Below are 70,488 nucleotides of genomic sequence, written 5' to 3'. Positions count from 1 at the left end.
TTTTTAAAAATAAGATTATTTGGGTTTTTTGCTGTTGAGTTTTCCACCAATTTAAAAAACAAAAACAAAACAAACAAAGAAAACCAGAGATCTCCCTTCCACTGGTTCATTCCCCAAATGCCCACAGTAGCCAGGACTGGGCCAGGCTGAAGTCAGGAGCTGGGAACTCCATCCCGGTCTCCCACTTGGGTGGCAGGAACCCAAATACTTGAACTGCCATCCGCTGCCTCCCAGGGTGCGTGTTATCGAGGAAGCTGGGTCAGAAGTGGAGCAGCCAGGCACTCCAATATGGAATGTTGGCATCCCAAGCAACGGCTCGACCCACGGCACCACAACACCTGCCCCTGCTCTTCAGTTAAAAAAAAAAAAATTCATTTGGGGCCGGCGCTGTGGTATAGCGGGTAAAGCTGCCGCCTGCAGTACCAGCATCCCATATGGGCGCTGGTTTGAGTCCCGGCTGCTCCACTTTTGATCCAGCTCTCAGCTGTGGCCTGGGAAAGCGGTAGAAGATGGCCCAAATGTTTGGGCCCCTGCACCTACGTGGGAGACCCAGAGGAAGCTCCTGGCTCCTGGCTCCTGGCTTCAGATCGGCCTAGCTCCAGCCATTGCAGTCATTTGGGGAGTGAACCAGCAGATGGAAGATCTCTGCCTCTGCCTCTCTGTAACTCTGCCTTTCAAATAAAATAAATAAATATTTTAAAACTTTGTTTATTTATTTCCGTTTGTAAACCCCGCAATGGCCGCTGTGGCCGGCACGCTGCGGCCAGCGCATTGCGTTGATCCGAAGCCAGGAGCCAGGTGCTTCCTCCTGGTCTCCCATGGGGTGTAGGGCCCAAGGACTTGGACCATCCTCCACTGCCCTCCTGGGCCACAGCAGAGAGCTGGACTGGAAGAGGGGCAACTGGGACAGAATCCAGTGCCCTGACTAGGACTAGAACCTGGGATGCCAGAGCTGCAGGCGGAGGATTAGCCTATTGAGCCGCGGCGCCGGCCTATTTATTTATTTGCAAGGTAGAGTTAGAGAAAAAGAAATCTTCCATCTGCTGGTTCACTCCTCGAATGGCCTGAATGACGCCTAGGCCAAAGTCAGGAGCCTGGAACTCCATCCGGGTCTCCCATGTGAGTGGCAAGGGCCCAAGCACTTGGGCCATCCTCCACTTCTTTCCCAGGTGCGTTAGCAGGGCGCTGGATCAGAAGTGGAGCAGCCGGGACTCAACCCAGGGCTTGTCTGAGATTGCAGGCCGCAGCTTAACCACTGCTCCACAATGGCAGCCCAGTGTTCTTCAATTTTTAGTTGATGGCTTCTCCCTGTTTCCTGTGCACGCTCTCTCTCTCTCTCTCTCTCTCTCTCTCTCTGCAAGCTCCATTATTCAAACATTGCATTTCCTGGACAGGCCCCTAGTTATCTTTCTCCTTTCTCTTTGCGATCTGTTTTTTTCTGTGTTCTACTCTCTGGAAGATTTTCTCAAATTTATCTTCCAAAACTTCTCTATGGAGTTTTTCTTTTCCTTTCTTTTTTAAGATTTACTTTATTTATTTGAAAAGCAGAGTGACACAGAGAGGGAGAGACACACAAAGAGAGAGAAAGATCTTCCACCCGCTTGTGTACTCCCCAAATGGCCTCAAAGGTCAGGGCTGTGCCAGGCCAAAGTCAGGAATTTGGAACTCCACCTGAGTCTCCCACATGCGTGGCAGGAGCCCAAGCACTTGGGCGTCTTCCACTGCTTTCCCGGGCACATGAGCAGGGAGTGGATGGGAAGTGGAGCCCCTCTGGTCTGGGATACAGTGTCATGATGGCAGCTTAATCCATTACAAACCCACCCCTCCTTGGAGATTTTCATTCCAAAGGTTTATTGTTGATGGTGTTTGATGGCTTGTTTCTTTCTTTCTTTCTTTCTTTTCTTTCTTTTTTTTTTTTTTTGAGATGTATCATTCTTTTTTTTTTTTTAAAAGACTATTATTTATTTGAAAATCAGAGTTACACAGAGAGAGAAAGAGAGGTCTTCTATCTGCTGGTTCACTCCCCAACTGGCCACCATGGCCGGAGCTGGGCCGATCCGAAGCCAAGAGCCAGGAGCTTCTTCCCAGTCTCCCGCATGGGTGCAGGGGCCCAAGCACTTGGACCATCTTCTGCTGCTTCCCCAGGGATGGCAATGTTTCTTAAAAATCCTGCCCTGTTCCTGCATCATGAGTCCAGCACCTTCTCCTGTCAGCAGGGTCTGATTTCCTCTGAGAAGATTATTTCCCAACCTCCTGCCGAGGGCGCAAAGCCACGGCTGCCAGCTTTGTGACAGCAAAGTTGTGAAACAGGGTTGGGGGTTGGCGTCTCCCTGGCTGTAGCCTGAGCTGGGGCAGGTCTCCTGCCTTCGCTTTGCTGTGGCCTGCATCCCGGGACCTGCTCCAGGGACTGGACCTTGACTCCTCTGCCAGGACCAGGAAACCACCCAGGAACGTCACAGCTGCGATGCAGAAACAGCTTCCAACTCCTCCTCACGTTACACCCCCATGCTTCCGATCAAGGAGGTGCTGGAGCCATGGGGAGAGGCTGCAGGGGAAGAGGGGATGGATCTCATTCCCCGTGTCCCGTCCAGGGATGGTTTGCCTGGGTTTCCGTGCGGTTTCCAGCCCCCTCCCCACATCTGTTTTCCAGCTTCCAATTGCCGTGCCTCCCTTGTTCTCATCTTCGCGGGTTTGTGCGTTAAACGCCGTCTCTACTGGAGTTTGAGGAGGGAGTGAAATCAGAGGCGCAGGTGCAATCTGCCACACTCTTCACAGCTTCCCTTCTTCTTTTTTTAAAGATTTATTTTATTTATTTGAAAGACAGAGTTACAGAGAGACGTAGAGACGAGGAGAGAAGTCTTCCATCTGCTGGTTCACTCCCCAGATGGCCGCAATGGCCAGAGCTGCGCCAATTCAAAGCCGGGAGCCGGGAGCCAGGAGCCAGGAGCTCTCCTGGGTCTCCAATGTGGGTGCAGGGCCCAAGGACTTGGGCCATCCTCCACTGCTTTCCCAGGCCACAGCAGAGAGCTGATCAGAAGAGCAGCAGCCGGGACTCGAACCAGTGCCCATATGGGATGCTGGTGGTTCAGGCCAGGGCTTTAACCCACTGCACCACAGTGCTGGCCCCTCACAGCTTCCCTTCTTACTTGAGCCAGCAAGCAAATGAACAAGTCCGGACTACAGAGCTGCACGCGCCGCAGACGTGGACAGGACCACGGGCAGGGCAGCCCCGGCCTGGACGCTGCAGCTCTGGGTCTTCAGAAGAGACAGGTGGTGCAGGAACAAGCGTGGGGTCTGGGAGAGGAAGGAAGCCCCTGGGGAGCGCAAGGTGACCAAAGGTGGGGGCTGCAGAGCTCGAGGGGCCGTTGAGGGCGCGCAAGGACCGTAACCCCCAGGAGGGCAGGCCCGTGTGCCTTTGGTTCTCCTGTGTGTATTACCTGAGCGTTTGACATGGTCCCTGGCCACCTCAGAATTAGCGTGGACATGGCAGGGAGAGGAAGAGGAGGGAGTCTAGCACAAGCCTGGGGTCTTGCTATGGACTGTGTAGACAGTGGGAGCCAGGGAGGGTCTGGGAGCAGCCAGCGAGCAGGTGAGAGCAAGACTTTCCCACATCGCCATGTCACTCTACCACCTGGCCTGCCACTTGCCGTCTTTTTTTTTTCTTTTTTTTTTTAAACAGGCTTTTTTTTCTTTAAACTTTTTAAAAAAAAAGATGTATTTATTTGAATGACAGAGTTACAGAGAGAGAGATAGAGAGAGAGACACACACACACACACAGAGGTCTTCCATCCACTGGTTCCCTCTCCAAATGGCTGCAACGGCTGGAGCTGAGCCAATCTGAAGCCAGGAGCTTCTTCCAGGTCTCCCGTGTGGGTACAGGCGCCCAAGCACTTGGGCCATCTTCTGCTGCTTGCCCAGGCACATTAGCAGGGAGCTGGATCAGAAGTGGAGCAGCCAGGACTCGAACCGGCACCCATATGGGATGCCAGCACTGCAGGCAGGGGCTTTAACCCACTGAACCATAGCACCAGCCCCCTGCCGTCTGTCTTCACACTCTGGCCACAGCCTCTCGCCAGGGCCACCACTCCAGCTGGCTGCGCCACACTCCATGCAACGTGGGAACTCGGCCTTTTTATGCAACCATGCGGCCTTGGTGGGAAGCTGTGGTAAGGCCAGGCCCCCTCTGGGGTAAGCGTCACACAGGAAGGAGGTGTTGTTGCTTCCTTCCTGGTTTGCCTGCCATTGTGTCCCCAACACCGAGGACCGGGCCGGGCACCCAGGGCAGGGTTTCATCAGGAATTATTGAACAAACTAGAGGAAAGTGTTGTCCTGTAGCAATGGGACAGGGACGAGATGGAAGGGGCGACCACCCGGGCAGGAGAGGGCACAGCTGTGTCCAGGCTAGGGAACGGAATCCTGAGAGAGGAATGGGCAGGCCTCAGAGCCAGGTGGGCCTCAGTGGAAGGGAGCCAGCCCGGAGCCCGTGCCTGGTGTAGGCCCTGGACCTGCCCCTGAGGACCTCTGCAGTCAGGTGCACGTGAACACAGCTGCAGGTTGGTGAGATGAGCCATGAACTCTGTGATGGGCACATCACACCCGGGGGCATCAGAGAAGGCTTCCTGGAGGAGGATGGCCTGGAACTGTGAGAGCTGAGGAAGAAATGGCCAGAATGAGGGGACTTGGGTTTTATACCTTTTACATTTTATTTTTATTGATTTGAAAGGGAGAGAGAGAGAGAGAGAGAGAGAGAGAGAGAGAGAGAGAGAGAAGAGATCTCCTTTCTTCTGCTGGTTAACTCTTCAAACACTTCTAACAGCCAGGGCTGGGCCAGGCCAAGAGCAGGAGCAGGGGACACAATCTGGGTCTCTTATGTAGGTGGCAGGGACCCAAACGACCCAAGCCATGGCCGGCTCCTCCCAGGGTCTGCGTTAGCAGGAAGCTGGAATCAGGAGAGGAGCCAGACACAAACCCAGTCACTCTGATATGGAATGTGGGCCTCCCAAGTAGTGTAACCATCACACCGAAGGCCTGCCCAAGGAACCTGGATGTTAAAGATCGATTTATTTATTTGTGAGAGAAAAAGACAGATCTTTCACCTGCTGGTTCACTCCCCAAATGGTTACAATAGCCCGAATTGGGCCAGGCTGAAGCCAGGAGCCTGGAACTCCATCCGGGTCTCCTCCATGGGTGGCAGGGCCCCAGCACTCAGGCCGTCTCTGCTGCCTTCCCAGGCATGTTAGCAGGGAGCTGGGTTGGAGGCTCAGAGCAGCAGGGACTTGAACACCATCACAAGTGGTGGCCTAACCTGCTGCGCCATAGCGTCTGGCCCTTAGGACCTGGAATTTAGATACACTAACCAGCACCCAGGATTTTGGGAGGTGACAGGGACCTGTGATTGGGCCCGTGGAGAAAGGGGGAACTCGGCGAGGCACGTGTGCCTGAGGCCCAGCCTCCATGGTCAGGGCGCCGTTTGCCACCTGGGTCCAACCCCACACATGCAGCCTGGGTTCCATTTGCTACCACACTCCCAGCCTTGAGAGGAGCCCCTTTCCCTCACTTCAGCTCCCCCAGGAAGTCTTCTAGGATTTTTGTGCTGGGTTCTTTCATAGCCCTTGCATCCCCTTGCCTTTGATCATGTACCCCACATTTTAAAGAGGGGGAAACTGAGGCCCACAGAGGTGGTCCTAGGGCAGCACAGAGGCATTCAATCGAGGAATGCCCACTCTAAGCCCACTCTCCTGGGCGCACCCTGAAACCAAGCAGTCAGGCCGCCGCTGGGGCCGCGTCCCTCGTGCCTAGCCCGGGGCTTGGCACAGATAGCTGTAGATGTGTGAAATAATGAGGTACTGCCCAGGGAGCAGTACTGTCTGGCCAGAGGGAGCGTGTTTGACTTAGAGGTTAAGGCGCCGTGGGATGCCCACACTCCATACTGGAGTGCCTGGCTCCACGCCTGCTTCCAGCTTCCTGCCAGTGTGCACCCGGGAGGCAGCAGTGACGGCTCTAGGACTTGGGCTCTTGCCACCCAACGGGGAGACCTGGACTGAGTCCCCAGCTCCTAGTTTTGGCCTAGCCCCACCCTGGCTGTTGTGGGCATTTGGGGAGTAAACCAGCAGATGGGAGATTCTTTCTCTCTCCTCATCTTTCTACCTCTCAATGAATTAAATCTATATTAATTTAATATGTAATTTTAAGATTTCTAGTAACCATATTGAAAAAAGTTAAAATAAATAGGGGCTGGTGCTGTGGCATAGTGGGTTAAAGCCCCAGACTACAGCACCAGCATCCCATATGGGCGCCAGTTCGAGTCCTGGCTGTTCCACTTCCAATCCAGCTCTCTGCTATGGCCTGGGAAAGCAGTGGAAGATGGCCAAGTCCTTAGGCCCCTGCACCTGCATGGAAGACCTGAAAGAAGCTCCAAAAGAGAGAGCGGTCTTCCATGCGCTGGTTCACTCCCCACATGGCTACAACGGCTGGAGCTGTACCGATCTGAAGCCAGGAGCCAGGAGCTTCTTCCAGGTTTCCCATGCAGGTACAGGGGCCCAAGCACTTAGGCCATCTTCTACTGCTTTCCCAGGCCATAGCAGAGAGCAGGACTGGAAGTGGAGCAGCCAGGCCTTTAATCGGTGCCCATATGGAATACTGGCACTGCAGGCAGCAGCTTTACCTGCTATGCCTCGGTACCAGCCCCTATTTATTTTTGAAAGGCAAAACTACAGAGATACACACACAGAGATATCTTCCAGCTGCCAGTTCACTTCCCAAATGGCCAGAATGGCCACAACGGCCAGAGCTGGGCCAGGCCAAAGCCAGGATCCCGGAACTCCATATCACTCTCCCATGTGGGTGCAGGGGCCCAAATACTTGGATCATCTTCCACTGCCTTCCCAGGAGCATTAGTTGGGAGCTGGTTGGGAAGTGGAGCAACTGGGATTTGAACCTGGGGTCGTGCAGGAAGCCAGCACTGCAGGTGGTGACTTAACCAGCTGCTCCACTATGCCGGCCCCCAAACAATGTCTTACGCAATGCAATAAAGTAAAATGCAGTCCTACAAAAAAGTAATGTTTAACAGAAAAAAATATTCTTTTTTTTTCTTTTTTTTTTTTTTTTTTTTTTTTTTTTTTTTTTGACAGGCAGAGTGGATAGAGAGAGAGACAGAGAGAAAGGTCTTCCTTTTTGCCGTTGGTTCACCCTCCAATGGCCGCTGTGGCCAGCGCATCGCACTGATCCAAAGCCAGGAGCCAGGTGCTTCTCCTGGTCTCCCATGCAGGTGCAGGGCCCAAGGACTTGGGCCATCCTCCACTGCCTTCCCGGGCCATAGCAGAGAGCTGGCCTGGAAGAGGGGCAACTGGGACAGAATCTGGCGCCCCAACTGGGACTAGAACCCGGTGTGCCAGCGCTGCAAGGCGGAGGATTAGCCTGTTAAGCCACGGCGCCGGCCTGAAAAAAATATTCTTGTCATGCTTAAGTGAATTAAAATTCAATACAATTTTGGGTTCCTCGGCAGCACTAACCACATTTCAAGGGCTTCCTAGCCACAGGTGTTTGGGGGGACCGCAGTGTGCCACACTCCCCTTGAGTAGTGGGAGGTGGAAGGTGGCTGCGCCGCGGACCAGGCGGATCAAGTCACCGGGCGCCGGGGCAATACCTCACTCTGCAAAGAACAATCCACCCGACACGTGCATGGGTGTTCAGTGTCCAGAGCCTCCCTAGGAGCGAAGGCTTGTTTCAGCCCCTGCTGGGGCAGCCGCAGTAGTCTGCGGCCAGATGGCGTGGTGGAAGGAGGCCGGACCAGGGGGAGAGCCAGGAAGCGCCAGCAGAGAGAGGGGCCCCCCTAGCCTGTGTCTGTGAGATCTGTTCCTCCCCTCAAGGCCAGGAGGAGCTGCTGAAACAGCCGGGTGCCCTGAAGCTGGTGCTGTCACTGCCACGCGTGGCCCCAGGAACAGGCCCTCAATGTCGGAGTCCTGGGCAAATCGAAGGGAACCTCGGGAAATTCTATGAAGGCAAGAAGTACAAGCCCCTGCACCTGCGGCCCGGGGAGGCTCAGCCAGCACGAGGAGAACCTGAAGCCCAGGTAGCAGGCCGGGGGGCGCCATGGCATCCATTAAAGCGAGAAATGGCGACAAACCAAAAGCCACCACAATCCAACCACGGAACTCCACCCTAGAAGCTGGTCCAATCTGGTCACTTCTTCATTTTGTTGATTTTTAAGATTTATTTATTGATTTGAAAGGCAGAGTTGAGAGAGAGAGAGAGAGAGAGAATCTTCCAGTCTCTGGTTTACTCCCCAAATGGCCACGATGGCTGGGGCTGGGCCAGACTAGAGCCAGGAGCCAGGAGCTTCTTCCTGGTCTCCCACTTGGGTGCAGGGGCCCAAGCCCTTGAGACATCTTCCACTGCGTTCCCAGGCCATTAGCAGGGAGCTGAATTGGAAGAGGTGCAGCCAGGACTCACATCAGCACCCATATAGGATGCTGGCATCACAGGTGGCGGCTTTACCCGCTGTGCCAGAACATCGTCCTCGATCCAGAGTTCTAAAGGCCCCACCTTTTTTTTTTTTTTTTTTTAAAGTGCTGAACCTTTTATTAACATGGATTTTAAAAGCTTTACATTGGTGATTCACTAAGAGAGGAGAGCTGTGTCACGAAGATGGTACCCCTTGGGTTTGGTTATTGGTTTAGAAGCTGGGGTGCTTTGCCATCATTTTTCTACGAACGCTCTCCATTTGTAGTCTTTGTCCCGGACAGGTAAAACGATGCCATCATCTTCTTCCTCCGTGAAGTGCTTCTCGATGATGCTCAGAGCGGTTTGGGCGATCTGCCGGTTCTCGTGCAGCTGCAAGGCCTCGATCCGGTCTATCCCGCCGAGTTCTTCTATCAGGAGACACAGGTTGTCCTTCTCGTACAGCTTCTCAGCCTCCTGGAGGAAGTAGGAGATGACATCGAGGATGAGGACGACAATTTTAACATCTGGGGCAGTGAGGAGCCTCATCAGGGGCTCCAGGACCCCCGAGTAGAGCAGCTGGAACAACTGGTTCACGGTGGCCCCCATTGTGAAGTTGGCCACCATCCAGACAGACATATTTGGATCAAAGCTGCACCCTCTTTGGTACCATCAACTTTTGATTTGGGGGTTTAAATGTCTACTACATGAGTTGGGGAGCCAAATCTTGTTGAAACCGCAGCAGATGCGTGAGCCCGATGTAAGCAGAAGCTTCCGTGCCTTGTAAGAGCCTTCATCCCCAGCAGGCCAGGTGAACCAGATGAACCAGATGAACAGCCACTGTTGCAGGGGGTGGGGGTGGGGGACCTGCGTCTGTGGGGGCTCCGGGGCCTCGGCCTCTGAGTCTGAGTGCAGACCCAGGCAGCTGCAAGGCTTGGGCAAAGGAGAGGAGAATCTGAATCCCCAGCGTCAGGGGAGGGTCACAGTGAACAGGGCCGGGGGCGGGGCTCTCAGTGCTGTCACTGCAGCGCCTGGCCCTGTAGACTGCCCAGCAGCATCACAAGGGTGCCACTCAAGCCTGTGGCCGTGCGGGGCACCCGTGAATACTCCGAGGGACTCCAGCCCCTGTGAAGTCCCTTCCACTCCCCCATGCCACGTGCACCTGAGTTTCAGGGTTGATTCTTTTTTTTTTTTTGACAGGCAGAGTGGATAGTGAGATAGAGAGACAGAGAGAAAGGTCTTCCTTTTTGCCGCTGGTTCACTCTCCAATGGCCGCTGCAGCCAGCGCATCGCGCTGATCCAAAGCCAGGAGCCAGGTGCTTTTTCCTGGTCTCCCATGCAGGTGCAGGGCCCAAGGACTTGGGCCATCCTCCACTGCCTTCCCGGGCCATAGCAGAGAGCTGGCCTGGAAGAGGAGCAACCGGGATAGAATCCGGCGCCCTGACCGGGACTAGAACCCGGTGTGCCGGTGTCGCAAGGCGGAGGATTAGGCTGTTAAGCCACGGCGCCGGCCTCAGGGTTGATTCTAGAAAGGGCCTGAGTTTCTCAGCTGGGTCAGAGGGACTGCAGGGGCACAACAGGGGTCTGGAGCCCCGGGGAGCGTGGGCACCAAAGCCCCCATCCTACGGCTGACCCTCCGGGGGCTCAAGGAGACCTGGAGGCAGCCTTGGCCTTCCCTCAGGGGACATGGAGATCTCAATCTTGGTGTCTCAGCTGCACACGTCAAGGCCGAGGAGCCCCTGTTTGTAAATGAACAGAAACATGCGGGCAGGGCCCACGCCGGGCAGGGCCCACGCCGGGCAGGGCAGCCCCTCTGGGAGGACAATGCTTTGGAGCGGTGAAGGGGATTTTTGCTTTTTTTTTTTTTTTTTAGGTCTGTAGGGAGTGAATTGCTTTAAAAATTATTATTCTTAATACTGAGCAAGTGATACTTTTAGGTTGGGGAGGAAAAAGGCCCCCTGCCCTGGGTGGGTGGCGCTATGGCATAGCTGGTTAAGCTGCTGCCTACAGTGCCGGCATCCCATAGGGGTGCTGGTTCAAGTCCCAGTTGTTCCACTTCCAATCCAGCTCCCTGCTGATGTGCCTGGAAAAGCAGCACAGGATGGCCCAGGTGCTTGGGCCCCTGCACCCATGTGGGAGGCCTGGAAGAAGCTCCTGGCTCCTGGCTTCAGCCTGGCCCAACTCTGGACATTGTAGTCATGTGTGGAGTGGACCAGCAGATGGAAGACCTCTCTCTGTCTCTCCCTCTCTCTCTAACTCTGCCTTTCAAATAAATAAACTATTTATTTGACTATTCCTTTTACTTCGGTGCTACCTCCAGTCCTGAAGACTGACAAAGCTTTTTCTTTAAAAAAAAAAAAAAAAAAAAATGAAAGAGATAGAGATCTCTTCCATCCATTGTTCACTCCCCAAATGCCCACAATAGCCAGGGCTGGGCCAGGCTGAAGCCAGGAGCCTGGAGCTCCCTCCAGAGTCTCCCATGTGAATGGCAGGGACCCGAGGACTTGGGCCACAATGCATTAGCAGGAAGCTAGGTTGGATGTGTATCCTATCCAGGGCTCTTCCCTGCAGGCTGATACAGGAGGTGGGCATCCCAAGCAGTGGTTTAACCCGCTATGCCACAACACTTGTCCCCTAAACTTAACAGTCAGCTACCTGGGATTCTGCCTCTGGGCGGCTGAGCCAGGGCCCGAGAGCAGAACTGGTGACAAGCTCACGGTATGCTGAAGCCCTGGGCCGTACAGAGCTCCTGGTGCCTTACCCTGGTGTTACAGCGTTGATACTTGCCTTGGGACATGCAAGCCCGGGGGATAATGGAGAGGAGGAAGTGAAGAAAGGACAAGCGGAAGGGCGGGAGCTGCGGCACGTTGCGTACCGGCTACCGCTTTGCAACAAGCCGCAAGGAGCCGCGGCGGGGCCTTAACAGGTGCAGGTGCTTGCAGAAGAGACTTGTCCACAAGGCTGCAGGGAGGAAACTGAGAGACGAGGGAGGGAGCGAGGAGGACTGGCGGGGAGGGGCCAGTCCTCTGCCCTGCACCCCACCGCACCCAGTTTCCTGGTGGTCAGCATCAGTATCTGGGGTGCTAACCTTGCCCGTCCTTGCTGCCTTTGGGCAATGAGGCCTCACGCCCCAGGAGGGGTCTGAAAGTGGAGGGATGGCCTGGCGTGGGCGGGGAGCCAAACGCAGGTGCTCAAGGGCCGTGGAGGAATCTGACGCAACTGCTGGGCTTTGTGTCCCACACAAACATTCCGTGGAGATGGTGGTGAGGAGCTGGCTCCGCATTGGATTCTGAAAATGGAGCTAACGGATTTGTTGATGGGCTGGTCACGGAGGGTGAGGAGAGGGAGACGTTGAAGTTTTGGGGTAGGATGGTGCCATCAATGGAGATGGGGAAAGCTTAAGAGGAAATTACGTTGGGAAGGAAATGAATACTTTTTTGGCCACGTTAGATTGGAGAAATCTATTTAGATCCCTAAGTGGTAAGTCTGGGTCTGAGGGTAGAGGCTCTGGCTGGAAATGAAAGTTTGAGTAGTCATTGTGTGGCTGATTTTTTTTATTATTATTTTTAAAATTTTTTTAAAGATCTATTTCTTGGGGCCGGCGTTGTGGCACAGTGGGTTAATACCCTGGCCTGAAGCGCCGACATCCCATATGGGCGCTGGTTCAAGTCCCAGCTGCTCCACTTCCAACCCAGCTCTCTGCTATGGCCTGGGAAAGCAGTAGAAGATGGCCCAAGTCCTTGGGCCTCTGCACCCACGTGGGAGACCCGGAAGAAGCTCCTGGATCCTGGCTTCAGATCGGCGCAGCTCCGGCTGTTGCGGCCAATTGGGGAGTGAACTGGTGGATAGAAGACCTCTCTCTCTCTCTCTCTCTCTCTCTCTCTCTGTGCCTCTCCTCTCTCTGTGTAACTCTTTCAAATAAATGAATAAATCTTAAAAAAAAAAAAAAAGATGCATCTGTTTCTTTGAAAGGCAGAGCCACAAAGAGGCAGAGAGAGAGAGAGAGAGAGAGCGAGCAAGCCATAGCAGAGAGCTGGATCAGAAGTGGAGCAGCCAGGACTCGAACCGGCACCCATATGCGCACCCGGCACTGCAGGCGGCGGCCTCACAGCCATGCTACAGCGCCGGCCTGGGGCTGACTTTTAAAACCTGCAGTTCGAAAGGGTGGCAGCAGGGTAAGCCGTTGTTTACAACACTGGCCTTGCGTATGAGAGCGCTGGTTTGAGTCTTGGCTGCTCCACTTCTCATCCAGCTTCCTGACAATGCACCTGGGAAAGCAGTGCATGATGGCTCAAGTGCTGGGTCCCTGCCACTCATGTGGGAGACCCGGATGGAGTTCCTGGTTCTAGACTTCAACCTGGCCCAGCCCTGGCCATTGCAGCCATTTGGGGAATAAATTAGCAAATGGAAGATCTCTCCTCTTGGCCCCTCTTTCTGCCACTGTGCCTGCCTTTTCAAATAACTCTTTAGGACGCTGCTTGGGATGTCTGCCTCACATGTCAGAGTGCCGGGTTCCAGTCCTGGCTCTGTTTCCTACCCAGCTTCCCCCTAACGCACACCCTGGGACGCAGCAGATGATGGCTCAAGTACATGAGCTCCTGCCACGCATGTGGGAGACCCGGATGGAGTTCCTGGGTCCTGACTTTGTCCTGGCCCAGTCCTGGCTGTTGCGGGTATCTGGGGAGTGAACCAGTGGATAGAGGATCTCTTTCAAATAAAGTGCAAATATTTTAAAAAATAAAGTCAGAGTATTGGTTGCAGACAACCAGTGAGATGAATGTGTAGAACCGGAATGATTGGCTCTGGCAAGAGGGCCAGCACTGGTGTCCTGTGTAACAGGGTCTGGGTGGGATCGAGGAGCGAGTGGGGGCGAGAAAGTGGTGCTGGAGAGCACACAGCACCGCAAGGCCCTGCTGTCAAGGGGGGCAGAGGAAGGCGGCGGTGCTCCAGGGAGAGCGGGAAGGGCGCACCGTGTGTGCAGGCGGGGTCGACCCAGGAGGGACGACATGGCTGAGAGAGGGACACCTGTGTGGCTGTGCTCTCAGGGGCGCAGAGAGGAAGGGACCTGGCCTTGCACGGGGAGGATACAGGTGAACGGGCACGGCGCTGCAGGTGGGTAGGAGAGGCGGTGGTGGAGGGGCTGCCATCTGGGAAATCCCCGGTGAGGAGGTCGATGGCGAGGGCGGAGGTGGGAGATGAGGGGAAGGTGTGCAGTGGGCCACAGAAGCCAGAGGAGGGGACTGTTTGTGGGAAATGGAGTTGGAGCGTCTGGCAGTTGAGGGCCCACGTGCAATCTGTGGTGGTAGCTGGGAGGCGTGCCCAGCTGGGATGGGGTGGTGCCTTCTACAGGGGTCAGCCGCAGCGGCAACAACAGCAAACCCTTCCGGGACCCTGGAAAAACAAATACAGCTTTAAAAAAATCTAAGAGGGGCCGGCGCCGTGGCTTAACAGGCTAATCCTCCACCTTGCGGCGCCGGCACACCAGGTTCTAGTCCCGGTCGGGGCACCAGATTCTATCCCAGTTGCCCCTCTTCCAGTCCAGCTCTCTGCTATGGCCCGGGAAGGCAGTGGAGGATGGCCCAAGTCCTTGGGCCCTGCACCTGCATGGGAGACCAGGAAAAGCACCTGGCTCCTGGCTTCGGATCAGCGAGATGAGCTGGCCGCAGCGGCCATTGGAGGGTGAACCAACGGCAAAAGGAAGACCTTTCTCTCTGTCTCTCTCTCTCACTATCCACTCTGCCTGTCAAAAAAAAAAATTAATTAATTAAAATAAAAAAATAAAAATAAATAAATAAATAAAAAATCTAAGAGGAGGCCAGCACTGTGGTGTAGTGGGTTAGGTCACCATGTGCCGTGCTGGCACCCCATAGAAGTGTGTGTTGTGGTGTAGTGGGTTAGGTCGCCATGGGCCGTGCTGGCACCCCATAGAAGTGTGTGTTGTGGTGTAGTGGGTTAGGTCGCCATGGGCCATGCTGGCACCCCATAGAAGTGTGTGTTGTGGTGTAGTGGGTTAGGTCGCCATGGGCCGTGCTGGCTCCCCATAGAAGTGCTGGTTTGTATCCCTGCTGCTCTGCTTCTGATCCAGCTCCCTCCCTGATAATGTGTCTGGGAAAGCAGCAGAGGATGGCCCAAGCATGTGGGCCCCAGCCACATACCTGGAGGTTCCGGATGGAACTCCCGGCTTCAGCCTGGCCCAGCCCCGGCTGTTGCAGCCATTTGGGGAGTGAACCAGCGATGTTTCCCCCTGCCCCATCACTCTGCCTTTCAAATAAACAAGTGTTACCCCAAACCCCACAGAGTTTACATGAATAATTCTGTCTATAAAAGACTTGGAATACACTTAAATGTAACTTGCAAATGCTGTGGAGTTCGGGTCAAACATAGCTATCATTTGTACTGCTATAATAAAGGCCGGCAGAATTTCTGTATCTCCAGAATATGTTTTTATTGAATAAGCAAGATGGAGAAATGTATCTGAGGCTACTCTGGAAAGGTCATGGGGGCAGGCATTTAGCCTAGCCTTAATATGCCCAGGCCCACATCAGAGTCCCTGGGTTTGGGGCAGGTGTTGTGGCACGGCTGGCTAAGCCACTGCTTGGGGTACCCATATGCCTGACTGGAGTGCCGGGGTTGACTCTTGCCTCTGCTTTCAATCCAGCTTCCTGATAGTGTGCACCCTGGGAGGCAGCAGATAACAGCTGAAGTGCCTTGGTCTCTTCCACTCACTGCAAGGCCTGGACGGAGTTCTGGCTCCTCGCCCAGTCCTGGCTGCTTGTGGACGTGTGAAGAATGAGTGAGCAGATGGAAGATCTGTCTTCCCTCACTCTCTGCCTTTACAATAAATTAATTAAAACAAAGAGTTCAATGCGTGGGTTCAGTGTTTAGTTCCTGCTACTGCAGACACTGGGCCGCAGAGCAATTGGGTTTCTGCCAGCTGTGCAAGAGACCTGGATTGAGTTCCAGACTTCAGCCTGCCACAGCCCCAGCCATGTGGGCCTCTGGGTAGAAGCTTACTCTGTCCTGTCACCTTTGTCTGTAAAAATATGTTTTAAAAATTCATGGGGGGCCAGCACTGTGGTGTAGTGGGTAAAGCTGCTGCCTGCAGTGCCAGTAGAAGAAGTCCTTGGGCCCCTGCACCCACGTGGGAGACCCAGAAGCAGCTCCTGGCTCCTGGCTCCTGGATTCAGAAAAAGAAGCTGTTCTTGGGAAAGCAGAGTTAAAAGATTGTTTTGGTGCAAAAATATTTTGAAATTCATGCATTTTTAAAAAAGATTTATTTATTATTTGAAAGGCAGAGTTACAGAGAGGCAGAGGCAGAAAGAGAGGTCTTCCATCCACTGGTTCACTCCCCAAGTGGCCGCAACGGCGGGAACTGTGCCGATCCAAAGCCAGGAGCCAGGAGCTTTTTCCGGGTCTCCCACATGGGTGCAGGGCCCCAAGCACTTGGTCCATCTTCTACTGCTTTCCCAGGCCATAGCAGAGAGCTGGATCAGAAGTGGAGCAGCTAGGACTCGAACTGGTGCCCATATGGGATGCTGGCAGTGCAGGTGGTGGCTTTACCTACTTATGCCACAGCACCAGCCCCCATAATTTTTTCATAACGCACTCTTTCCATTAACTTTTTTTTTTTTTTTTAAGATTTATTTATTTGAGGCCGGCGCCGTGGCTTAACAGGCTAATCCTCCGCCTTGCAGCGCCGGCACACCGGGTTCTAGTCCCGGTTGGGGCGCCAGATTCTATCCCGGTTGCCCCTCTTCCAGGCCAGCTCTCTGCTATGGCTCAGGAAGGCAGTGGAGGATGGCCCAAGTCCTTGGGCCCTGCACCCGCATGGGAGACCAGGAAAAGCACCTGGCTCCTGGCTTCGGATCAGCGTGATGCGCTAGCCGCAGTGGCCATTGGAGGGTGAACCAACGGCAAAAAGGAAGACCTTTCTCTCTCTCTCTCACTATCCACTCTGCCTGTCAAAAAATAAAATAAATAAAAAAAAAAAAAGATTTATTTATTTGAAAGTCAGAGTTACACAGAGAGAAGATGAGGCAGAGAGAGTTCTCCATCCACTGGTTTACTCCCCAGATGGCCGCAACGGTCGGAGCTGCGCCGATCCAAAGCCAGGAGCTTCCTCCAGGTCTTTCCATGTGGGTGCAGGGGCCCAAGGACTTGGGTCATCTTCTTCTGCTTTCCCAGCCCATAGCAGAGAGCTGGATCAGAAGTGGAGCTGCCAGGACTTGAATTGGCACCCATATGTGATGCCAGCACTACAGGCGGCAGCTTTACCCGCTGTGCCACAATGCCGGCCCCCCCATTAACTTTTTAGAAACCTTCATATAAGGTAGAGTAAAACATTTTATATGCCTCTACTGAAGAAAGGGGAAAGACTAAATCCCAAGTAAAAATGATCATTAAATGGAAAGGAACAGAATAAAGTGCAGGGCACAGGAACAGCAACTGGGATATATCTTATTTTGTAGATCAGACTTGGAACTTGTAAATATTTTGTATAATTAAAACAAGAGAACTAAGTCTATGCGCAGTCAGCGGACCTGCATGGGGAAAGCTGGTTGTACATACCTACTAGGAAATAACCCCAAGAACAAAAAGTACAGAAAGCAAAACCTTAAACTGCCTTTTTTTGTCCTGATACTGTTGTATAAAACAACTCACCCTCCTCCTGGGATGCCAGCAGCCCATATGGTCACCAGTGCATGCCCCAGCTGCTCCTCTTCCTATCCAGCTCCCTGCTATGGCCTGGGAAAAGCAGCTGAAGATGGCCCAAGTGCTTGGGCCCCTGCCACCCACGTGGGAGATCTGGAAGAAGCTCTGGCTTTTGGCTTCGGCTTGGCCCAGCCCTGGCTGTTGTGTCATTTGGGGAGTGAAGTAGCAGATGGAAGATGTCTCTTTCTGTCTCTCCCTCTCTCTGTAAGTCTGAGTTTCAAATAAATAAATGAATGAATCTTAAAAAAAAAAAAAAAGTCTTGAATTTGAGTTGAAAGTATCAATGGAGCTTAAGATGAATTTCAGGTTAAAGGAAGCTCTGTGCCACCACAGGGCCTGAAGGTTATGAGTGACAGAGCGGAGCTTAGAGCTTGTCTCACCAGGGCATCCATGCCTAAAAGGAGCCCAAGCTTTCGCTTTGTTCTTTCTTCCTTAGCAACAGCTCTTGATCCTAGAGTTTGGGGCAGGAAGTATACAGGGTAAGTCTGGAACATTCCATCATAATAGATAACAAGAAAGTTAACAAATACTACCAGGGTTGTTATCAAATGGACTTAGGAGCCAACTGAAGAGGCCCAACTGGCCACAAATAAGGACAATTTGAGCACCAGGAAGCTTAATAACTGCAATGAATTGAAACACATGACATGCTTCTATTCAGTGATCACTAAAAGTACTAAAAACTAACAACAACAACAACAACAAAAAAAACAACAACTACTGGTCACCTCTGGAGGATGCTACTAAAACCAAAACTTTTTAAAAAAGATTGATTTATTTATTTGAAAGGCAGAGTTACAGAGAGGCAGAGGCAGAGGTGGGGGTGGGGGGAGGGAGGGAGGGAGAGAGGGAGGCAGAGAGAGGGAGAGGTCTTCCATCCACTGGTTTACTCCCCAGATGGCTGCAACGGCTGGAGCTGCACTGATCTGAAGCCAGGAGCCAGTAGCCTCTTCTGGGTCTCCCAAGTGGGTGCAGGGGCGCAAGGACTTGGGCCATCTTCTACTACTTTCCCAGGCTATAGCAGAGAGCTGGATGGGAAGTGGAGCAGCCGGGACTCACACCGGCACCCATATGGGATGCCGGCACTGCAGGCGGCGGCCTTATCCGTTACACCACAGTGCTGGCCCCTAAAACCAAAACTTTAAAAAAAAAAATTCTCATCTACTTGAAAGGCAGAGAGAGAGAGAGAGAGACAGACAGACAGACAGACAGACATCCTCCACCCACTGGTTCACTCACCAAATGCCCACACAGCCAGGGCTGAGCCAGACTGAAGCCGGGAGCCTGTAATTCCAACCAGATCTCCCATATGGGTGGCAGGGACCCAAGTATTTGGGCCATCACCTGCTGCTCCCTAATACACATTAGCAGGAAGGTGAGTCAGGAGTGGAGCAGCCAGCACTTGAACGAGGCACTGCCGACAGGGAATAGGATGTGGGTGTCCCGAGTGGCAGCTTAACCCACTCTGCCACATTTGCTCACCAACACATTATTTTGGAAACTGGAAAAACTGGCAAAAGGAGACTTGGGTATTTATACTTTTTTCCAATAAGAATGGTGACTCTGGATAAGCAAATGAAGGAATTCTATGAAGGTGCATTATGAAAAAACTATGCATGGGTTTCAATTTCCTTGTATCAAAGTATCTTTAAGTCCATTTCCCACCCTCATCTCTGAAAGTAAAGTCCTATCATAGAGTTAGAACATCACCATTTTATAATTCTTGAGGAAATAACGGGCTAGGGATTGACTGAGCATCCGAACGCCTCAGAGACCAGCAGATCTGATGAAAACACACAGTGTGAGGTTTCCAACCACAAAATCTGAATCCAGCCACACCTCCAGATCCATTACAGAAAACAAGCAGAAAATACAGAGAAACCGTGAAAATGATACCCCAGGATTGGGGGGATATGGGAATTCTGTATTACTACTTCACAATTTTTGTTTTGTATGCTTAATGCTACCATGAAACAAAATATTTATAAAATTCACAAAGTTTCAGTTACAGAGGAGGAAATATTTTGAAATTTATTGCACAGCATGGCGACTCATTAACAATGCCGTATTGTATATTTCAGAGGCTAAGACAATTTCAAATGTACTCACCACCAAAAAAAATAACAAGTATTTAAGTTGCTTTATATGTTATTTTTTATTTTTATTTTTTGACAGGCAGAGTTAGACGGTGAGAGAGAGAGACAGAGAGAGAGGTCTTCCTTCCGTTGGTTCATCCCTCAAATGGCCGCTACGGCCAGCACTGCGCGGATCCAAAGCCAGGAGCTTCTCCTGGTCTCCCATGTGGGTGCAGGGACCAAGGACTTGGGCCATCCTCCACTGCACTCCCGGGCCACAGCAGAGAGCTGGACTGGAAGAGGGGCAACCGGGACAGAATCCAGAATCTGGCGCCCCAACTGGGACTAGAACCGGGGTGCCGGTGAGGATTAGCCTAGTGGCTCCGGCCAAGTTGTTTTATATGTTAATTAACCATGAAGGGCCAGCATGTGTAGCAGGCTAAGCTGCTGCCTGCAATGCTGGCATCCCACATGGACACCCAGTTCCAGTCTCCACTGCTCTATTTCCAATCCAGCTCCTTGCTGACGTGCCTGGGAAAGCAGTAGAAGATGGCCCAAGTCCTTCGGCCCCTGCACCCGCATGGGAGATCTGGAAGAAGCTCCTGGTTTCAGCCTGGTCCAGCCCCAGCCATTGTGGCCATCTGGGCAGTGAACCAGCAGATGGAAGATCTCTCTCTCCCTCTCTCTTTCAAATAAGTAAGTCTTAAAAAAAAGTTAACCATTGAATCATCCCATTTTTAATATATATTTCATATCACTTTGTATCTTATAAGTATGTATAATCATCATTTGTCAACTTACAATTTAAATGAACTCAATAAACTCATTACTTAAAATGACTGGGGCCAGCACTGTGGCATAGCAGGTAAAGCCACTGCCGCCTGCAGTGCCGGCATAGCATGTCAGCGCCAGTACGAGTCCTAAGTGCTCTACTTCCCATCCAGCTCCCTGCTAATGTGCCTGGGAAAGTAGAAGATGGCCCAAGTCCTTGGCCATTTGGGGAATGAACCAGCAAACGGAAGATCTCTCTGCCTCAGCCTCTCTGTAACTCTGCCTTTCAAATAGCTAAATCTTTAAAACAAACAAAAGTAACAACTGCCATCTGGGGAGTGAACCAGTGGATGGAGGATCTGTGTCTCTGTTATGTGTTACTCCTAATAAAAAAATCATAAAAAGTGTTTTTCCTAAGTTACTATGACATAAAAAAAACTTACGCATCTCAACAATAAAAGCACAACCCAATTTAAAAATGAGCAAAAAATGTGAATAGACACTTTAAAAAAAAACAGACTTTGTTTGAGGGAAACAAAGATGGATACTCCACCTGCTATTCCTTCCCACAGATGCCTGCATCAGCCAGGGCTGGGACAGGCTGAAACCAGGAGCCTGGACTCCACCCAGGTCTCCTCCATCGGTGACAACAGCCCAAGTACCGGGGCCATCCTCTGCTGCTCTCCCAGGCGCATCAGCAGGGAGCCCGATCACAAGTGGAGCAGCCAGGACTTGAACTAGTGCCCATACAGGATGCTGGCCATCACAGGTGGTGGCTTACCCACTGTTCCACACTGCCAGCCCCTGAATGGGGCCAGCAGAAAATATGAAAATGCTTAATATCATAGTCACTGGGGAAATGCAAAGCAAAACCACAACAAAATACCACTTCACACCCATTAGGGACGCCTGTAACTTGGAATCTTTTTTTAAAGATTTATTTATTTATTTAAAAGTCAGAGTTACACAGAGAGAGGAGGAAAGGCAGAGAGGTCTTCCATCCACTGGTTCAGTCCCCAATTGGCCACAACAGTCAGAGGTTGGAGCTGTGCCGATCTGAAGCCAGGAGCCAGGAGCTTCTTCCGGGTCTCCCACACAGGTGCAGGGGCTCAAGGACTTGGGCCATCTTCCACTGCTTCCCCAGGCCACAGCAGAGAGCTGGATGGGAAGTGGAGCAGCCAGGACTCAAATCGGCGCCCATATGAGATGCTGTCAGTGCAGGTGGCAGCTTTACCTGCTACGCCACAGTGCTGGCCCCACGGGTAAGTGTTGATGAAGGAACGAATGGGCCTCCGCAGGCTGCTGGGAGAAATGTAAAGTGGTACAGCCAGGGGCTGGTGTTGTGGTGCAGTGGGTTGAGCCGCGGGTTCAAGTCCTGGCTTCTCTGCTTCCAATCCAGCTTGCAGCAAGTGATGGCTCAAGTGTTCGAGTTCCTGCCACCCTCATGGACAACCTGGATGGAGCCCTGGCTCCTGGCTTCGGCCTGGCCCAGCCCTGGCTGTTGCAGGCATTTGGGGGACGAGCCTGTGGCTGGAAGATCTGTCAATCTGCTGTTTGAAGAAATCAGTCTTAAAATAAAACACTCCCGTTCACTCTGCCTTAACAACAAAGGGTGCCGGCACTGTGGACAAGTCTAGCAGCTAGTCACTGTGTGACCCAGTGGTCCCGACACAGAACACGCGTCCACACGAACCCTGGTACAGCCAAGCGAACAGTAACACGCGTCCACACGAACCCTGTCCCCGTCGCTCACAGCAGCACGTTTCCTATCAGCCCCGAGGGGAGACCACTGCGATGCCCAACAGTTGATGAGCAAGCAGGACGCGGTGCCCCACACGATGGACACTGCTCCAAGACAAAGGCAGTGAGGTACAGGCTGTGACGTGGATCTTGAAAACACGATGCAAAGCCATAGATCCGTCACCTGAGACCACGGCTGTTTGATTCCAGAAGAAAAGTTCAGAACAGGGAGGTCCAGACAAAAGGTACAAACAGCAGCTACCAGAGCTGGCTGTGTGCGTGTGAGGTGGGGGTGAACTACTAACAGGCACGAGGCTTTTCTGGGGGCGACTAAAGCATTCTGGGTTGACAGCGGTGACTGTCGCACAGCACTGTGAACAGAATGAGCACTGAGTTGTGTGCTTCGAAGCGTGGATCTGATCTCACACTCAGCAGCATCAAGCGCCGTGCTGAAGTCAGGCCGGGTCCGAGCCTACAAGTGAGGCTGTCGGCCCGACGGCCTCCTCCTCTGGTCCTCACTCACTCTGACCGCGACGATCCCGAGCTCTGAGCAGATTCTGTGGATCCACACATCTTGCTGGGATTGGTTTGGGAGTAGGCAGGAGATCCAGCACCAATGAAATCCAGCCATGAGGGGCTTGAGGGAAAGATTATTTGTAACAAAAAACCGAGCAGCGTCAGGGCAGGCGCTGTGGTGTAGAGGGTAAAGGTGTGCATCCCATATAGGTGCCGGTTTGAGTCCCAACTGCTCCCTGATGATGTGAGCAGCGGAAGACGGCCCAACTCAACAAACTTGGGCCCCTGCACCCACGTGGGAGACCCAGAAGCTCCTGGCTCCTGAGCTGGCTCAGCTCCAGGCATCGTTAGCCATTTAGGGAATGAACCAGCGAATGGAAGATCTGACTCTTCCCAACTCTGCCTTTAAATAAATCTTTAAAGAAAAACAAGAAAACCAGCAGCGTCCTGGCCACAGGCGTGCCAGCCCACCTGGAGCCGCGGTGCTTGGACTACACACTGGGGGCTGCAGACCAGAGATGAAAACCTCAGGACCTAACAGCTGCTATTTGTCACTGGGTCTTCCTTACTTAGAACACAGAGTGGGCCTGGGTGTAGGGCCGGGAAGGGTCCGTTTTTGTATCACCCACATCCACACCTTGGTACAAGGACAGGGCTGGCACTGAGCACGTGGTTACGGCTGCTTGGACAGCAGTCCTTACCACACTTTGCTGTCTGGGTTCATTTTGAAGCCCAGACACTCCCGTGGTCCAAAGTTAGTCTCATCGGTATGTACAAGGGACATGCAGAAAATCTGTGGGAAAATGGAACTGAGTTTCTTCTGGTACAAAAAAGAAATGCTGAAATCTGCACATTTTTTGCCATGAGCTTTAAGATCTCTTCCATTTTCCAGGTGAAGGGGAAGTTCTAGTTTACGGATACTCATTTCCAAGAATGAGTTACGATGAAGTTTTACCTGCCACCTTACAACCCGGAGCTTCTCAACTACAAAGTGGGGGCAAACACATTTCATATGATTGACCCAAAAACAGCCACAGTCCACAGCTCGCCAATATTGATCAAGAACCAACTGCAGCTTTCCCCAGTTCTCCAACTCCACTCAACATAGAGCCCACGGCGCCCCTCGCCAGGACATCAGAGTGCAGAATGATTTCAGCAATGAAGCAACTGGAGACTAAGAAGCCCAAGTCAGAGACTACTGTTAGGGGGCCCGCATCCTGACTCTGCTGCTCCTTAGAGATAAAGTGGCTTCTTCACCCACTTCCCTGTGCATAACATGGGCCTAGCACTGGAGTCCACAAGGTCTTTGGACTTAGGAGACAACATGCAAAATCCCTTATTCAAGCCCAGTAGCGACCTTTGTGACCGAGGGTCAGCCCCTTCAGCCAACACAGCCGGCGGTCTGAAAGCAAACGCCAACTGCACTCCAACCCGAGCCTACCGAAGCTCAATACTCCAAACCGCCAACGTCTCCTGTGGTCTCTGCAGCTTCTCCTAACTAAAGCCATCAGGAAAGTTCTTGTCAATGTGGTCTTTGCAGAGCCAGACCCACGCAGACTGGGCACCCTCTCCCGTCAACAGCTCAAAACCCTTCCTCTGCAGTCCGGATGAAGCACGAGCCTCCCCACCCAGCTACCAGGTGGAAGACGCCAGTTACCAGGATCTACACTTGAAGTCGACCGCAGGAAACGGGTACAGCAAGGACAGAAACCACCTCCCAGGTCACACCTGGGACACGCCCCAACTCCCTCATCAGTTTTGGAGTGGGGACTGCAGATCAATGAAGGCACGCTCAGCTGCACACGGGAGCGCCACACCTTCTACCAGAAGGCGCCCTTATCCCCAGAGACTTGGCGAAACCAGGTTCCATTGGTGGGAAAAGACCAGAGGCACATTCCAAGCCAAACTGTATCCAGCTTTATTAAAGATTCTTTTCATAAACAATCATGGTATTTCAGGCAGGACATGGGCAGACAATCGTGAACAGTATACAACAACTTTCAACTCCCTTCTTCAATGGACGACCAAAATCAGAAAGCCACTATAAAACCCAATGAAGTCTCCATGACGCTCTGGCAAGGGGAAGTTTAGAGTGAGGGCTGACATTTCACATTTAGCATGTTGTTTAACAACTTTTCACAAGCCGACCCTGACTTTCAGGAAATGAAATGAAATGGCAGAATGGTCAATCTGAAGATCCACAAGCTAGAAAAGGAACCGCTGCTCTTTTCAGGGCCCCATCTCAGGGGTCACTGTGAAGTCCAGATTGCCCGTCATGCTGGTACCAAATTGTCTGGGGTCAGGTCCCAACAGGTCTCTGGGTTTGAAGGAGTTAAGTCTATGCTGAAGGCAGACGGGGGGAGGAAGAGGGCATAAAATCAAATTTAGTTTTTCCACACCGCAGGGTGTGTGCCCTGGTGGCTGTGTCAAAGGCAGGGAAGCCCTCCGGGGAGCCGAGAGCAAGTCTCCGGTGTCCCCCGTCTGTCCAGCTCCGGAGACCTTCTGCTAGTGACCTCTGCCCTTCCCCCAAAACAACAATGAAGTGTTCTGTGTGCTAACAACAGAGCTTAAAAAAAAAGTAAAACAAAATTCTGCATTTTTATAAAACTTGATAAAAAATAGTATTTCAAACTGTACAGTCACCAGAAGTACACAGTTATCAAAAACGCACACACTTCACTTGGCATCTCCAGCACCTTCCGCTTTCTGTGCCTACGAGAGAAACAGAGAGTCATGCAGCGTGCATTTATGGAGACCGTCTTCGTCCACAACCCACCTACAGTACATCCAGGCGCTTCGACAAGCGAGCACTCCCTGTGAGAGCAGCCTGCTGGGTGACCTTTGCTAAGTCACTTTCCCTCTGAGCCCGTCAAACGGGAGCCAGGCAACACCAGATCAGGTTACCACCAGGCCCCTCACAAGCACACTGGGACCCGCGGGGCGTCTGGGCGTCGGCGGCAGACAGCACACCTGACACCCACAGTACCTGGTCTGTTTTGGCGTCTCCGTTTTCTGCAGGGTTATTCCCATCCTTGCCAGCATCCGCTTTTCCCTTTTTCCCTTTGGGCACCTTCTCTCCCTTCTAAAAGGAAGGGAAAAACAGATCTGTTTCTTTCCATCTCACCTTCGCAGGATCCGGTCTGAAGAGCTCTGTGTAAAGCAGTACTGTTTACAACAGGCACAAATCCTTCCCCATTTACAAAAGCAAAACTGATCCAAACCAGGATAAGGGCCAGGCCTCGGGTCCAGGTCAAACCACGCCTGCGATGCTGCTCTCCAGTCCCAGCTACTTCGCTCCCCATCCAGCTCCCTGCTGACACACTGGGAGCGCAGTCGGCCCAGCACCTGGATCCCTACCAGCCACCCGGGAGGCCAGGACAGAGTCCCTGGTTCCTGCTGCAGCCACTGGGGAGTGAACCAGCGGATGGAAGGCAGAGTTCTATCTCTGTCGCTCTTTCCAATAAACAATTTTTTAAAAAAAATTAGTGAATCCATCCTGAAACAGACAGACCTAGGCTAAGTTTTCTAAAGTTCGCTGTGACCTTCAGCATACAAAATTGGTCACCTAACCAAATGCAGAAAGTCCTGCACACTGATGACAAAGTCCTTGGTTAGGATGGCAAGGCTACCACCGCTGGGGATGGGGCAAGCAGGGAGTTCACGACATCCGTCCACACTGGGATGACCCAAGGCAAAGCCACCATTCTGGGAAAATGACCCCCACGTCAGCACCGCTGCCCCCAGCCCCACTTACTTTTGCAGGGGCCTTTTTAGGCTTGGGTTCTGGCTTTGGAGGAGCTGGTTTCTGTTGTTTTTAAACAGGGAGAGAGGGAAAAGAACATGAACACAACCGACCCAAGACAATAACCCAGAACCCAAGCGCAGCACCAGAGGTAAAGTCCTGGCTCGTCCAAGGTCTGTGTGGCCTCTGCAGAAACCACTCCACCAACACCGAGCCGCCCTCCCCTCGCCACCGCCCTCAGGATCGCTGAACCAACGAACTCCAAGCGGGCACGAGCCCCGGGCGGGGAGGCCACTCCGGCCCGGTGCACTTACAGCGGACAACCGTGCGGATCTTCTCTGTGGCTGCCGGAGAGAGAACAGGACAGGCCAGTCACCCCGGGGGACCTGCTCGCGGCCGTGTCAACCCAGACCCGGGCCGTTCCCACGAAAGGGGTCCTGGGCCTTTACCCCCCACCCCGGGGGGAGCTCAGGACACCGCCTCAGAGAATACAACTTACTTCGTCCTTCACCTTGGCCTTATCTCCTTTAGCATCCCCTTCAGCCTACGAAACAATAAGGAAAAAAGGAAACAGGCGCTTCCGAGGGGCTCCTGAGAACCCAGGCAAACCGCGGTGGCCCGAGCGCCAGCCGCGCCAGGCCGTGCCCAGGGCCAGGAAGCAGCAACAGCTGCCGCCGGCGCAGGCCAACCCTCCGGGGGCGGGGCCCGGCGCCGTTGCCATGGCAGCCGTCGAAGGCGGGAGAGCCGGGCGGCGCGCGCGCGGCCGCGGGGACTCGTGGGCGGCGGCGGCGGCGCGCGCACCGCGCGGGAGGGGGAGACGTGGGCGGGCGGAGGCGGGGCCCCGCGCGCAGGCCCCGCCCCCTCGCGGCGGCAGTTTTTTGGCGGCAGCGCGTTCCCCCGCCCGCCAACCCCGAGCGCCGCCTTCCCGCCCTTTCGGGTTTGAATCGCCCGCCCGCGGGGAGGGGAGGGGAGGGGGCCTGGCGGTGGGGGGAGGGGGCACGGGGCGGGCGCGACGAGCCCGAGGGGAGCGGGATAAACAGCCGCCAACATGGCTCCTCCCGCCGCGGCCGCCGCTCCTCCAATATGGCCTCTGGCGCCCGCGGGCAGCCGCGCCGCGCGGGGTGAGCCCGCGGCCGCCCGCGGCGCCCCGAGCCCCCGCGCCGGCCGGCGGCGCCTGCTCCGTCCGGCGCCGGCTCTCGCGCCCGAGCCGGGGCGGCGGCGGCGGCGGCGGCGGCCCAGCGCCCGGGGCCCTCGCGCCACGTACCTTTCTCTTGGGCATGGTGGCGGCGGCGGCGGCGGACGCAGGCGCTGGGCGCGGGGATGCAGCGGCGCGCGGGCTTTGGTCGGTCCAGGGGTCGTCCTCGCCTCTTCTTCACACTGCTCGGGCTCCGGGGGGTTTATAAAGTTTTTATAGCGCTGGGAGCCCCGGACCGGTTAGAACCGGATTTCACCTCCCGCCGCCGCTCATTGGCCCAGCTGGGGTCACGTGGGCGGGGTTTAAACTCACCTCCTCTGGAGGGAGTGAGGAGGGGGGCTGGGGGGAGGGCGCGCGAGACGGCGGCGCGCCCAGGGGTGGGGGCGCAGTGGGGGCGGCGCGCGTCGAGGGCACTCGGCGAGGAGGGGCGCGCGGGGGCTCGGCTCCCGCCAAGAGCTGGCTTGTGCAAGCCACCAAGTTCCTTCCACCTTATGCAACCGAGCCACCCACTTCTCGGAGCCGTGCGACACTCGGGGCGCATCTCCGCGGCTCTCCTTCCTGCTCCCGCTGGGGGCCCCGGAGAGGGCTTGGGCCCGCGCCGCTGGAAGCCGCAGGAAGCGCGCCGCCCGAGGCACGGGCTGCGGTTGCCAGGGCCAAGGCTGCCGCTGAAGTGGGAGTAGAGCGGGGCAGCCCGCCTGGCGCAGCCGGACGCGCGTGCTCCCGCGCTGCCAGTCCGGAGAGCCCTCCGTGCTCCTCACCTGGGAGGCGGTCCGCGCGGGGTCGGGTGGGGATCGCAGGGGAGCCTTTTCGCTCAGAGGTGCCTTCCGGGTGCTGTGGGGCAGGTAGGAGCTGTCCTTTCAGCACCCGTTGCTCAGCCGCCTCCCCAAACACTGAGGAGGCCCCCCATGGCTGATGGGGGGGGCTCCTTTAGGGCCCTGTATTACTGAACCCCAGGACCCCGCCACAGAATGACGGACAGCGCCCGCCAAGGCCTACCAGAGTCCCCTCCCCCTAAGCTCTACCCAGCTTGGAGACATGGAGCCCAGCAGCCCCCACCCGACGAGGCGGCCACCAAGCCTGGGCGCTGCAGACGCAGCTGGCGAAATCCCTCCTTCTACTGTCAAGCTGGCTTCCTTTCATTTGGGTGACGGAAAGGAGGGTGGAGACAAGCGCCGGGGGATTAGGGGACAAGTAGAGGAACAGGTGTTGTGATGGCAAAAGGGCGCTTCCAGGGCCTGCCTCCCCTGCCGGAGCGGGAAGCCATGGTCTTGAGCTAGCCAAACGCACGTGGAGGGGGGCCAGGCGACTGCAGCAGCAAAACAAGTCTTACATCTAAGAATCTTAAAAATTCTATTATGAGGCCCAGGAGAACAACAGGATAAAAGTCCTCAAAGTGGGGGTTGGCTTACAGGTGGAAGGACACGTAAATTGGTCCCACCTGGTGTGCACAAATCCTACCAACAGAAAGCAACCGTTAAGTTCAAATCAAGTATTTTGCAGATGCTGCCGCCGGACAGCAATGGCCTCAACGCCTCTCCTTCCCACTCCCAGTGTCTCCTGGGGCAGCTGCTCCCTGCTCCACCCTGTGTACCTTTCCCAGAACACAGGACCTCAGGCCAGAAATACCAGTTCCATTAATCATCTCCACCGTCCCCCAATCATATTAGGGAAAGCCAGCCACACTCACAGGGTAGATTCTGTGTGCTGCCTCCAGCCCCTCATTCCCGCCTTAATTGTAGGGCTCTGTATTATAGCCACATAATTCATGCCTCCCTAATTAAGGCTGTCAACAGCCCCATTGTAAGACTGGAAAATGTACAGCACCTGCTCTCCGGGAACATGGTGCCAGGCATTGGTAGTGGGGAGTGCCAGGTGTGTAGGGGGCTTGCCAAAGGATGAGTTGATTGGCTTTTCAACCGCAGTGTCTGGCACTTATGCTTGTTTCAGGAAGCAGGGACAGTGGCCAAGGGGCCTGTGGCACCAGGTATCTGGGCACAGGAAGGCAAGGATGGGTTCAGGTCTGAGAAGTTAGGGGGCTCGGAAGTCTACTCTGCTTACAAGATCCCACCTCCCCTCTGGAGGGAGGCACTAGGGAAACAGCTTGCAGAAAGGAAAGCGGGGAAACCGAGGAGCAGCCCTGGGCAGGAACCGCTGCTCGGGCACTGGGAGCAGTCGCTCAGACAGCTCTTCAAAGGCTCTAATCCTCTCAGCAGCAACGCCTGGCAGGGGAGGTGAGGGAAAGGACACAACCTTCCCTGACTCTGCCCTCTTCCTCCTGCTGGGCAGCCTTGGCCTCCACCAGCAGAGAGCGCCTGGAACAGCCTGCCATGCTGCGAAGTAAATCGTCTCAGGGCCTTCTTGGGGAGCCAGGTCAAGAGCCGAGAAACCTCAATGACTGAACCAGGGAGGACAGGAACCGCGCCTGGTTCTGTTCAGGCCTGATGTGTTACGGCGAAGTAGGCCGGTGCTGCATTCGATCACCAGGGCCTACAGGCCCTTCTGTTACCCTGTAGCCATGGAGGGAGCCGGTCCCACTGGGAGTGGAGCCTGGCCCCGTGCCCTGCGAGAGGAGGAGAAAAGCTTGTGTGGGCTGAGTCGACAATAGGTAATTGGATTGTAATCACCCGGCTGGCTTCCGCGCGCCATTGGGGGCGCTGAGCCTTTCAGTGAGCAATCAGTACTGCGTGGTGGGAGGGGGTGGAGATTCAATAGCAAATCCCAGGTGGAGAGCCAAGGGGAGGAGCGGCAGATGGGCACATTTTCTTTCAGTCGCTCCTGCCCCTTTTTTCCCTGCCCAAATAATGCTGGCTGCCTCTTAGCTATTTACCAGCCGACCCAAGGTAGAGCCAAATCTTCCGTGCAAGTCAGGGGGAAGGTGGAGATGGATGGGTGAAGGGCTGTGGTTGGGGCGGGGAGGGGGTGCCCTCTTCCCTGCAATTGTTTGTTGAAGGATGTGCTGTGGCAAGAAAAGTCCGTCCGGGAGCACAGAGTGGTGGCAGAGGCGGAGGGGGCAGGCAGCCAATGCACTGTGGCGCCCTGCTCTCCAGACCTATTGGTGAGCACAGCTGGGTTTACTGGCCTTGGGGGAAGACTCCTCTCCAACCCTTCCCAGGGGCCACTACCATAGGCAGTCCAAAGATATCTACAGCCCGCAGCCCTGGCCTTGGGGGCTCCCCTGCCAAGCAAAGGGACGACAATTCTTCCTCAAGAGGGAGGTGCCTTTCACCAAAAAATGAAAGGGGAGTGGGGCCCTGGAGGCAGAGGGCAGGACAAAGTGGCAGGCAGCCAGCCTCACTCAGGCTGATGCGGTGCCCAGACGTGCCAGCCAGTCAGCCCGCTTGAGCTCCAAGGCCTGCAGGAAGCCCTGGACCCGCTCTTCCCGTCTGGCTGAGAGTCTGTGCAAGCGTGTCCGTCGGAGCTGGGTGTCCCCACTGGCCTGGAGCCCCTCTCGCAGCAGCTGCTCTGTCACTGCAGCCTGGTCCCTCTCCAGCTGGTGCCTCTTCCGCTCCTCTGCATACGTGTCTCGGGCCTTCTGCTGGAGAAAAGGGGGACCGGTGCGGAGATCACTTTTAGGCATGGGTGGAACTGGGAGGGAGGGAGGGAGGGAGGGAGGGGCGGGGCACAGGGCAGGCCAAGTGGGGTGGAACAGTGAAGAGCTTGTACCAGATCTGGAACGCTAGGGAGTAGGTGTGCAGTGGGTGGTGCCCTTGTTGGACAGGCACGACACTGGCTGTTTTGGGTCCATCTTTGTGTGGAAGCATCTCTATTCCTTACAGTTCTTCTCAGGCAAATGTGGGTCTGACTTCTGATTCCCCCACCAACTAGCTTTGTGGCTTTGGCCAAATCCTCTCCTAACCTCATTTCTTCATCTGTAAAGTGGGGGTTGTGCCTACCTTGAAGAGTGGTTTTAAGGATTAGAGATAATATATGCAAAATCCTCTCTAGCATATTAGCAGGCTCTCAGACAGAAACAGCAATTTGGCATGTTATTATTGTCTACTGTCTGCAAGGAAGGTCCTGTTCCTGTCTGGGGCACTACTGCTCACTTCCTTTGGTCTCCCATGTTCCCACTCCCTACACTGCTGTCCAGGCTGTGGGTCTACATTTACCTCCTGTATGGAGACCAGCCACAAGCATACAGCCCTCCCAGGAAGACTCTGAGAAGCATGTTCCCTTCTGTTAAGCCACTGCCTACATTCTGCCTACCAGACTAGGTGCTAGTGTCCACCGTCCCCTCTCTTAGAAAATAAGCCTGGAAGGTGTGCTGGAGCCTCAGGGTCCGGAAACCAGTGCTGACATCAGGTGGTGATCCCAGGCCCCGCAGCACTTCTCAGTCCTCGTGTTTCTCCAGACAAAAACAGGGCAGGGGCTGTGCTCCTCCTCCCTGGCACTCGGGCACCCTGTACATGTGAAACACTCAATCCATTGACCATGTGAGCCCAGGAGGGCAGGGATGACACTCCTGGCACAGGAGAGGGGAAAATCTCTTTGGAGCAGAACCAAGGCCTTGCTAATGCTCTTTTTCTGCCAGTCTAACTGGCCACCAATCTCCTCCTGCCAAACCTATTCCGTGTGTGAGAAACCGTTTTCCTACAGGGTGCCTGGAGGTATGCTATACTGAAATAGCCCTTACCACACCCTACCTTGTATCATGGTACCCTGTGCACGTGTCTTTGTCCTAATGAGCCTGTGGGCATTTTGGCTGCTCTGTCTTCTTTCTAGACTCTCTCCTAGGCATAGTACGTCATCTGCTGTCTCACGTGACCATGAGCCATGAGGGAGGTACTTTCTGTGTGTTGGAGACTGACATGGAGGCTCAGAGAAGTGGTTTGCTGAGGTCTCTAGGCAATGACGGTTCACCAGATGAACGCAAGGCTCTTGAATGATCCCAGGTATTCACGGATACTTCTTGTTAATATTACAATGATCCCATGTGGAGCTATGAATACCACAGGCTTGAGCAATTGCTGCAAAAGCTTCCATGTTGCTGGAAGGGCTTCTTCCTGTCCTTGACCATGGGGGACCCTGGGTCCCTCCACAGCAGCCCAGGTGCTTACAGGCTGGTTAGGACACAGCCAGGTCCATGAAGTATCATGGTACAAGGTAGAATGTGGGAATGGAGGCACGAGGAAGGGCCATGCACGTTCAGAGGAAACAGCAACTATGGCTGACGAAGGTCAAGGAGTGAAACATCATGGACAGGCAGAATGTGAGCTGACCTTTAACCAATGGGGAGGAATCAGACAGAGGTGAGGTGTACAGAGTAATTTAGCAGTGAGAGTTAACAGGGAAAGGCACAAAATGGAAGACCTTGCTCAGGTCAGAGTAAGTCTACCTGGCACACTGAGGTTTGAAAAGTTTCTGTTCTAAAGACACCCTCACCTCTCTGAGGCTATTCTGAATCTGCAGAATGGGGGCCAGCACCCTACACTGGAGTGCCACTCTGAGTCCCAGCTCCTCTGTTTCTGATCCAGCTCCCTGCTGATGTGCTTGGGGAGCGGTATTTGGGGCCCTGCTACCCATATGGGAGACCAAGCTAGAGTTCCTGGTTCCTGGCTTTGGCCTGCCATTTGAGGAGTGAACCAGTGGATGGAAGATTGATATTGATCTCTCTCTCTCTCCCTGTTGCTTTGCCTTCCAAATAAATAAATACATCTTTAGTCTGCAAAAAGGGGTAACAGTTTCCCCCCCTGTCTTGTTTAAGAAAAATGAGATGATGAATGCCCAGCCTAGGACCTGGGCATTAACTGTTGCTGTTCTCCTACCACCACCCTGTGTGGCCAGGGCTAAATTCTGGACAGAAAGGATGAGTCACCTCGCCACTGACGGAGGAAATGCAGAGCTGACTCTGAGGCTTCTTCCAAATGGTGGCCTCTGATGAAAGGCCAGCAATGGAGGCTGTGGCCAAGGCAGAGCCTGGCCCGGCAGGGAATCTGTCACTGTTAGGACAGGAGAGCTGGGAGAGCTCCGTAAGCCCAAGAGCTCCAGCCTCCCCGTCCTGCAGTCAAGGACACAGGCCACCATGGGAAGGGACTTGTCCGAGCTGCCACAACTGGCTGAAGTTTCCTTGTTTCTTCAGGAGGTGACTTCTTAGGAGGACGACTGTTCTCCAGGGATGACCTGCGTCTAGACTCCTATCCAGCGTCCATGTAGTCAGGGTCTACTCTGCAATCTCAGAGATGCTCTAAGTTCTCATGTAGTCAGCCTTGGAAAATTCAGAGCTACAGAAGTGCTAAGAGTTCAACTTCGCCGTTCCTGATCATTTATTTACTCTCCCTGTGTGACGGACAGTTGGGAAAATGAGGGCATTATTTCTTTCCTTAGTGACTTTTGGTACTTAGGCAATCTTGGCGCAAGGCCTCCAGAACCTCACTTTGAGAAACGGCACTGCAATCCTCCTGGGCCTTACAGCTCTCCGCTCTGGTCCTCCCCACGGACGAATCAGGGCATGTATGTTCCAGCCCTCTGGCACTTAAATCCTCGGGTCCTCCCCCAGGAGGAGCTGGGCTTCAGAACACCTGTTCACCAACGCAAAGTCCTCCCCAAAGCCACAACCAGCACGCCCAGGTCAGTAGCACAAAGACAGAGAGTGCCTTCTGCAGGAAACGTGATGTTCTGAAGGCCCTGGGGCTTCCCTGCCCAGGGCATTGTACTGGGCACAGGATGACCATGGTACTGCTTGTATATGGCTCTCCTGTAGGCGGGGGAGGTCAGATGAAGGTCCTAACACACACACGGAACACTTTTAACCAACATTCTCTGACAATGGCCTTTGTTCCAGGCACAATACTCAGCACTTTGATGTGTTAGCTTACTGAATCCTTCTCACAGACCTCTAAGGTAGGTACTCTTATCAATCTTAAAATTCTCTTCTTTTATAGATGAGGAAAATGAAGGGCTAAGCAGCCAGTCAGTCACATGGCCTAGTAGGCAGCACCATGATTCAAAGTCAGGAATGCCTGAGACGGCATCTCCAGGTTTTAACTTCTCCAGAGGGAAGAAGGGACCTGAAGAGCGCTGGAATGACAGCGGCTGACCAGTCTGGTTTGCGCCATGACAAAGTTCCCCTCTGTGACGTCACCCTGGGAGCTTAGGTGCACAGGCACATCCTGCTCATCTCCATCAGTGAGGCCCCAAGAACCCATCCATGCAACCTGTCACCGAGGATCGCTCTGCACTGCTGCCCCCTTTCCCTGGCCTGATTCCCTATCTGTGCTTCCTCCCTGCTAACAAACTCTTTCTGTGCCAGAAGCAAGGTGGCCACCTGGGGACTGTTGTGGCCCCTTCCAAGGTCTAGGCCCTAACACCTGGCAGCTGAGCCCCAGCTACACTCAGCATCCACCAGCAGTCTTCTCCCAGGCAGCTCTAGGCCAGAGACTGCTTCCTGCTCTCTGCCTTGTTCTTTCAGACAAAAGGTACACACGGGGCTGACAGGCAGCTCAGAGTTTGACGACAGGAACTTGGGTGATGGGAGAAGAGCAGATATGTGGAGGTAGGAAAAGGAAGGGTATGGGAACAAAGGAACTGTGAAAAGGCCACTGTGGGCACACGGTACACAACAGAGGAATGTGGGGAAAAGCTATTTCTAGTCTGAGGCCAGCTCGGTGAGGATGCTGTTAGTTTGCACTGCCCCTCAGTGCTTCTCTAAGGTGCTAAGAGTTTTAGAAACAGAGCTTTGAGGGATCCCGGGTAGATAAAGCCAGGCTGGGCCTCTTAAGGGGCACTGCTGGAGAAGGCTTCAAGACAGTCAGTGTCTCTGTTAAAACTTGTTCTAAAAACTGGAGCAACAATAGTAATTTATCTACTTTATAGCACTTTACAGAATCTATGTAAGGGACACCTGATATGGTCAGAACTCAATAATGTCTGCAGTTATGATCAGAGTACAACATGGAACTCACATATTCCACTCCAACATTGCCAGGCCACAGCCTACATGTCTCGGCTCCTAATGACATCAGTATTTATAGCTATTTGTTCTACCTTACAAGAAACATAGGAAAGTTTCAACATCACCTTACCAACTTTACCATTAACAATAAACCTCTTAAGTAATGGTGATGTCTGCTTTCCAGTTGGTGTTACCTTAGAACAGACTCCACCGAGCATGTCAGAGAACCGTGTTCCGGTAACCAGAATGAATCCCCCATCTGTGGAGGGCTGTCACCTTGCCGGAGTTTCAGTGGCTCCATTTTCGTCCCTCATCATCAGCACTGCACCCCCACCTTGAGGCCCATCCCCTCTAACTCTGGCTACTGTAGGAGTTTGGTCTCTTGCTCTCCGAGAATCCCGAGTGAATTTTATAGAATGCTAACGAGATCCTGTCATTTCTTAACTCAGATCCTTCCATTCCATTACCATGGTCTATGACGTCCTGCAGGGCTGGGCCTGACTCCCCTTTCAGCCTCATCGTATGTCCCCCTCACCTAGGCACACGGCCTTCTTACTCCATTCTTCCAAGACCCAAACTTTATAGCCCAACACCCTTGCACTCACTTCACTGCTTCCTAGCACGTTCACTGCCTTACCACAATCAAAAAGGACCTTACCTACTCGAATACCGGTTCACTGCCTGTCTCCTCAACTAAGAACACAAGCTCCAGGAAGGTACAGATCTTGTCTGGCCGGCTAACACCTGTCTCTCCTGTGCCTAATACAGTACCTCACTCTTTCCAGGTACTCAAAGAGTATTTATTGGATGAATGAAATTTGAGGTAACTCCTCTAACAACCATGTGCAAAGCATCTGAGAAACCTGAAAATACAATAAAAGGCAACTGAACAACCAAATCAGAGATAAGAATATCCACCCCTGGGAGCACAGCCACCAAGCTCCTGGAGCTTCTTACACAGTCCATTTACTCTCTTTGTACACACAGTTCTTTTTCTTTTTCTTTTTTTTTTTAATTTTTCTTCATTTATTTGAGAGATGCTGGGATGCACAAACTCAACCTAGGTCTCCCACAAGAGTGGCAGGAACCAACCACTTGAGACATCATTGCTGCCTCCCGGGGTCAGCACTGTCTAGAATCAGGAGACGGAGCCAGGAGTTGAACCTAGGCACTCCAATGTGGGATACAGGCATTACAACCTGTGCCCTAACTGCCAGGCCAAATCCCCGTCCCTATAAACATAATTCTAACATGCTTAATTAACTGCTTCCTAACCTACAATCGAGTTTACGGTATTATTACTATTTTGCTATTTTATTTACATAAAATAGTAAGTAAAAAGAAAGGAGGGAGACACTGTCAAAATTAGCCACTGACAGCAGTAGCAAGTGAGAGGAGAACACAGAAAAAAATATAAGAAATCTGAAAGCCACATATCTTGATACAGCCCCACCTTCAAGGATATCACTGTTTAGAAGTGCTTATAGTTACCATTATCGTTATCATTAGAATGTGATTATTCTAATCATTACCACATTAGCAAGTGTTGGTACATAGTAGGTATCAATGAATTATGTGTAAGGAACATTTCAGAAAGTTTTCCATCAAAAAAGGGTAAAGACAGCTCTAGTTCTCAGAAGGAACTTGGGTCATGTAAAAAATATGCTACTCATTCCTCATTCAGTCATTCAGATAACTGAGTCTTATTGTTTTTCTGTCAACTTGTAAACTTCCCCTTTCAATTTCCTCATATTCTGTGACTAAATGATCAAACCTTCACACTTTGACTGATAGCAGGAGTTCTGGACTTGATGTTCATGGACAGATTTCTCAGGTTACATGAACCACCCTGAAGATAATCTCTGTGTCTTAGTGGTCTGCCATTTTCCATGGATGATGGTCCAAGGCTTTTATTAGCTTCTCCAAAGGGACCCTGACACCAAGGAGACTGACAAGCCCTGACTTACATCAGCTCGCCCTGGGCGTCTGCACAACAGGCTTGACTGTGCCAGCTGTAAGATCCCCGTTCCTAGTTCTGGGGCCTCGAGACAGTTTTAGGCTCTTTGCACCTCTGTTTCCATATCTAAAAAGTGAGGATACCCAAACCTACTTGATATCAAGAGTTACTTAAGAAAACTTACATGAAATCAACTAAAGTGCCATGGTAGCCCCTCAGTGTTACCCCCGCCCACCTGCCACCCCCGTTATTAGTAAGACACCTTCTAGTAAAACTCTGTCCTCAAGATTTGGTGACCAAACGTCAAAGTAGAAGAGCAGCATTCTGGCTTGGTGGTTAAGATGCCAGTGTTCTACAGCAGAGCGCCTGGGGTGGCTTCCTGTTGGTGCATATCCTGGCAGGAAGTAGTGATGGCTCAATTACTGGGGTTCCTGCTATCCATGTGGGAAACATGGATGGTATTCTCAGCTCCTAGCTTTGGTCACATACATTTTTGAGGAGTGAACCAACAGATAGCTCCGTCTCTCAAATAAACAAATTAGGAAAAAAAAGGTAAAAGGAGAACTTCAAGCCTTGGCACACATAACTTCATACAATGGAAAGACAATGCTATTTTTGTTTTTTAATCTCTTTTGGAAGTGGTTTGGCTTTTTGCAAAATAAATAAATAAATAAATAAATGATTTTTTAATGTTCATCTACTTGAGAGAGAAGGAGTGATCTTCTAGCTGCTATTTCACTCCCTAAAATGTCTGCAACAGCCAGAGTTGGGCCAGGCCAAAGCCAGGAGCCTGGAACTCCATCCCAGGTGGCAGGGATCCAAGCACTTGAGTCATTACCCACTGCCTCCCAGAACGAGCATCGGTAGGAAGCTGAATCAGAAGCAGAGTAGCTGGGACACGGACTGGCACTCTGATATGTGATGCAGGTGTCCCAAGTGGCAACTTAACCTGCTGTGCCATAACATCTATGGCTCTTGTACACTTGGCTTGCCTTTTGTATACTCCCAATACTGCAATCTTTTATTAGGCTAATGTCTTCAGGGAATAATAGCCAGTCTCTCTGAGAAACCTTTTCTTGGGTCTTTAAGAGATTAAAGACTTGCAGCTTGAACCCCACTCCCACCTCTTACTGATTATATACCCTTGACTCAATCATCTCTCTTTCACTTGGTCATTTGTGTAAGGGCAGGGACCACTAACACTTACCTCCCTGGGTTCTTAGAAGCACTGAATGAGGTATTGCATGTAGAGTGTTTGCAATGTGACACACAGCAAGCATGCAGTGATTGGCAGCTATTATTATCATCATCAACATGCTTATTAGGAAGTGACTGCTATACATTAAGTTGGTCAATCAATGCTCATCTTTTCTCCCATCCCATTCAGTCAGGCCAGTCCTGAACTCTTACCTGAAGCATGCTATGGTTCATTTGGAACTGAAGGATGGCCTCACAGAGGTTCCAAAATGTGTATTCTGGCCACAAAACAGGTTGGAACACCAGGCAGGAGTGGGAGGTCTGGGGAAGATAAGGGAAGGAGTATTGTTTAGTGACATGTTGCTGGGCACACCACCCTGCTCAGTCCTCCAAGGAAGAGACAGGCTGAGCAGAGCCCAGAAGCCCAGAGGTCAGACAGCACAGGCACCCCGAGCTGCAGCTGCTGCCGGGGCCAGGCCTGATTCTCTCATGAATGGTGGAGAACTTATCTGAGGCAGTTAAATCACTTGCCTGTGGGAAAGCAGAACTAAAATGAGGCTAGATCAACATTGCCAACAAGAAAGCCAATTTCAGGACTATGGAGTAACATCTGGATTATGTTATTGGCTCTTGGCTCCTGGGGGTCACCTGGGAGATGGAATGTTTGATAAAAGTCAGCCATGAACCAATGGTAGCTGCCACTGTAATTTTTAAGTAGTGACAGTACAGCACAGTGGTTAAGGGCATGAGCCAGACTGCCTGCATTTAAATGGCTTCACCATTTACTATCTATCTGAGTAGAGGTAAATTATTTAACCTCTCTAGCTTCTGCTTCCTCAAGTGTGACACTAGGTAATAAGAATACTTGTATGAGAGAATGCAGGGTGACGCTTCGTAACAGTCACTGAGAGAAGAATCCCTTTTGGAACATTCCTGGCAGCCACGGCTTGATGCGTTTCGGGGGGATGAAGAATTCAGTGCTCCACAGGGGACACCGTAGGCTGTCAGTTTATTTTGCTAAATCAACATCACAGCTTCTAACAAGATCCCAGGCATTTTCTCTGAGACAAATGTGGTTCTTCAAAGTGACAGTCATTCAAGTATTTGAAGACTAGATTAGAGCTGCCTGTTAGCTGTCCCCTAGGTTATGATGACTCGTTCAAGGTTTGTCTTTCCAGCATCCTCTAAGTTTCAAGACAGTAGGGGTCATCTTAACTTCGCTCCTGCCATATTTATGGCACAAAGGAGGAACTCAAGCTCTTTTCTCCTGAGGTGCTACCTTTCAGGGGCACCATCCTTTGGCCATTCCTTGCTATCTAGGATGGCATCTCCTGTTAAGTCGTCCAGTTTACCAACGTGGCCTTTTAAAACTTGGTGCTAAGAAATAAACTTTCCAGACATGATCTGAGCAGCAGAGTGGCCCACAGAACTGTTAGGGGCACACCACACTTTCTTCACTGCAGTCACAGACTCAAAGTATCTTCAGTAGCTAATTCTTGGGTCACTTTTAAGACGGTGGTCCATTAAAATTTCTGGAGCTCAATTCTGTCGACTCTTTTAAGCTAATTCTCTCCCTCCAACCTCTCCTTGAACAAGGATTTCCCTGGGAGGCCAATTTAACAGAGATGGACGTTTTCAAGCAAAAACAAACTGAATCAGATATGAACTTTTAGGGAACCACTTATGCTGGGGAAAATGAGAAGAGTGTGCACACAGTCTGTATCTGATGGACTGTGCTTACATAGACATGGACCTTTTATCTGAAGAGGAGAGACTGCAAGACCAGGTTCTTGCTTGGAGATGCTAGGGTATCTGGAAGGTTCTCATGGCAGGAGTTTTGTTCTTTGAACATGAGCACAAGTTTTCATGACACAAGACAGTTGGATAGCTCTAATTTTCTAAGCTGGCTGTCTTGCACTTCAGAGAACAAGAATCACACAGGGCTGGCGCCACAGCTCACTAGGCTAATCCTCCGCCTGCAGTGCCAGCACCCCAGGTTCTAGTGCTGGTTGGGGCACCAGATTCTGTCCCGGCTGCTCCTCTTCTGTTCCAGCTCTCTGCTGTGGCCCGGGAGGGCAGTGGAGGATGGCCCAAGTGCTTGGGCCCTGCACCCGCATGGGAGACCAAGAGGAAGCACCTGGCTCCTGGCTTCGGATCAGCACAGAGCGCCGGCCGCAGCGGCCACTTGGGGGGTGACCCAACAGAAGGAAGACCTTTCTCTCTGTCTCTCTCTCTCACTGTCTAACTCTGCCTGTCACAAAAAAAAAAAAAAAAAAAAAAAAAATCACACAGGTTTGCAAATCCAGAGACAGATGACAAAACGCAAATGTTACCAGGTACAGCCTGGAGAAGACTTCTTCAGAGTCTAGCTCCCCTCTCTTCCAGCCCCCAGGTCTCTGGTCTCAGGATGGCTGGGTGTGGGAATGAACAGTTCTAAACTATCCTGCAGGTACAGCTGCAGTTTTCTGCCCAACAAAAGGAGAACAGTGTCTGGAAACTACGTACCTGCCAGAGCAGGAAGTCGCTTAGCCGCACTTCTCCAGAAGTCCGTATCAAGATGTCAGGGTGAGGCGAGTGGCTGGTATAGAGGCACTTATCAAGCAGAGACTCGGAGACATCGCTAGCATGGGCAGGAGACAAGCAGCACACATGTCTTTTAGTATTCTCAAGTGAACTTCCATACATAAGGCTCCCCAGTCTGTAGACATCCATCAAACACCTTAGCTGGTACACAGAAGGCCCTCGACCAATGTAAACTAAATTAACGCATTATTTCTAAATCACCACAACTACAAGGGTATTTATTTCTACCCTCATCTACTTATTTTTAAAGATGTATTTATTTGGAAGGCAGAGTGTCAGAGACAGAGGGAGAGATAGAGAGAGAGATATCTTCCATCTGCTGGTTCATTCCCCAAACACCCACAACAGCTGAGACTCGGCAAGACCAAAGCAAGGAGCCAGGAACTCCAGGTCTCCCATGTGGATGGCAGGACCCTCGGTATTTGGGCCATCATCCACTGCCTCCCTGACACATAAGCAGGGAACTGAACTGGAAGCCCAGAACAGCCGAGACTTGAATCGGGCACTCTGATAAGGGATGCAGCCATCCCGAACAGCGGCTTAAACCTTAGAACTCAATGCTCGCCTCCTCCATCCTCATTTTATAAATAAGGAAATTGAGGCTTCAGAGAAATGCGCCCAAAGTTACTGAGCTGAGTTTGAAGCCAGATTCACTCATTGGAATGTGTTGTCATTCACTTAGAACATCTTGTTTACTAGGGTGAGTGGTGTAGTGGTTAAGTGGCTTCTCTAGAAGATGGCCCAAGTCCTTGGGCTCCTGCTCCTGCATGGGAGATCCTGGCTTCAGATCAGCTCAGCTCCGGCCATTGCGGTCATTTGGGGAGTGAAGACCTCTCCCTCTCTCTCTGGCTCTCTCTCTCTATAACTCTATTTAAATAAAATAGATCTTAAAAAAAAAAAAAAAAAAAAGAGTGCCCGGTTAGATTCCTGGCTACCCAATTTCTAATACATCTTCCTGCTGATGTTCTCCCTGGCAGGCAGCACATGACAGCTCAAGTACTTGGGTCCCTGCCACCCACACAGGAGATTCAAACTGAGTTCTGGAGTCCTGGCTTGCATGGTCCAGCTCTTACTGTTGTAGGCATTTGGGGAATGAATCATTTGCTAGGTGATCTCTGCCTTTCAAATAAAATTAAAATAAACAGATATTTAAACATTTTGTAGGGGTAGGCACAGCAATTTAAGTTGCTGCTTAGGACACTTGCATCCCATACCAGAGGGCTGATTCAAGTTCTGGCTATATCCTTGCCACCCATGTGGCAGACTCAGATGAAATTCTGGGCTCCTGGTTTTGGCCTTGCCCAGCCCCAGCTGTTGGGAGCATTTGGGGTGTGAACCAGCAGATGGAAGACTAATCTCTCTTTCTCTGCCAGTCTTTCAAATACGTAAAATTTTTAAAAATGGTTTTCAAGCCACTTTATTTTTTTTAATGTATATACCATGTGACTGAGCAATTTGATGAAATATTATGCAATTTAAAAAATACAGATAAATCTAAATTTACTGATTTGAAATGGTGTCCAAGGTCAAATGTTGCATGAAAGCAGCAAGGTCAGAAAATACAGTATGAGAAATACTCACACAGAGACCCATGCTCACTCACTCACATATGTGCATACATATACACATTAAACAAAGACCAAGTCTGAAAAGACACACATCATACCATTAACAGTGGGTTGGATAAGAAAGGAAAGACTCTTTTTACTTTTTGTACCTCTGTAATTTTTTTTTTTTAAAGATTTATTTATTTTATTTGAAAGGCAGAGAGAGAAAGACAGAAACAGAGACAGCAAAGAGAGATCTTCTGTTTGCTGGCTCACTCCCCAAATGCCAACAACAGCCTAGTCTGGGCCAGGCCAAAGCCAGGAACAAAGGAACTCCATCCTGGTCTCCCATGTGAGTGGCAAGGGCCCAAGTACTTCGGCTACCATCGGCTGACTCCAGGTGCATTAGCAGGGAGCTGCACTGGAAGTGGAGCAGCTGGAACTTGAAGTACTGCTCTGATACGGACTGCTGGCATGGTTAAGTGGTGGCTTAACCTGCTGTGCAATAATAATGGCCCCTATGGACTTCTGTTATTGTTTGAATTTATTATAAAGAGCATTTTAAACCTTAAGTAAATCATACGGACCCTAAAAGTCCCACTGCATAAAGTCCACATTACTCAGGATTTTAAAAAAACAGCAGAATCATCAGTTCTCTGTTTGATAAGAGGTGCTTGCCTAGGTACATACTCAGACAGAAGGAATTGAGGAAAACTGGCAACTGGCAAGATTCACCTGAAATAAAGCCTCCCTGATCAAGGAAAGGCAGTATCTAGAAGGCTGGTGTCTGTCGGCTCCAAGAACTCCGGCTACCTGCCCTACCGAGGACCCACAAGCAGAATTTACTCCCCAAGTGCTAAGAGTTGAATCTTGGGAAGAGTCCAGAAGACAAAACTTCCTGGTGGGAACAAACTTCTCGGCACATGGTGAAGAAAACAAAGTTCTAGGCTGTGTTCAAAACCAGACTACAGATGTCAGCTGTGTGCCTTTGGACAAGTTGCTTCATATCTCAGATCTATCTTTTTCAAATTACAGAGAGAAATATATTTTCTACAGCATCACAGGAAGTAGCATTCACTTATAATTGGGCAATAGGAAGGGTCTGGCTCAGCTTTCCCGGATAATCTCATTCTTGCCATGGCAGCACTGTCTTCTTTCTCTAAGCTATGTGAGACCCTATATAGTCCACATAATTTCTCAGTTCTCAGATCTCTGAAAGAGCCCATTTGTCCTGTCTACCCTATAGGTTATCATGAGGGTCAAATCAAATGAAATAATAGATTTGAGAGGTATATGTTTAGCTTCATGGTTACGACTTGTGTGTTTTGTTTTGTTTTGTTTTGTTTGACAGGCAGAGTGGACAGTGAGAGAGAGAAGAGAGACAGAGAGAAAGGTCTTCCTTTGCCGTTAGTTCACCCTCCAATGGCCGCCGCGGCTGGCGCGCTGCTGCCGGTGCACCGCGCTGATCCGAAGCCAGGAGCCAGGTGCTTCTCCTGGTCTCCCAAGGGGTGCAGGGCCCAAGCACTTGGGCCATCCTCAACTGCACTCCCCGGCCATAGCAGAGAGCTGGCCTGGAAGAGGGGCAACCGGGACAGAATCCAGCGCCCCAACCGGGACTAGAACCTGGTGTGCCGGCGCCGCTAGGTGGAGGATTAGCCTGTTGAGCCACGGCGCTGGCCACGACTTGTGTTAAGATCCTGCATCCCATGCCAAAGTGCCTGGGTTTGACGGCCAGCTCTGGCTCCTGACTCCAGCTTCCTGCTAGTGCAAACTGAGAGGCAGCACTAAGTAACTGAGTTCCTGCCACCCATGTGGGAGGCCTGATTGTCATGTGCATGTGGGGAATGAATCTGTCTCTCTCAAATAAATGAATTTTAAAAATTAATTATTAGGCCAGCACCGTGGCTCACTAGGCTAATCCTCTGCCTTGCAGCGCCGGCACACCGGGTTCTAGTCCCAGTCGGGGCACCGATCCTGTCCCGGTTGCCCCTCTTCCAGGCCAGCTCTCTGCTGTGGCCAGGGAGTGCAGTGGAGGATGGCCCAAGTCCTTGGGCCCTGCACCCCATGGGAGACCAGGAGAAGCACCTGGCTCCTGCCATCGGATCAGCGCGGTGCGCCGGCCGCAGCGCACTACCACGGCGGCCATTGGAGGGTGAACCAACGGCAAAAAGGAAGACCTTTCTTTCTGTCTCTCTCTCTGTCCACTCTGCCTGTCAAAAAAAAAAAAAAAAAATTAATTATTAAAGTGTCCGGGTTCAAATAGGCTCTGCTTCCAATTCCAGCATCCTACTGTTGCACACCTGGAAGGCAGCAGATGATGGCTCAACTTCCTATCACCCATACGAGTTCCCACCATCCTTATGGGCTACCCAGATAGAATTTCTGGCTCCTGGCTTTGGCCTGGTTCAGCCCCAGTTGTTGCAGCCATTTGAGGAGTGAACCAGCAGATGGAAGCTCCTGGCTTCGAATTGGCCCAGCTCCAGCTGTTGAAGCCATTTGGGGAGTGAACCAGTGGATGAAAGATCTTTCTCTCTGTCTTGCCCTCTATCTGTAATGTCTCAAATAAATAAATAAATCTTTAAACTAAATAAATATATATTAAAAAAAGAAAAAGAACAAGGTGAAATGGCGACCTCCAGGTGCAGACCCTGAGGAAACAATTCAAAATCAGGAATTAAGTTCAAAGAATTCATGGTGGTATTATCTATAATAATGAAAACTTGGAAAGTCTACATACCCAACAAATAGCATGGTTAAGTAAATTAAAGGGAGATCCATTCTATCACTATTAAAACCAAGATAGGAAGAATTTCTACAAACATGGAACATGGAAAAGTATTTTCATGTTACAAACTAGGTAAAAAAATTAGACTCACGGTATGAACTGTTCATACTGTGGTTTTATCTGTATAAACATTAATGACATAATTGGATTTGTGTTTTAAAAGGATGATTCTGGGAGTGGGCACTGTGGCACAGTGGGGTGAGAAGCTGCTTGGGATGCCCCATCCTATAGCAGCGTGCCAAGAATCAAATCCCACTACTACTTCAATCCAGCTTCCTATTAATTAGAGCAAACTGGGAGGTAGCAGATTATGGCTCAAGTATTTGGGTCCCTGCTACCCATGTCGAAGAACGAGATGGAGTTCTTAGCTCCTGGATTTGTCCTCGCCCAGCCCTGCCTATTACAGGCATTCGGGGTCTAAACCAACAGATGGAAGATATCCTCTCTCTTGCTGTCACTAAAGACAAGAAGTTTTTTTTTTTGTTTTTGTTTTTTTTTTTTTTTTTTTTTTTTTGGACAAGCAGAGTAGACAGTGAGAGAGAGAGACAGAGAGAAAAGTCTTCCTTTTTCCGTTGGTTTACCACCCAATGGCCACTGTGGCCAGTGCACCGCGCTGATCCAAAGCCAGGAGCCAGGTGCTTCTCCTGGTCTCCCATGCGGGTGCAGGGCCCAGGGACTTGGGCCATCCTCCACTGCACTCCTGGGCCATAGCAGAGAGCTGGCCTGGAAGAGGGGCAACTGAGACAGAATCCAGGGCCCTGACTGGGACTAGAACCTGGGGTGCCATTGCTGCAGGCGGAGGATTAGCCTATTGAGTCGTAGCACTGGCTAAGACAAAGTTTTTTAAAAAGGATGATTCCAGGGGCCGGCGCTGTGGCGCAGTGAGCTAACGCCCTGGCCTGAAGCACTGGCATCCCATAAGGGTGCGGGTTCGAGACCCGGCTGCTCCACTTCCTGTCCAGCTCTCTGCTATGGCCTGGGAAAGCAGCAGAAGATGGCCCAAATACTTGGGCCCCTGCACCTGTGTGGGAGACCCGGAAGAAGCTCCTGGCTCCTGGCTTCAGATCGGTGCAGCTCCGGCTGTTGTGGCCGATTGGAGAGTGAACCATCGAATGGAAGACCGACCCCCTCTGCCTCTCCTCTCTCTGTATAACTCTGACTTTCAAATAAATAAATATATCTTAAAAAAAAAAAAAAAAAAGGCTGGCGCCGCGGCTCACTAGGCTAATCCTCCGCCTTGCAGTGCCGGCACAACGGGTTCTAGTCCCAATCAGGGCACCGATCCTGTCCCGGTTGCCCCTCTTCCAGGCCAGCTCTCTGCTGTGGCCAGGGAGTGCAGTGGAGGATGGCCCAGGTGCTTGGGCCCTGCACCCCATGGGAGACCAGGAGAAGCACCTGGCTCCTGCCATCGGATCAGCACGGTGTGCCGGCAGCAGCGTGCTACCGCGGCGGCCATTGGAGGGTGAACCAACGGCAAAAGGAAGACCTTTCTGTCTGTCTCTCTCTCACTGTCCACTCTGCCTGTCAAAAAAAAAAAAAAAAAAAAAGGATGATTCCAGCTTCCAGCTAACTCCCAACCACACCTAATCACATGATGTCAGGAGAAGCTGTGTATGTAGCACCTAAAGTAAACCACACCATGGATTATTTGTGCATGAATTAGATTGTGAGCTTTTGAGGGAAAACCCCTCGGTATATTCATCTGTTTTCCTGCTCTTCCAGCTTAGGACCTACCTGGCACAGTGACTTAATACGTGTTTGAATAAATGAATGAATTATTGAATGATTTCAGAATTAAACATGTACTGGCTTTCTGAATGTGAAGAGCTTTAAAAAAGTCTTTGACAATGTAACTTTCAAGCAACCTAGAACCCAAACTTAGACATTATCACAACTTGATGGGAAAGATCAACATAGTTAATTGAACACACTCATACACGTAGAACTGGAAGGAAACACTTAAAATAAGTGTTACCAGGGTGTTGCTGAGGCTAGGATCTTGGAAGGTTTAAATTTTTCATTTATATATATATATATTTTTTTTTATTTTGCAAATTGTCTCTAATGAATATGTATGATTCTTATATTTATAAAATTATATGTGCATTGGGGAGGTTGTTTCCTTTTCTTTTTTAAAATTAATATTTCTGTTTGGGATGAGTAAAAAAGTTGGAAATAGTAGTGCTGATTATACCACACTGTGAGTATACTCATACAATGCCTCTCTATAAATCATTACAATAGTAAAATTTATATTACATGTATTTTACCATAATTTAAAAAAAAAAAAAAACATTTGGAAGGATAAGGGCATAAGTCTTCAATAAGATAATGGCTCCTCCCTAATAAATTCTGCATGTTAGGGAATGGCCAATATAAAATAAAATCAGATGGAAACCTATAATGAAGATCTGGCAACAGCCTCTGGAAGGGAGATCTGGCAACATCAAGGGTCTTATACAGCAGTGAACCGCCTGGGGCAGGAAAACAAGGGATTCAGAATATGTCAGTGTGTTGCAAACACCATTTTGCAAAGGAAGACACTTTCTAGAAGGTACAAAGTACAAAGAAATATGCCCTATAACAACATAGCACATTTCTACAAAATTTAGGTTTTGTTTTTTTTTTTAAGATTTATTTATTTGAAAGGCAGAGTTATAGAGAGATAAAGGCAGAGAGAGAGACAGAGAGGTCTTCTGTCTGCTGGTTCAGTCTTCTGACAGCCTCAATGACTGAACTGCACTGATCTGAAGCCAGGAGCCGGGAGCTTCTTCTGGGTCTCCCACATGAGTGTAGGGGCTCAAGGACTTGGGCCATCATCTACTGCTTTCCCAAGCCATAGCAGAGAGCTGGATCGGAAGTGGAGCAGCTGGGACTCGAACCAGTGCCCATACGGCATGCTGGCACTACAGGCAGTGGTTTTACCCACAATGCCACAGTGCTGACCCCAGCATTTAGTTTTTATAGTCAAAGTGGAGAAACATACTGAAGAAGAACATGGACTTTCAAGGTAAATGTTCATGTGCGGGAGCCCAGGCTATTCTCCCAGGTACACTGGGACTTTTGGCAGGTTAATTAACATTTTTAAATCTTAACTTAGGGGGTGGACGTTCAGCCTAGAAGTTAAGATGTCCCTATCTCATACGCGAGTACCTGGGTTTGATTCCTATCTCTAAACACCAGCTTCCTTCTAATGCAGACTCTGAGAGGTAGCACTGATGGCTAAGTAGTTGGGTTCCTGCCACCCATGTGACAGACCTGGATTGAGCTCTTGGCTACTCCAGTCATTTATACAGTTGGGGAGTGAACCAGTAGATGCGAGCTCCCTGTTTCTCAAATAAATAATTTAAAAACGGAAACAAAACATTCTTATAAAACAAGACATATAAAAGTCAACTAACTTATATGACAATTAAATGAGAATAAGCAAGATGAACTCTTAGCCTCAAACCTGCCTCAAAAGATCCAGTAAATATTGTTGATTTTTTATTATTGTATTGCTTCTTGCTCACTTCAACTTTCCACTGAGGCAGTCAGTATACCACAGTGAATGAGAGCACAGGTTCTGACGCCAGGCTGAAATGCCAGCTCCAAGCTTTACCATGAACTTGGACAAATTACGTTTCCTCTCTATTTCATAGTCTCATTTAAAAATAGGGATAATGGCTGTGTGTTCCAATCCACCTTCATGCTAATGCATCCTAGGAACTGGCAGATGCTGGCTCCAGTACTTGCATCCCTGCCATCCACATGAGAAATACAGCCTGAGTTCTGAGCTTTGGCTTTGGCATGGAGCACTTATTGCTGTTGTGGGCATTAAGGGAGTGAAGCAGTGGATGGAAAATTCTCTCTCCCTCTTTAAGCCTTTTAAGTAGATTAAAATAAATAATATAAAAAGAAGAAAAAAATACATAAATACATAAGCATTCATTAAAAAATGAGGACTAAAAAAGTATACCTTATAGAGTCTAAAGATTTAACATACATGGAATACTAAGTAAATTCATGGCACAGAGTAAATGCTCAGTAAATATTAGCAATTATTATTATCATCACTATTGTTTTTTAAGGAATATAGATTTTTATAGGATGCCAAATGATCTGTTCAAGGTAACTCAAAGGAAGAGAGTTTATTAACTATCTTCTAGGCTCAACCTAAATCCTTCCATAATTCCAGACTCACAGAACAATCTATTAATTTGATTGCTAGGAAAGAAAAAAAACTATATGGAAGAAGGGAGGATGCAAAGTTATGGTGACAAAGGACAGGAAAATATCAGCTATCTGCAGAGAACGCCTGATTGTAATGAAGTCACTGACTCTGTTATAAATGTGGATTTTTCTAGATTTGAATAATGTAAAGATACTGCCTCTGGCTGAGACCAGCGCACTCTGATATGAACACCAAGCCATAGCAGCCATCAGCCTCCTGAAGCAGGCAGTCCGCCCAGGCCACATCCCGTCTGCATTGACCTCTCAGAGGCACACAACTAAACTATGTGGGGCAGAGAAGATGGAAAAATGTGCTGGAGAAGAAGCAAGTTATAGTCAGAGGTCACTGCAATGTAGTGTGAGGCAACGCACACCAGACAGGAGGCAAGACCAGAATTCCAGTCCGAGGCATGAACATATACAAATCTACTTGCCCAAGGGCTTTCTTTCTAGCATAAACACGAGTACCTCACTATTTTTAATATACTATTTTATATTGTATTGAAACACATTAATTATAACGGACAATAACATAATGAACACAATGAATAACAAGCTAAGAATTAGAACAGTATCAATAACTTCTATCTACTTAGTTTTGTGTATCCCTTTCTGTCATCCTCCTACTTGCCTTCTATCACCAATTTAACCAGTACCCTTTTCCTCAACAATCTACATCTTTAAATTAAAAAAGAAAAAGATTTTTTTATTTGAAAGGCAGAGTTAGAGAGAGAGAGCTTCTATTTACTGGATTACTCCTCAAATGGCAGCAACAGCCAGGGATGGGTCAGGCTGAAGCCAGGAGCTTGGTACTCCATCCAGGTCTCCTGTGTGGGTGCAGGGGCTCAAGCACTTGGGCCATCTTCCTGTGCTTATATGGGATGCTGGTGACCCAGGCAGCAGTTTAACCTGCTGAGCCACAAAGCCAGCCCCAATGATGCATATCTTATTTATTTATTTTTATTTATTTATTTATCTTTTTTTTTTTTTTTTTTGGACAGGCAGAGTTAAACAGTGAGAGACAGAGAGAAAGGTCTTCCCTTTTCCATTGGTTCACCCCCCAAGTGGCCGCTACGGCCAGCATGTTGCAGCTGGCACACTGCACCAATCCAAAGCCAGGAGCCAGGCATCTCCTCCTGGTCTTCCGTGCGGGTGCAGGACCCAAGAACCTGGGCCATCCTCCACTGCACTCCCGGGCCACAGCAGAGAGCTGGACTGGAAGAGAAGCAACCGGAACAGAATCCGGTGCCCTGACTGGGACTAGAACCCAGGGTGCAGGCGCCGCAGGTGGAGGATTAGCCTAGTGAGCTGCGGCGCCAGCCCTATTTATTTATTTTTTTTAAGATTAAAAGGAAAGATAGATCTTCTGTCTGCTGGTTCACTCCTCAAGTGGCCATATGGCCAGAGCTGGGCCAGGCCAAAGCCAGGAGCCAAAAGCTTCATCCAAGTCTTCCACATGGGCGGCAGGAACCCAAGGACTTTGGCCACCCTCTGCTGCTTTCCCAGGCACATTAGCAGAGAGCCGGATCACAAGTGGAGCAGCTGCAACTTGAACTGGTGCCAGTGTGGGATGCCAGCATTGAAGACAGTGGCTTAACCTCTTAGGCCACAATGTAGTCCCCAACAATCCACATCTTAACTGACCTCTGAATAGCATTCAACAATGGTATTCTCACCAGTGCCCATGGTTCTCCCCATCCTGCATCAACAAACTTCCTCTTCTCTTGGCTTCTGTGTAACACTGGCTACCTCATTGTATTCCTACCTCTCTGGCTGTTTGTTCTCTTTCCTCGAAGGCTCACTCTCCTGTATCAGCCTGTAAAGGTAGAGCTTCCTAGACCCACACTCTTTTCTCACTCTAGACCCCCCTTGTTTCTGCATACCTCCCCCCGACACACACACACACACACACAAACGACCTCCACACTGCTATCTCCATCCCAACCCCTTGAACTGCCAGCTCAGCATCTACATCAACAGCCACAGCCAAACCTCTGGCTTTCTTCAGCAACACAAAGGACACGACTATCCACTGTTACCTAAGTCACAGACCCTGGACACCTTTCCCCAGAGTTAGTCCATCAAGTCCTCTTGATTTTACCTACTTTGTAGCCCCTGATGTGGTCCACTCTACCCATTCCCGCACCACCGCCATAATCTGAGCTCCCTTCCTGGTACTCTCTACTTGAATTCCACCCACAGCCTCTCCAGTCAATGAGCTCCTCACACTCCCGCCCCCGTCTCTAGCAGTTCTTATTCTTCGTGCTTACAAAGGTCACTACTCATTTCTTTGGGGGGCCTTCTCTGCAGGCCCACTTCTCTTTTAATAAATTCTTCTTGTTAAAAGAAGATTTATTTATTGTGGCCAGCATTGTGGTGTAGCAGGTAAAGCCGCTGCCTGTGATGCAGGCATCCCATATCGGGGCTGGTTTGAGTTAGCTGCTCTACTTCCCATCCAGCTCCCTGCTATGGCCCGGCAAAGCAGCGGAAGATGGCCAAAGTCCTTAGGCCCCTTCACCCATGAGGGAGACCTGGAAAAAGCTCCTGGCTCTTGGCTTCAGTCTCTCCCAGCCCTGGCTGTTGTGGCCTTTTGGGGAATGAACCAGTGAATGGAAGATCTCTCTGTTCTCTCTTTCTTTCTCTGCAATTCTGCCTTTCAAATACATAAAATTTAAAAAAGCAAATCCTAGGCCTTATCATATTGTCACTTTTTTTTTTTAAAAAAAAAAGATGTATTTATTTACTTGAAAGGCAGAGTTACAGAGAGAAAAGGAGAGACAAAGAGATCTTCCAATTGCTGGTTCACTCCCCAAATGGATGCAATGACTGGGGCTGGGACAGGCTCAAGTCAGGAGCCAGCAGGAGCTTCTCCTATGTCTCCCACATGGGTGCAGGGGCCCAAGCACTTGGGCCATCTTCCGTTGCTTTCCCAGGCACATTAACAGGGAGCTAGATTTGAAGTGGAGCATCCGGACTCAAACTGGTGGCCATATGGGATGCCGGCCTTGCAGGTGGTCACTTAATTCACTATACCACAGCGCCAGCCCCATGGAAATAAATACTTACTCTCACCACTGAATCCCTGTGTATAGCAATGTGTGTTTTTAAGTTGGCACTTGGGGCCGGCGCCGTGGCTCACTTGGTTAATCCTCCGCCTGCAGTGCCGGCATCCCATGTGGGCACCGGTTCTAGTCCCGGTTGCTCCTCTTCCAGTCCAGCTCTCTGCTGTGGCCCAGGAGGGCAGTGGAGGATGGCTCAAGTGTTTGGGCCCCTGCACCCACATGGGAGACCAGGAAGAGGCACCTGGCTCCTGGCTTTGGATTGGCGCAGTGCCAGCCGTAGTGGCCATTTGGGGAGTGAACCAACGGAAGGAAGACCTTTCTTTCTGTCTCTGTCTATAACTCTACCTGTCAAATAAATTTAAAAAAAAATTAAAAAATTAAAAAGTTGGCACTTAAATAAATAAATTGTGTTCCTGGCTCCCAGCTTTGGCCTTAACCCAGCCCTGGCTTGGGAAGTGGACTAGCAGATGGGAGCTTTCTTTGTCTGTCTGTCTCTCAAATATATATATAAAAATTAACCAAAAAATGTGCTGAATGAGTGAATGATTTAATCAATGAACTATGTGGCACAGGAAGATGACTTAACTGTTATGGAGGAAAGACAATCATAAAATAGCTTTTAAAAATGTTACTGCTGGGGCCTGGTGCTGTGGTGTGGAAGGTTAAGCTGCCGCCTGCAGTGCCGCCATCCTATTTGTCCTGGCTGCTCCACTTCCAATCTGGCTCCCTGCTAATGTGCCTGGGAAGGCAGCGGAAGATGGCCCAAGTCCTTGGGCCCCTGCACCCATGTGGGAGACCCAGAGGAAGCTCCTGGCTTTGGCATGGCCCAACCCTGGCCGTTGCAGCCATTTGGGGAGTGAACCAACAGATGGAAGATCTCTCTCTATATATATATATCTCCACCTTTCAAATAAATAAATAGATCTTAAAAAAGAAATTACTCTTAGGTCAGTGTTGTGGCACAGCAAAATTAAGCCATTGCCTGTGATGCCAGTGTTCCATATGGCACCGGTGAGTGTCCTGCACGCGCCACTTCTGACCCAGCTCCTTGCTGATGCGCCTGAGATGCTGATGTGCCTGAGAAAGCAGCAGAAGATCGGCCAAGTCCTTGGGCCTCCGTAACCCAGGAGGAAGAACCAGAGGGCTGCCTCCAACTCGGCCTTTCAAATAAATAAATAAGCCTATATATAAAAGTGTCTCTTATTCCATTCAGAATGAGCAATTTATTGATTTTTTATTTACTTTGCCTGCAAAAGCAAGGTCTGGACTGATCTGAAGCTGGAGCCAGGAATGTAATCCAGGTTTCCCATGTGGGTGGCAGAACTCAATTATATGAACCATCTCCTGCTGCTTCCCAGGATTCCCACTAGCAGGAAGCTAAAACTGGGAACAGATCTGGGACATGAACCTAGGCACTCCAATATGGGAGGCAGACAGATCAGTTGGCACCTTAGTGCCAGGCCAAAGGCCCAGTCGTAAACTTATCTGTTAATTCTACTTTCCAAGAACTTCTTTAAAATACCCTAGTATTCGCTAATATTATTACTAAAAGTTACATAAATAGCAATGTATAGGTAGCTTCTGAAGTCCCTCCTAGCTCTAACAATTAGGATTCCATGTTCCCAGTGACTGACAATCTTCTTGGTACTGCAGTGTTGTTGGAGCCGTAACACGAGAGTCCTGAAAGACCCCAATCTCAACAAAATACTTCCTGAAGGGCCAGAGGGTCTCATGTCTTACTGAGTGACAAGGCCTTGCTGCCTGATCTGGGGTTTCTTGGCATGCAGTAAACTCAAATGCTGAGGTAGGCTGCACTAACTCATCCTAACCTCTGTACCGGGGAAGCCTTTCTAAATCCCATTTTGACTTCTGGTGAAGTACAGGCACGGGGAAGTACAGGCACAGGTTGTGACTTCTGGGCAAGTACAGGCACAGGTTGGTTGTATGGTCTGGTGCATGCATTTCTCCCTGTCTGTTACCGCGTGAAACAACTCGGGATACCTGGGATCCAGCAGGCCTTGCTCCACTCCCCAGGCCATCTCTCTCACAGCGTTGCTGATCTCGTGACGGGATGTGTATGCAAAGCACACGTTCAGGAAACACCTGAGGAGGGAAGACCAGAATGATTTACCAAACAGGGTCAGGGACTGATGGGTGGAGTCCAGGATTACAGAGCGACTCTTCCCTTAAAGAACACACACAAACCAAGGGTAACTGCAGATCTTTCTCAAGGGTGAGATGACAAGTTTTTTTGTGTTTTCCTGGAGTAACATGGCAGTAGTTTTATAAAACACATACTAAACGGCCCTAATTGGCCCCTGACCTTTTCAGCCCCTTCCACTGCCAACCAGTTTTCAGAGCATTTGAATCCACTGTGACACCAACACAAGCAAAGGCGGATGGGAAGGAGATCTGGTGTAGAACAAATCCACTGCCACACTTTATACTCCAAAGCCACACATGATGAAGTTTGGGTTACTGAACTCTATTCCCCTCTGCATGACTTCCCAGGCTCACACTATTCAGGGTCAAAGGAATGAGACAGAAAAAGAATTTCTTGAAGGATCTGTTTTCTGCGAGCCAGAGATGAGGGCTGTTGCGTTCCCACCCCATCCCTTGTCAAGTTAAAGACACACACACACACACACACACACAGTGTACACATGTATCAAAGCAGAGGTGGGCACATGAAGGAGCAAGGGTATGAGACATTGTATACGTGTACATGTATACACACATGTGACATGGTACTGCAGAATGTCCTCCACATGGAAGGAGGCAGTGCAAGTATCTCAAAGTACTCCCTCATTGTCCCATACCAAACACAGACCAGGGAAGACCAAAGAAGTACGTCTCCCTAAAGCAAACAGAGTCAAAAACTGACAGATTCCTTAAGAGCTTACTTGTTGTAGTTCTTAGTGGCCCGTACAGCTTGTGCAATCAGCTCCTGGAGATCCAAGGGCAACAAATGTAGGTCACCCAGGACACGGATACACACTCCATGCTTTTGCAGTTTCTCCCTGATTGGGGAAAAGGAAGCAGAGTCGGGGCAGAGCACCTGCTGAGCTGGAGAAGACAAAGTGCTTAAACTACAATCAGCTACCAGTTTGTGAGTGCTCCCCTGTGTGTCAGGCACCATCCCATGTGTATTCTTTCACTGTGTCCCCTCAGCAACCCTGAAAGTTTACCACAGCACTGAGCCTCAGACAGGACAGACAGGCACTGTCCAAGGTCACACAGTCACCAAAACTGCTGGGTCGGATTTGAGAACCTAAACTCTTAACCGTACTTCACACTGTTGGCAAGGTGCGCTCTCTGTGATGCTTGTCCCATTCTACCAAATGAACACTCCAGGGCAGGAGCTGGATTGCTGGTTACTTTTGTTATGTTCTGGTGAAACAGCTACCATTAATGTTTCCTAAGCACCAGGCATGGGTCTCAATGCTTTACCTGCACCAACACAGTCCACCCTCATGCCAACCTTTGAGGTAGGAACCATTATTCCAGACAAGAAAATGGAGGCACATGGAAGTTGGAAATAAGGATTTTCAGTCAGCTGGTGAATGGAAATAAGGACTTGACCCTGAAGAGGCTGGCTCCAGAGCCTGTCCTTTGATCACGACAGGACACTACTTCCACACAGTAACCCCTGCACTGACAGTGAGGATGACCTCACTGCTACCTAACCAGCTCTGCTCACCTAGGAACACGATGGAGAAAACCAACACTTCATGTTTGGGAAATGGGAGCTTAGCCACAAGAAGCCTACTGTGGGATGGGGGTATCAGGGACCTCCTAGAGTACCCTGATCTAGAGCCAAAGGCCACACTCATAGCCCATCCACCCTGTATAAACGCCGGCCACACACCATCAAGGTTCATCACCCATTTTTCAGAATCTACCAGAGACAGTGCATACAAATCTCTGGTCAAATCAAAGCAAAATCTGAAAAACAGCGAGATTCGAGTCCTAGTGCCCTCTCTTATCAGCTGAGCGTGCATAAGTACTTGGTTTCTCTCAGCCTCAGTTTCCACCTGCTCGCCTCCATACCTGTAAGCTGGTGATGACAACCATCGCTGCCATATTCTCGCCTCCTAGGCACATGATAAGTGAGAACAGGCACATGACAGTGCCTGCGCATTCTCAGACAGCAGAGGCTGAACTTTGGTGAGGTCTGCAGAGGAGAAGCTGCCAAAGCCCTGGTGAGGAGCCCGGAGATCTGGGTTCTTGACCGGGCTCTGCCACGAGCTTGTTGTGACCGGGGCAAGCCCTTCTCTTCACGGGTTTTTAGCTTTCCGACGACAAAACTGAACTGGGCTAATGGTTTTCCAGCTCACAAACTTGTTTCAACTCAAACTAGCACCCCAGACCCCATTCCTGCTGGGTTCTTCTCACATCCACCCCTCGGAACTATGGGGTTGCATGGCATATTGCCAGAAAAACACCTTTAAGGTTTTTTGCTCTGGTTGGGACTTCCTGTCGAACTACAACTGCTTTCTCCACTACTAACTGATCAGCGCAATCTTAGTGACAGCTCTGGTGGCACACATTTTGATTTTGTAGAACAGTAGTTCTATCTCAGAACAGTGTAGTAGACAACAGCTCATCTCCGGAGTCAGGGAGATCCAGGTGTGCCCTTGGCTCTGCCTGCCTGACAGCTGTGTGACAGTGTGTGTGCCTCACCTTTGCAGCATTTTCCTTTCCTCTTCCCTTTTTTTTTTAAAAAAACCTCAAGCTTCCATCCCCAGCCCCTTGGGCAGTAAACTCTGAGCCAAACAGGGACACCAGAGAGTAATGTCTTTGATCCAGAGTCTCCACACCCCAGTAGAGAGAGAAGCCTGGCTACCCTCCCCAATATCCTGGCCCACAAAGGGCAGAAATGACAGAACCAGTGGCCTAGTAAGTTGGGCTGGACCCATCTCTAACACAGCTCTAGAATCCTCTTTTTTATTGTCCTGGCACAGGCAGGAGATGGGCAGACAAGGGTTGTAATGAGGATGTACAGGCAATTCTGTAGTGAGGTGAGGGCTCCACATTTTGAAGCGAACAATCGTCACTGAACTTCTCTTTGCTCCTTTCTGACTTTGTTCCCTAAGTTAATCCCAGACTCAGCAGCAGCTAAGATGATACTGACATTTCTCATGCATCACCATTCCCCCGGGAAGACAATGCAGGGTGCAGAGTACACTTCAGGGATCACCACGCAGCAGAAAATGACTTCCTCAAGCTGCTTTCACTCTAGACCCCTGTCCACAGTTCACTGGTTCTGGGGCAGAAACATGACCAAAAGTAGGCCAGTTAAAGGATTTAGTTCATTCTGGGCTGCTCTCTTGAGGCAGACAGCTGGTCACAGAGACAGGAGTAGTGTGTAAGAGGCTCTACCTCACTGATTTTAATCCCTGGTTTCAGCTATGCCTGAGGCTGACTGCAGTTCCTTGAATTTTGTGAAACATTTCAATGTCCTCAAATAAATACCCACTTTAAAAGGCAGAAAGAAAGAATGGTTCCCATTTGTGATATGTGCCACCCAAGAGATCGAACACTGAAAAGTTAGAGACCCTTAAGTAAGCCTCAGGTAACAAGAGTTGTAAGGGTGAGGGGAGACAAGAGTCGTGAGGGTCAGGGGAGATTGGAGGTCATATGAAGACACATTCTCTCCTCTGACAGCATCTTACTGTTCTTCCATCAAGCGGCTGAACTTCTGCCGGGCCAGATCCATCAGCCCGTCTACCTCACTCTTGGAGCGTTTGAAGTTCTCAATGCTGAATGCGTAGACCGTCACCTCAAGGATGCCCAGGTTCAAACACCAGCGCAGAGTCTAAGAGGGGAGAAGGCAAGGAGATGGGAACAAGGAGGAGTGGGAAGGGAAGTAAGAATACTTTGGCCCTGACCTGGAGCTGGAGGTGGGAGAGAGTTTTTTCTGCTCTCCAAACCTGGGTAAGCTAGGATAACACTGGTGCTTATGTCAGATTAATGGACCAAATAAGCAGAAAGACACCATTTAAAAAACTGAAAAATGTGGTCTTAGTACTATGCTGAAGCCATTTTTACTTATTGGGAAGAACACTCCACCGAGGGCATGAAGATCTAAGTTCTAGTCTCTGACTGCATCCTATGTGAACACACAGACAAATCATTTAACCTCTCTGGGCCTCTGTCTCCTGTCTGTAAAACGGGATCACAGTGCATCTCTACCAAGCGGTTAATGAACCACAGAAAACACTGGGAACTACACGATTTGGAGAGACTGACAGGCTGATGCATTACAGGAATAAAAGCAACAATGGGATGGCTGTGAGGCATTTAATAGTCTGCAAAGAGTTTTCACAGACATTATTTTATTTGATTCTTAAAATAACCACTTCAAAATGTTTTCATGCCTAATTCATAGAAAATAAAAATAGGCTCATAATTGAAGAAATGACAAAAATTGGAGCCAGCACTGTAGCACAGCAGGTTGAGCCATGGCCTGCACTGGCATCCCATATAGACACTGGTTCAAGTCCTAGCTGCTCCACTTCTGATCTAGCTCCCTGCTAATACACCTGGAAAAGCAGCAGAAGATGGCCCAAGTCCCTGGGCCCCTGCACCAACATGGGAGACCCAGATTGAAGCTCTTTGCTCCTGGCTTTGGAATGGCCTAGCCCCAGCCATTGTGACAATTTGGGGAGTGAACCAGTGGATAGCAGATCTCTCTGTCTGTCTCTCCTTCTCTCTCTGTAACTTTGCCTTTCAAATAAATAAATAAATAAATCTTAAAAAAAAAAAAAAAAAAAAAAGAGGCCGGTGCCGTGGCTCAATAGGCTAATCCTCCGCCTGTGGTGACGGCACACCGGGTTCTAGTCCTGGTCAGGGCGCCGGATTCTGTCTTGGTTGCCCCTCTTCCAGGCCAGCTCTCTGCTGTGGCCCAGGAGTGCAGTGGAGGATGGCCCAAGTGCTTGGGCACTGCACCCCATGGGAGACCAGGATAAGCACCTGGCTCCTGGCTTCGGATCAGCGCGGTGCGCCGGCCACAGCACACCGGCCACGGCGGCCATTGGAGGGTGAACCAACGGCAAAGGAAGACCTTTCTTTCTGTCTCTCTCTCACTGTCCACTCTATAAAAAAAAAAAAAAAAAAAGAGGCCGGCGCCGCGGCTCACTAGGCTAATCCTCTGCCTTGCGGCGCCGGCACACCGGGTTCTAATCCCGGTCGGGGCACTGATCCTGTCCCGGTTGCCCCTCTTCCAGGCCAGCTCTCTGCTGTGGCCAGGGAGTGCAGTGGAGGATGGCCCAGGTGCTTGGGCCCTGCACCCCATGGGAGACCAGGATTAGCACCTGGCTCCTGCCATCAGATCAGCGCGGTGCGCCGGCCGCAGCGCGCTACCGCGGCGGCCATTGGAGGGTGAACCAACGGCAAAAGGAAGACCTTTCTCTCTGTCTCTCTCTCACTGTCCACTCTGCCTGTCAAAAAAAAAAAAAAAAAAAAAGAAAAGAAAAAAAAAAGAAATGTCAAAAATCTACAAAACTATTGTAGTTATAAGATGTTCTAGGACAGGCAAAATTAATCTATCATCACAGAAATCAAAACAGTAGTAGCATAGAAAGAAGGTGGAGGTGGGTCAGAGGTAACTAGGAAAGGGACATGAAGGAATTTTCTAGAAAGATGGTTCTACATTGACAGGAATATGGGTTAGTGGGATGGGGAATCTTTTATTCTGTCAATGGTCATTTGGATATTTACAACACCATTTGCAGTCCATATAAAATTATCAACTTAAAAATTAGTCAACTACAGATTAATTGAATTTCAAGTCCCACCTGCAGTTGTCTTGGCAAGGCCAGACTAAATGATTTCAGGCTGTGGGCCAGATATTCCCCACCCCTGGTTTAGAAGATGAATGCCAATTGTCAAAGCCCCAAAATCTGTTCTTTTCACTCTATGAAATTATCTCTCAATTTTAAAAGAACTGAAATTCATATTTATACTTAGTCTTCTGAGGCTGCTCTGTAGCAGCACCACTAAAAGTAGAAAGCAGGCTGGAGCTGAGAATGACAATGTTGACATGGGGCACTGGAAGTTAGAGGTAGAGAATCAGGGCAGGGGTTGTGGTGCGGTGAATTAGGCCACCATTTGAGAGGCCTGCATCCCATATCAGAGTGCCAGTTCAAGTCCTGGCCACTCCACTTCCGATTCAGCTTCTTGCTGATGTGCAGGGAAGACAGTGGATAATGACTCAAATGCATGCATCCCTGCCACTCACACCGGAGACTCGATGAAGCTTCTGGCAGATGGCTTCAGCCTGGCCTTGCCCACTGTTGTAGCTCTTTGGGGAGTGAACCCGCAGACAGAAGATGGATCTCCCTTTTCTCTCCTCACACTCACTTGCAGAGTGTCTTTCAAATAAATATCCTACTCCTTTAACAGACATGCATGCAAGCAAATCCACTTCCACTTCAGGAAAATTCCAGGGAGAACATGACACCTGAACAGATTTAGGCCTCTCAGACCTTGCAAGGCACTGACCTTAGGCAACACAGCTGCCACACTTACACATTAATTTTTTGAGCATTTCCTTTGTGTCAGGCCCTGTGCCACATGCTTTGCATTTTGCATCTTAATTGTCAATCTCTTAAGGTAGAGATGATTGCTAACCCCGTTTTACAGATGAAGAAAACTGAGGCAAAGAGAAGCCACATGACATGCTGCAGGTCAAAAAGTCAGGAAGTAGCACGGCAAGGGTGCCAATGAGTTCTAAGTGTCTCCATAGCCTAAATCTTAAGCACTGGGCCTCATAGTTAGTTACAAAAGAGCTGGGTCTAAAAACTTAAAGACTTCTGGATAGAGTTAGAGAGGACTCCATCGCCACTCAGTCAAGGCAAAAATATTGCTGCCTTGGAATTAGGCCATGTTCTTGGGCCTGGTCCTGTGGACTACGAACCATATTTCCAATCTTCTTAGTTTTATAAAGATTGCATTATTCCATTCTGACTGTGAAATGTAATATATTCCAATCTGCAACATGCATTCAAACCAAGAAGTGCTCAGGATGCTTGTGTAGCCACGCCCCAGTCTGCCTGGCACTGTCCCCAGCTCAACACTGAAAGGTCTGCGTCCTGAGAGACCCCTCAGCCCTGGCAAAGCAGGACGGGCAGTCACCCAACTTTTGCTCCAGAAATGTCACTTCTAAGAATTTATCCTAAAACTACTATTTATAGTACCCAATAACAGTAGAGCAGCAAAACAGATCAGGTCAACAACTCATGATAAAATGTTCTACAGTCATGAGAACGTAGAGTTAGAAAGGCTATAGCTCAACCTGGAAACATACTTGCCAAAATGTCATGTAGAACTAAGGTTAACTGAAGCCATGAATTCAATTTTATAAATGCTAAACTTTGTAGGAGATATTATAAAAATTGGATACAACTTACAATAATATGAGCTACTTATTAAGATGGTAAGAAGCAATTTTGTTCTCATCTCTAATATTTTGTTATCTTTAAGATTTCACTGGATGGGAGCCAGTGCTGTGGTACAGCAGGTTAAAGCCCCAGCCTGCAGCACTGACATATCATATGGGCGCTGGTTTGAGTCCTGGCTGCTCCACTTCCAATCCAGCTCCCTGCTAGTGTGCCTGGGAAAGCAGTGGAGGATGGGCCAAGTACTTGGGGCCCCTGCAACCACGTGGGAGATCCAGAAGAAGCTCTTGGCTCCTGGCTTTGGATCAGCTAAGCTCTGACCATTGTGGCCATTTGGGGAGTGAACCAGCAGGTGGAAGACCTCTCTCCCTCTCTGTCTCAACCTCTCTCTGTGACTCTGTCTTTCAAGTAAATAAAAATATATCTTAAAAAAAAAAAAAAAGAAAAGAAACAGGGAACTAATGTCTGTGACCATTTCTTCAAAAAAAATTTTACTGGATGCTATTTTTTAGACACAGAGTTAGCAAGCAGTAACAAAACAGAGAATGAGCTATCAAAACACTCTCGGACCATAGCATAGCAAACCCAGAGCCCATCTTTCTAGCCGTAATCCAGTCCTCTATGGATTGTTCATGTTGGGTTCTGCCACCCACACCCACCTCAGCCAGCTTGTTGAAGCCTTGAGAGTGGCCCTCCTGCCGCTCCACCTGGCACTTCTTGGCATAACGGCGGTTCCCATCCATTATGAATGCGATGTGTTTGGGCATGGGGCCTGCCTGCGGGACAAGAAGATGGATGAACAGATCTCCTATTCTCTGGGGATGAGGGGAGCACTATCCCTCAGGCTGACAGGTTTGGCTATATGATAAAATTGCTGGGGAACAGAACTGGACATTTTACACTTGTAGCTCAATAAAAGAGCATTTGGCACTTCCATTTGTTTTTATTTATATATTTATTGAAGACTAACTACATGCCAGATACTAAACTGGGCTCTTCCTACTTCATCTATCTTACAACTCTATAAGGTAAATAGTATCCCATCAGTTTTATAGATTAAAAAAAACTGAGGCTCAGAGAGATCAAGTGATTTGCACAAGTCAAACAGCTCAGAAGATGCAAAGTAGACATTCACATTACAGTCTGTCTGCTTCCAGAGTTCATCTTTTTTTTTTTTTTTTTTTTTGATGGGCAGAGTTAGATAGAGAGAGACAGAGAAAGGTCTTCCCTCTGTTGTTTCACCCTCAAACTGTCTGCTACGGCCGGCGCGCTGCATTGATCCGAAGCCAGGAGCTAGGTGCCTCCTCCTGGTCTCTCATGCGGGTGCAGGGCCCAAGCACTTGGGCCATCCTCCACTGCACTCCCGGGCCACAGCAGAGAGCTGGCCTGGAAGAGGAGCAACCGGGACAGAATCGACACCCCAACTGGGACTAGAACCTGGGGTGCCAGCGCCACAAGCAGAGGATTAGCCTAGTGAGCCGCAGCGCCGGCCCAGAGTTCATCTTTAACAATATGCTTTTGAGGCCAGCATTGTGTACAGCGGATTAAGTCACCACCTGTGATGCTGGCATCCCATGTGAGCGCCAGTCCAACTTTCAGCCACTCCACTTCTGATCTAGCTCCCTGCTACTGCAGGGAAAGCAGCAGAGGATGGCCCAAGTACTTGGCTGCCCGCTACCCAAGTGGGAGACCAGGAAGGAGTTCCAGGCTGATGGCTTTGGCCTGGACCAGCCCCAGTCATTGAGGCCATTTGGGGAATAAACCATAGATGGAAGATCTGTCTCTCTTTCTCCTTCCCTCTCTGGAACTCTACCTTTCAAATGCATAAATAAATCTTTAAAAAAACAATCATATGCTCTTCACCACCACTGTGATTTGCTTGGACCTCAACCAGGAGGCAAAGGAAGGATGCTGACAGGCACGGTCAACAGAGAGGGCGTCTTCCACACACAATCGGTGCACCTGCTCCTCAGGCCTAGCCAACTGCTGCCACCCGGGGCCTGGGACTCAATGTGCTTCGGATCTTCTCATTTTACAGAGAATCAAACATCAGGATTTTCATAAAAATACAACCTTCAGTAAGTATATCAGAGCAAGAAAACGTATCTGGCTCAGAGCAGTAAGCAAAAACGGGGATTAGTTTTCTATCTAAATCCAGAGCAGTTAAGACACCTGCATCCCACACCAGAGAACCGGGTTTGACACCAGCTCTGGCTCATGAGCCTGACTTCCTGCTACCACAGACCTGCCAGGCAAAAGGCACGGCTGAGTCATCAGTTCCTGCCACGTGGGCGACCTGGACTGAGACTCAGCCTTCAGCAGTCCAGGCCTGGCCACTGCAGGCAGTGGGGAGTGAATCAGCAGATGGAAGCTTCCTCTCCCTCCCTCTCTCTCAAAGAAGTAATACATTAAAAAATTAAAAGTAAATTTAAAAAAATCCAGCGTATGGTACTAGGATCAATGAATCAAGGTACAGAGAAACAAATCTAACATCTAACAGTCTCCGCTCACCCCAGCTCCCAGTTAGGACAAAAATCCACGGACACAGCCATCTGAAGTTACCTTGCAGTCTTAATGCTCCTTTGCCGAGTTCCACTTCACATCATGCATTGCTCAGATTCAACAACAGGTTTTGGTGCAAGACTGTGCACACGACCAGAAGGTCCACCGGTGCCCTGGACCACTGCTCACCTTTATGATGTTGGCACAGAACCGCTCCCAAAGTGACAGCTCTCCTTCCTTGATCCATGACATAGTTCTCGCCCGGTCAGGGGATCACCCCAGAATAACAAGACACCAGTCTGGAAACCTTGAATAAACAAGAAAAGAGAGGGAGACGTCACCAGGGCTTGCAAACAGCTACAGCGGATTTCTAGAGATTCACCCCGACTGCAGAGCGCGACTAGCACGAGAGTCTGTTACGTAGAACTGCACAGGCCAATGAGACCTCTCCGGTTCTCCTGGCTTCGTGCACCTTGCCCCCTGGCCATTTTCCTCATTATCTGCACTTACTTCTTCTGAACATCTACATCTGCTTGCTGCCACATCACGGCGCCTACGTCTCGATCATTCGCCGCGTCCTCCTCCATCTTCCCCCAAGTCATTTCCCATTCTGCGCTCCCAGTCACTAACCCGTGCAGTGCGGTACTCGCTGCCTCCTACTTCACTGGTATTGTCATTTTCTATTCCCCCAGCTGTGCCTCGATCCTTCCCGCAGCTGCCTCCCCGCCCAGCCATCTCCCTCTCCCCCGTTTCACCCCTTCCTCCCACCACCTGATCCGCTCCGCTGGGCTTCTTCCAACCGCTCCAGCGGGCCGACACTTCCTCACCACACGGCGCTAAAAGAACACGTCATCGCTGCGCGCTGGGCCACGCCCCTCCCGCCAGCCAATGGGCGGGGCGCGGCCCTGCGCCTGCCGGGTAGTGGAAGGAGCGGCGGGAGCTCTGTGGCCCTGCAGTGCGCGTTCGTCCGCTGGCGGCGGGCGGTGGCGCGGGTGGAAGCCGAGCCCACGTGACGGAGCGGGGGCGGCCGGCCGGGCTCCGGGCAGTGTGTTGGGGAAGGCGGGGTCCAGCCCGGCAGGGGGAAGCGAGAGGTCTGGGGACCAGATTGGACGGCCTCCGGCGAACGTGCCGTCAGCTGAGCACGGAATCCCGCCCCTAGGCCGCGGACGTCGTTCTGTAGCCGGGCACTACGTTGGGAAGCCGCAGATCGGACTTCGTTAGAAGCCCTGGTGCAAGCCTTGAGTCATACTTCTGCTGCTCTGTGTTTAGGTTGGGAACCAGTTGCTAGCCCCAGTTAGTCTTACAGGGGCACTGAATGTCCGTCCATTTTGGGCCGCTGTAGGGCACCCAGATTGTAGGATTTAGAGATTCCTACAAGAGGTAAGGCTACAAGGCGTTCTGCAAAACTCAGGAGACAATCAGCGTCAGCTCTGTACCCATCCTGTTTTTAAAGAGCTCGGAGGGAGGGCTTTAAGCGCTTTTAGAAAATGGTGCATGAATCTTAAGAACTGAGTCACAGGAGAAATTGCTACTTCGACTTCCTCAAGATAAAAACGGGGAAAAAACTACAGAATCTCATGCGACCAGTATTTTTTTTAACTCCTAGAGCAACCTCCATATGGATTTGCGTAGGTGACAGAATTTTCAAAGAACCGTCCGCCTCTCACTTCGCATTGCTCATCTCAGCAAGCAGAGTTGTTGCACACCGTCCATGCCATAGTCACTGTGTGCCTTCCACTCCCGGATGAAAGGGTTATGTATGGAGTCACATACTTGAAGGACGTCCTAGAGAAAAGTAACCCGCCCGTGAACATTTCCCGTCTTTGCTTTGCAACCTGGGGAGCAATTTCAGCCTCGATTATTTGCGTTTTCCAAGAGTATTTACTGAAGCTCAGAAGTAGTTTGCTGGTTTATGAGCATCCACTGTCACCTCTGCCTCTGGGTACAATTAGTTAAGGGGCCACAAAGCCCCTGGAATTGATAGGAAGCTTCCTACCCTTACTCTGGTAATGTTGCCAGGGCTTGAGGATTTAATCCAGTTTCTCTGTTTCCTTGCACTTTGTGTTAATACTTGGTTTGCCTCCAATTAAGTTTTATCCTTTTTAAATCCTCCTTCCCCTCGGGGGGAGATGAATGTTTAAAAACTCAGTGTTCATTAGAAGGCTAGCAAACGTTGGCTCAAAGAGAATGTTGTCTAAATCCAGTCAGTGAATCTCCTCTGGCCTCAACTTCCCCAGCTCCACATATTTCCATTCCTTGGGGTGCTGCAGGGGTTAATTAATTACGATTTGTAAAGGGCTTTGAGGAGTAGGGGACCATTATTAGGGTCTCATGCCCCAAGCCAAGGCCCCGTCCTTTCATCCCAGCCAGTGGCACAGGCAAGCCCATTCGTATGCATGCCAAGCCTCTAATCCCCTCTTGAATGTGGCAGCCCCCAAGGAAAGGACAAGAGCCTTACCTAGAAACAAAAATCCACCATAATGAGGTGCTAAGAGGACTGAACTTTCAAGATTCATTCCTTAACAAAGTGGCTGAACAGAAAAACTTAATGGTGCTTCTGTGACTTCTGAGTCCCCATCCAAGCAGGTGGGAATCCTGGGAGAAAAGCACCCTAAATAACTGACAAGGAGATGACAGTTTCAGTACCAATAAGTCTTGATTTATTCATTGTATTTCCCCAGGGAAAGGAGAAGGGATGGGGAGAGTCAGCATATGTGTTACAAAGCAATTAGAAAATGGGAAAGGAGGAACCCAGTACAGCAAAAATCAATCTTCAGCCAAAGAACAGACGCAAGCTTTCCTGCCCTCCCTCCCTCCCGCCCATAAATTCAAGATTTCACACAAAGCTTTGGTTTCTAGCAGTAAACATGGAGTTACATTCGTCCGTCTCCTAGCAAACAATCTTATGGCCACTTTGACCTAAGTTTCTTGCACCTGCATAAAAGTTCCTGAGTGACTTGGATGTACATTCATAGTCCCCTTCTTGGTCTCCAAACCCCTTTTCTACACAGAAGGTGCCCAGTAGCTTCTCTTCTTTCGGATAAATTGAGATCTGACCCATCCAAATGCTAAGTCTTTGGCATGAGTCCTGTCAGGAAATGGTCTTGACTCAGGAGGTTGGGAACAAGGGGCAGAGCTTCCTTTTTGTTCAGGATTTTTGCAGGAATCCTTTAGATGTGTGGAGACACCAGGATTCAGTGTGGGTGGGGGAGTGGAGAAGAGGGTAGGTTAGGAGTCAAATTTTAAGGACAGAGATCCAGAATAGGATAGGGGAAGGGGAACATCAAAGACAGTTTAAGATCCCTGCTTCAAGAAGAGAGCCTCCTGTGTTTCAAATCCTTTTGCCTGGTGCAGAACCTTCTGTCAAAGATGCTTTGGCTATTTTTCTCTCAATACAAAAAGAAGTTTGTAAACAATAAAACCCCAGAAGAACATGGAGAAAGACCAACACATTCTATTTACACAAACTAGGCCACCTAGCAATCACCAACTCAGAGACGCAGTGAAGTCCTACAAAGCCCAGACAATACAATAACTGAAGGGGGGCAGCATTTGGGGGAGACAGGAACCCAGGACCAGACACACATCGCCCAATGCGTTCTATTGCATTTGTCCCGTTTCAACACAGTGAGGTAGGTTGCGGTGATCTCTCAGCATGTACATGAAACCCCCTTCTCCTTTAGTTACCATGACACAGTAATCACTACAGTCACAGGGCAGGACACTGGCTCCGGACACCACCACCGAGGCCCTCACTTATGGGTCTCCCTGGAAGCCAAGAATTTGGAAGGTTAAGGATTTTTTTAGTCCTTGCTCCATGTTCACCCCTGGACAGCACAGGATGGGTACAGGGGTATTGGTCTTCAACTCATCCTTACCAGTTCCCATTTTTCACACACACGTGTGTGCACACAAACACACACACCCTGTTGTGCATAGTGGGCCTCGCCTAAATCTGGTTGGTGAAGGATGGCTCTGTTAAGTGAAGCAAAAGACCTGCGTCCTAGGATCAGGCAGCTCTGACCACGGCTTCCTCTCTGGGCCTTTCACCTGGCGTGGCCTGACTTCCCTGCACCATCTTTTCCTGTCCAGACTAATTTTCAATCTTCCGGGAGGAGGAGCTCAATCATGGGGCAACCCCATTAACACTTCATCTCCCTGAAACATTTTCAAGGTGGAGGGGGTTTCAAGAGGACACTGTGGCAAAAAAGCCAGCTCCAGATGGCAAAATGAGGTAGTTCAATAGGCTGTGCACTCCAAATAGTTGCTCTCCATGGTGATAAAAACAACAACAAGCCTTCCTGCTGTGCAGACCTGGAGCTGCTGTGGACTTATCCCTGAGATTGCTCATGTACCTGAGAACACAGTGCAGGAATGAGGGCCTTTGATTAAAATATACAAAAATACAAACCCAGACTATTTATATTAAAAAAAAAAAAAAAAAAAAAAAAAAAAAAAAAAAAAAACAAGTTCAAATGCACAAGATACGTCGTTCGCACATAGTTAGTGCAGTTGGCATCCTGGAGAAAGTGGGACCCAAGGTGCAGTTATCCCAAGGGAGCAAATAAATCAATCGCATTGGCCCAGATGGGGTGGGAGTGAGCTCAGGAGCAGCGGGTCTGTGACTGTTCCCCTAGCCACCCTTTTTGCCGATCGTCACAACCCACTGCTTGGGACAGTTCCCAGCACCCTGTCCCAGGATCGAGTTATGAGGAAACAAGATGTGGAAAACCCTGCCTTACTCCCGAGAGTCCCTCCCACAGGACGTAGTGGTTTGGGGGTTGGGTCCAGGAATCTGGTCCCACAACCAATCTTCTCACCCTGGCTAGGGAAGTATTATCCCATATCCTTCCTTCAAAGGAAAACTTCCCCCATCCAGGCGACTTTCCAAAGCTAGAGATTTGGCACGCGGGGCTTCAGATAAAGCATGCAGGTTACAGGGTGATATCTCCCCAAACCCCTTAATTGCATTTGGATACAGCATGGTTGGAGTTCCCTGCCTCACTCCTTCCTCCCGGCAAGAGGGAGAAAGGGGTGATGCTGTGAACCCCAGCCTGGGATACATGGCAATGCCAGCTCCCCCCAACCCACCCTGTCCCCACTTTCTCCACTCTGCAGTTGATGCCTGCTCCTTGAAACTTCCTGATAGCCAAAAAACCAGCCCCCACCCACTGCGGCTCAATTCTGGGCCTCGGGGAGCGTGGCAGGGCTGTGGATCTCCTCTTCATCCTCCCGGAAGTAGGCTGGCTTTCCCTGGGAGCTGGGGGCCTGCTGGGCCTTCAGGGGGCAAGAGGCCACCATATGGCTGATGCTCTGGCAGAAGTGGCACTTCTTGGGTTGGGGTGGCAGCTTGCACTCCTTGGCATGATGGTCTAGACCTCCACAGTTGTAACACCTGGGCAGAGGAAGACAGCAAAGGTGAAAGGCAGGCATGAGACATGGTAGCTCGCCTTCCCAGAGTGAGGTCTCCTGGCCTCAAGTCCGCATTCATTGCCAACACTCACTTCCCTTCCCAGAGACCAAACTTCCCCGGAAGGAGGAACACACAACAGGATGATCTCTAAGAAGCCAGAGTGTACTACCCACTCTGAGGGGGCTTTAAGCTCAGTAACTAGCCATTTGGATAGCTGGTAAAGAAGCAATAGAAGGGGCAGGTGCTGTGGCATAGCAGGCAAAGCCACCACCTGTGGCACCCCCTTCCCATATGAGCACTGGTTCCAATCCCAGCTGTCCCACTTCTGATCCAGCTCCCTGCTAATGTGCCTGGGAAAGCAGCAGAAAATGGCCCAAGTCCCTGGACCCCTACACCCACGTGGGAGACCCAGAAGAAGATCCTGGCTCCTGGCTTCAGCCTGGCCCAGCCACAGCCATTGCAACTATTTGGGGAGTAAACCAGCAGATGGAAGATCTCTGTCTTGTCTCTGTCTTTCTCTGTCTTTCAAATAAAAAAAAAAAAAAAAAAATTTTAAAAAAGAAGCAACAGAAACACCTCAGTCCCAGCTACTCCACTTCTAATCCAGCTCCTGCTAATGAGCCTAGGAAAGCAGCGGATGATGGTTCCAGCACTTGAGTTCCTGCCGCCCACATGAGAAACCCAGATGGAGTCCTGGCTTTGGCCTGGCCCAGCTCATGCTTTTGTGACCAGTTGGGAGAGTGAATG

At 50.4% G+C, this 70,488-nt stretch overlaps 2 protein-coding genes across 6 annotated transcripts in view; both read right to left on the bottom strand.

Annotated features, from left to right (window-relative positions):
• Positions 1-27,302: 27,302 nt before the first annotated feature.
• On the bottom strand, positions 27,303-65,202 carry DHDDS (dehydrodolichyl diphosphate synthase subunit). Of its 5 annotated transcripts, none has more exons than XM_062190694.1 (10): positions 65,100-65,202; positions 64,518-64,635; positions 62,486-62,602; positions 58,101-58,243; positions 55,329-55,445; positions 54,427-54,528; positions 40,742-40,856; positions 38,450-38,557; positions 27,950-30,726; positions 27,303-27,382 (listed from the first exon to the last, which is right to left on the bottom strand). In XM_062190694.1, the coding sequence occupies exons 2-9, from the start codon at positions 64,578-64,580 to the stop codon at positions 30,487-30,489; spliced, it is 1,005 nt and encodes a 334-aa protein (XP_062046678.1). In that variant the 5' UTR covers positions 64,581-64,635; positions 65,100-65,202; the 3' UTR covers positions 27,303-27,382; positions 27,950-30,486. The 5 variants fall into 5 exon arrangements, with proteins under 5 accessions (XP_062046678.1, XP_062046680.1, XP_062046679.1 ...); XM_062190696.1 differs by having other exon boundaries at positions 27,950-30,723; XM_062190695.1 differs by lacking the exon at positions 65,100-65,202 and adding an exon at positions 64,839-65,018.
• Positions 65,203-69,506: 4,304 nt separating this feature from the next.
• The window catches only part of LIN28A (lin-28 homolog A), a 13,552-nt gene continuing 12,570 nt past the window's right edge, over positions 69,507-70,488 (bottom strand). Inside the window, exon 4 of the mRNA XM_062193187.1 lies at positions 69,507-69,723. Coding sequence (XP_062049171.1) covers positions 69,507-69,723 — 217 coding nt within the window. The remainder of the gene's footprint in view (positions 69,724-70,488) is intronic.

This window comes from Lepus europaeus, chromosome 5 (genome assembly GCF_033115175.1).
Source record: "Lepus europaeus isolate LE1 chromosome 5, mLepTim1.pri, whole genome shotgun sequence".
Lineage (NCBI taxonomy): Eukaryota > Metazoa > Chordata > Mammalia > Lagomorpha > Leporidae > Lepus > Lepus europaeus.
This window is presented reverse-complemented; position numbering and strand designations above follow the sequence as displayed.

Excerpts from the sequence above, each read along its gene's own strand:
- DHDDS (XM_062190694.1), bottom strand. The coding sequence starts at position 64,580 with ATGTCATGGATCAAGGAAGGAGAGCTGTCACTTTGGGAGCGGTTCTGT. Across the intron at positions 55,446-58,100 it reads AGCCGCTTGATGGAAGAACA|GGAGAAACTGCAAAAGCATG; the intron begins GTAAGATGCTGT and ends TTCCCCAATCAG. Across the intron at positions 40,857-54,426 it reads CAAGGCCTGCTGGATCCCAG|CGATGTCTCCGAGTCTCTGC; the intron begins GTATCCCGAGTT and ends TGCCCATGCTAG.